General features: G+C 46.5%; 2 long non-coding RNA genes across 2 annotated transcripts; both read right to left on the bottom strand.

The window, feature by feature from the left end:
• Positions 1-41,735: 41,735 nt before the first annotated feature.
• Positions 41,736-51,613, bottom strand: LOC120400354. The gene is made up of 3 exons (XR_005595766.1): positions 51,555-51,613; positions 44,221-44,353; positions 41,736-41,872 (listed from the first exon to the last, which is right to left on the bottom strand). It is a non-coding gene; the product is annotated as an uncharacterized LOC120400354 (long non-coding RNA).
• Positions 51,614-51,621: 8 nt separating this feature from the next.
• Positions 51,622-58,550, bottom strand: LOC120400352. Its single transcript, XR_005595763.1, has 3 exons — positions 58,489-58,550; positions 53,457-53,561; positions 51,622-51,676 (listed from the first exon to the last, which is right to left on the bottom strand). It is a non-coding gene; the product is annotated as an uncharacterized LOC120400352 (long non-coding RNA).
• Positions 58,551-72,089: the final 13,539 nt, after the last annotated feature.

The following is a 72,089-nucleotide window of genomic DNA, read 5'->3' as shown; positions in this document are numbered from 1 at the left end:
AGACTGGAACCAAAGACCATCTTGGAAGCAACATTACCAGCCCAAGCAGTCAAAAATCATGAGTTGACCCCCCCAAAATCACAGGTTTTACTGCCGCCACTTCATTCATTCTTCGGCGGCAGGCCCTTCCCTCCGAGAGGGACTGAGGACCTGCCGCCGAATTGCTGCAGAAGAGCCAGCCCTGGGGAGGCGCAATTTTATATTCTGGCCTGGGGCTCAAAAATACCTAGTAACGGTTCTGCATCAGGGGTCTCAAACTCAAATGACCATGAGGACTAGTACATTGTCCTGAGGACTGCATTTACTGACACCCCCCCCCATGCCTCCTTGGCCCCACCCCCATTCCAACCCCTTCCCCAAAATCCCCCAACTCTGCCCCTCCCTGTCCCCAGGGGTGCAGGAGGGTGAGGGGTGTGACAGGGGCTGAGGGCAGGGTGTGGGGTGAAGGAGGATGCGGGGTGCAGGGTGAAGCAGGGGCTCAGGGAAGGGGTCAGGACAGAGGATGCAGGGTGCGGCACGGGTCTCAGGGCAGGGGTCGGGGTGCAGCAGGGGTTTCAGGGCAGGGGATCGGGCCAGGAGGGTGCGGGGTGTGGCAGGAGGTCGGGGTGCAGCAGGGGTCAGGGCAGGGGTTGGGGTGCAGGAGGGTGTGGAGTGCAGCAGGGGTCGGGCCAGGAAGGGTGTGGGGTGCGGCAGGGGTCGGGATGCAGGAGGGTGCGGCAGGGGTTGCAGGGTGCGGCAGGGGTTTCAGGGAAGGGGTCAGGCCAGGAGGGGTTCGGACAGACTGCGATCTAGAAACACATGCCATTGTGCCAGTACTCACTTCTTATTTATAGACCCGGCGCCCTCTCCTCGCTTCACAGGCAGGCATTTTTTCAGGGCTTGGGGAGGTGTTGTTTGACTAAATGGAAAAAGAGAGAGAAGAAAGGCCCAGACCCAGGATGGGTTTGCTGCTGCTGTGCTCAGATTCCGCAAAGAGCGGAGCCTGGCATTCTCCCTGTCCCTGGAGAGGTGTGTACGATCGTGTGTGTGTGTGATCACCCTGTAAGAGAGAGATCGCTCTGTGTGTGTGTGATCGCTGTGTGTGTGTGATTGCCGTGTGTGCGATCAGCCTGTCTCTTGTGTGTGATCATGACCTTGGCTGCGTGTGTAAGATCACCCTATCTGTGTGAGATCAGTGTGTGTGTGTGTGTGTGTGTGTGTGTGTGTGTGTGTGTGTGTGTGGGGTGTGTCTTCTCTCGGCCCCTCTGTCTTTCTCTCATGTGCATCTCAGCCCCGGTGCCTGCTTCTCACACGGTGTCTGTGCCCCCTGCTCTGTCACTTTGTCTCAGGCACTGGGCATGGGGTGCCTGACTCTGGGTGCAACTGTGTGTGTGTGTGTCCTTGCTCTCCGCCTCTCTCTGTGTGTGTGGGCACCCGCTCCTCTCCTCATTCTCTTTCTCCCGGTGTACCCCAGCCGCTGGGCGCGTCTCCCCCTCCCTCCATCCTGCTCCAGCGCCAGGGGCAGCTGCACCCTCATCTCGGTGAGCTGCTCGGCATTTCTACCCGGCCCCTTCGCTCAGCCGTGCAAGGACCAGGCTGAGGCAGATGCTGCAGGGATGAAGCGGGGAGAAGGAGGTTAAGGAAGAGAGGTCCGCCTAGGAAAGATAAATCCCAAACTGGTGGGCGCTGACTTGGGAGCCCGGGAGCGCAATGGGGTGGAGGAAAAGCCAACAGCCACCCCACCACCGAGACACAAGACCTGCTCCTGGTCTTCGCCACGGCCCCTAGGGGATCTTCCTCCCACAGCTTCCCCAAGGGAACTTTTGAAGGGACGAAATATCACTGTAGCGAGCAGAGAGCCCTCAGGCCAGGCTTGGGAAAGTTTGAGTGTAGTGAGCTCCCACATCCCGGGGACCCGTCTATTTCTTCCTCCTCCGCAGCTCTGCGTTGTAGTCTCAGTCGGTACTTTGCTGGGAGGAGTTTATCACCTGGGATCAGAGAGTCACCGCTTGGTACCTCTCCCATACCATGAACAAGCTTCAGCTTGCTTCCCTTTAAATCGGCACTATAAAGGAGAGACTCCGCTTCCACTGAGCTTTTAGCCCTTGAGACGCACGAGATTATTGTTATGTTTGTCACAGACTGATCTGAGGTCTCCTGGTTATCTGTCACCTGTGACATTACCCTTGGGTCCCTTTCACAAGTGGTTAATTGGTGGATGACCCTGCAGGGTAAAATGTCTGGCTACAGTACCATCCATCTGCGACCCTTCCTCCTGGCCAAAAAAACAAAAAAGAACAAATACAAATATTCAAGAAGCAGGAATAATAAATTGGTTTGGGTCACAAACATTTGAAGCCAAAGACTGTCTCCTTAAAACTGCAGAAGTACGGCATTCCTCCCATAGTTCATAGGCCATAATCCTCCTTGAATCAGAAACACTGTCCCTGAACTGACTTATTTTAAAGCCTCTCCCTATTAAAGTGACATCATACAATTGGACAACTGGATACATTGCTGAGTTCCCCAGAACTCTGATTGCAGCAGTATCCATCATGCCAGTCTTCTCTAGGGCATTTGTGTCTCTACAAGACTCAGTGTATAACTGTAAATCTCATCTGCTGTTTCAGTCTGAGCTTTGCAGCTCACTGGCCACCACTGTGGCCTAGCAAAACAGTTGTTGAGTAATAAGAGACATTGGGCCAAATCCTAAAAATCCAGTTGCAAGTTGTGCTTAAATCACACAGTACCGTTTCCTTGCCCTAGCCCAATCCTGAAACAATACAAAACAGGAAGTAACTTCATTCATGCAAGTATTTTACTCAGACTTGTCACCTCGTAAACTGACTCATTAGCTTAAACAATTGCAGGATTGGGCTCTAATACTACTGAGGAAAGCAAGGGTTTGCAGGGTCAGGTCCCCTTTTAGTAGAGAATCCAGAGAGCCTGGGGGGTCACTGCTTATTTACATGACCCAGCTCTCTTCCTTTAGCGCGTGGAACATTTCATACATAAAACAGCACCATCTTTTCCCCACTCCCCTAAGCCTGTACAAATGCTTTCTGTTCTTCTCATGTGGCAAATAATCATTTCATAGGATTCCTTCCAATCCCTGTGGGATAAAGAGCATGAACACTTTCTTCCACACAGTGCTGAGACAGTAAGGAATAATATGGAAAATAGTACCACATGCCTTTCTTTAGTTATCTAACTATTTTGAATGGGATTCTTTTCCTGAGTCCTTACAAAGTGCTCAAATGGGGCCAGATCCACTGCCCATAATTTTAAATCGGTGGGAGCCTTCCAACGACTTCAGTGGGTTTGGATCAGGCCCTAAATCAATACGTTTTGTGAAACAGGTAGAACCTATTTTGATTACCCAAGAAACTCCACTCCAGGAATGACTGTATTGTACCCACAAATCTGATACCTGAGAAGCAGTCTCTAGGAAATTAATATCAATCTGTCAACTGCATACACTTTTTAGCTATCACTTTCCACCTGAGGCAATCGCTGGTAACATTCTTGATTGACGTCTATTGCTTTCTTAGAAAGGAGTCTAGCTGTGCCGTGGCACCCACTTTCTCTGCACTCAGCGCTAATGCTACCAGATGTGGCATTTTTATGAGAGGCTTTTTATGTAACCCTTCTGCCCCTCTGAGTTGGCAGCAACAAGGGCCGGGTTCAGTATCCAGGGGTTCCGTTTCAATAACACAATGCAAAACCGGCTCGAGCCCCCACCCAGTGACCTGGGACAATTACCTACCACCCCCCCGGGCGCCTCTAGGAGGCAATACTTCCCCACTCGCAAGCACAGAGTCTGAGTGTAGCAAAATCCTTTTAATAAAGGAGGGAAACAATGCGGCATCACGTTGGAGAGACACCACAAACAGGACTATACACAAACCATAAGCAAAAAAAACCCCACCTCCAAGTACATTTGGCACTGTCCTCTCCCCCTTAGGGTCTTAAGTCCAATCACCTCAAAGTCCAACAATCCAAGAGTCTCTGTCTCTGGTCAGTGCCACCCCAGAGTTCAAAAGTTTATCTGCAGAGTTTTACCCCCCCCCAGCCTGGGTGGAAATGGGGGGGGCACACACAGGGTGTTAAGGGACACCTTACGTGGGCCAGGGCCGACTGCCCCACTTCTCCGTGGAGTTCTGCTGCAGCGCCGCTCCTCCAGCCAACCCGTGAACCGCATCAGCCATCCACGCAAACCGCTCCACACTGCTCACTGTTCCATGGGCTGCACCAACGTGCTGCAGACTGCTCCGCTCTGCCAGCTGCTTAGCGATCAATCTTCAGGCTCCCCCACTCAGTGATCTCAGCTCAGTAAGCTTAGCTCTTTTAGTGATTTCAGCTTGTAGTAGAGGAGCCCCAGTGCCACCTTGGGCCAACATGAATTCAGGTCAGCAGCCTCCAGATGGACTCCTAAAGGATTCAAAATTAGCTCTGCTCTTTAACAGTGGAGAGAGGAGGATGTGCAATTGGTGTTCCAGGCCCTCAAAAGGGGCCCATACCATCAGGTACACACACCAGTCCCCAGCCTCTCTTCCTTCACTGGGTTTTGGAACCCATGTCCCTTGTCTAGCAAGTACTATTTAATGTAGGTTGAGTCATTTCTGTCATAAAGCAGTCTCATAGTTCCTCATTCACATAATTAAGGTAACAGCCCTTTTTTTTCCTTCCTGCCCCAATAACAAAGAAATTGGGGATTCCACAGTGTGAAAATAACTATCCCATGCTGCTGTGTGTTATGCTAAGTGGAGTGGGTTTACCAATGCAAATGCACATTCCTAAAATTCCTTTGCCCACTCCTCATAATGTACCACCAGATGTCAGGGTAGATCTCATCCTGACTCTGCTTACATTTAAAATCCAGAAAGAACAACGTTTCCGTTGGTGGGGTACAACAAAAATTGTTGTGTAGAGGAACTCCTTTTCTTGAGGCCTTCTAGAGCTCCTGCATCTATTCTGTAGAGTCATGACCTCCTATGCATTTGTTGTAACCTGCACCGCACACTGTTTGAATATTGTGTGTGATCATTTTTCCCTCAGAATTGAAGCTGACATTTGAACAGTTTGAAGTGTCAGGATTGTAGCAGTTCTGAACTTTACTGAACAAACACACTCGAATGCAGCTCACTTCTGACAAAACATACCACCACCCAGCATGGACAGGATTAAATAATAGGAGGGGTTACAACAGGAGAATCTAAAAGGAGAATCTGCACAAACTCAGAAGTTCTAAAGTGTGCAACACAGGGAAGTAAAACAGTACAGGAAAGTGTTGTCAAAACTTGTCTATTACATGTTAATTACAGAGAGAGTGAGGACATATTACTGGCAGAATGGCAAAATCAATCATATACAGTGTCTGCTGAAAGCTGCTCAAAAGGTGGGATATGCTAAAAGTAGGTTCAGCAGAGATGGATGGTTGGGAAGAGTGCAGGTGAAGGAGTCAAAGTTACATGATAAACAAACAACATATTCCTACTACAAGAGCTTTAGCCAATCTAAATATAGATATGACAAGAACATACCTGTGGGGAAATTTGGTTGTTTCACAAAAATACATCACCATCGACAGAGTTGTTTCAGTGTAACAGGAAAAGGCCTGACTGCCAAAATAGCCCCATCTCTTGGGGCACTTCCTTTATTCCCCTTCAAGTGCAGGGGCACTTCCTGTCTGAAAGGCTAGTCCTTCACCCTTAATGAAAAGCAGTTGCATGAAGTCTGGAGTTAGTGACTCCCCTTAGTCCTCTCATGGCTCACTTGTGGCAACTTCTCCTCCCTTTCTGTCTCTGCTCAGCCTGATAACAGGCTTGCAGTGCAGTTTTAATACTTATTTGGTCATTTGGTGATAATTTCTGTTCCCAAAGGATTACCACAGTGGGATTTCACTATGGGAAAATTCTACTGCCCTCCCGTGCAAGACAGTTTGGGGACCCCTGTCAGAAACACAGCATCCCAGACCTAACCACACAGGAGGCGGGATGCTTGGCAGAGCAAGGCAGGACAAGAAGCTGGGCATCTTTTCCTACCTGCAGTCATATCTATGCACCATCTTCCTGCCAGTGAACAGGAGTGCAGCTCTGGTACTGAAGTAGTGGTTGTGAAGTGGGTTTTGCAACTTGGAAGAGGATTTGCACTTGAAGTGCCATGTTTTCCTTACAAATTCCTTGACTTTGATGGGACTATTCACACACTTAGAGCTCCACATATGCTTAAATGCGTTATGGTATAGGATTCAGGCTGTGTGTTGGGGGGTATGCCATCTGGCCCTATAAACATAGAGTAGCTTCTGTGTAGCAGGAGTGCAAATTCACTGAAATGCATAGAGGCAATTTGAGACTTTGGAAAAAGGTCAGACCCTAGATCCTTTTGACGTCAATGGCAAAACTTACATGAAGTTTCATTACAGCTGAGTTCAATATAAGCAAGTTCTACTGTATTTGGTTTACAAAGTTAATTTTAAACCTCATTTTATTCATTCAGCAGGTCTTTTTTTAATTTAGTCTGTGTCTAAGTGTCTTTGGAGACATTATGGCGTACCTGTCAGGTCTAAGGATGGCTAATGAGAATGTTGGGGCCATATTCTGCCATTAAAGTATTAGTCATATCCTTCCATGGAAATCTGCATTAATAACAAATTAATGACCTAGGGCCAAGGTTCTCTTTTGTTTATTCTGCTTTCTCGTAGCTGATCACTATTTGCTAGGCCTCTGGCCTCTTGACCAGACTCTGGACTTTGGGCCTCTCACAGCGGACGCACTCCATATACACCTCTACCCGATATAATGCTGTCCTCGGGAGTCAAAAAATCTCACGCGTTAGAGGTGAAACGCGTTCTATCGAACTTGCTTTGATCCGCCGGGCGCAGCCCGCCCCCAGGCGCTGCTTCACCACGTTCTAACCGAATTCGTGTTATATCGGGTCGTGTTATATCGGGGTAGAGGTGTACCAAGTTGTTATGCAAACAGCACGTGGATTTTAACCCTTCAGAGCTGAAGCTGCAGACTCAAAGGATCCAGTGAGTGGGGTGGGCCCAGAACACTGAGGGCTGTGGGCTTTGCAGTGCACAGATCAATCTCAGAAGCATTCGCATAAAGATCTGACAGCTTGTCAGGCATGCAAAGAAGACAAAACAATGCAAACACATTTGAGGACACTGAATTGTTTTAAAGTTACCACGCTAGCTTTTCAAAATGCTGTTCAGTTTCTGAGCACATTATACATTGAAAAGTTTTATATAGAACTGTACCATCTTTGGAACCGCAGTCTTACCAGTTCCATTATGCTGCAAATCCAGGAATTTACCTAGGGTTTATAAAATCAATTTCAGTACTATCATGGTTGAGATTATAATATAATCCACATTTTATAGAAGACAACCAAATACTCATCAGCATCACCAGAAAATTTAAAAACTTGTTTTGAACAACTGAACTCTCCACAGAGGATTGAAAGCCTCAGCAGATCTTGCTTAATAAGGCTGTTGCTAGGTAGGCCATGTTTTCCTTCATAGTAGTGAAGGGAATTAAAGCCATTACAAGGGTCAAGTTGGCCTAAGTCCTAATGCCCGGGAACCCGACGCAGGCAGGCAAACCCAGTCCCAGAGGCAAATCTCTAGCGCTGGTGCCATGAAGGGCTGTATTCTACACCGAGAGGCAATAAGAAGTTTTCTTCAGGACAGGGCACATTTACCTTGTTCTGACAAGTTTTCATTTGTAAAATGAGCACATTTGTAATTCCTAAGGCAAAGAAAATCCAGTTTAGTACATGTTCTACTTCCCTCTCAGATCGTCTTCTAAGGATTGTAGGACTATGTGGAATTATATTCCAATGTACATGTGACACAGGTGCGTGCAATCAATATCAGCAGCAGACAATAGGCGAAGCAGAAAAATCAGCAAGATGGGCGGCGTTAAAGCATTTCTTCGCCTTCTCAAGAAAAATCCTTACAGGACTAGTAAATTCTTGTGAACAGTGCGATGTATAGTTAGCATTAACTGCTGCAGTGGTGTACACAACAGGGCAGCCCAGTGTTCCCTTTGAATAGTGGCGCTTCAAAAGCGCAGCATAGGATGAGGTTTGGTAAATGCATTTAATTCATTTGAGAGCTAGATATGTGTACTGTTGGGCATGAATGAACTAAGTTACTAGGTGGGCTGTAGTTGTCATGGCAAATGTTGAGAAATCATGATAAGTGGAGAAAGTGAATAAGGAAGAGTTATTGCTTCCTTCATGTAACACAAGAACCAGGGGTCACATAATGAAATTAATAGGCAGCTGGTTTAAAACAAATGTAAGGAAATGCTTCTTCACACAGTCACTTTATGGACTGTCACTTTATGGAACTCATTGGCAAGGGGTGTTGAACAGTCACTTTATGGAACTCATTGGCAAGGGGTGTTGAAGTCCAAAACTATAAAAGGCGTTCAAAAAAGAATGAGATAAGGTCATGCAGGATGGGTCCATCAATGGCTATTATCCAAGATGGTCATGTTACCAGATGTGCCCGTTACTTTGGGCTATGCCCATTTATTAGGGTCACTCTTCTGGGTGGGGAAGGAGGGTGCTGTAAATCTGTTAATATGCTGCTTATGTCATTTGTGTGTTCATATGGAGCTCTACTTTTCCCTTCTGCAAGGCCCCTCCCAATGGAGCTACCCTGCAGGACCTAGGTTCCCCAGGGCTGGGTTCCTCCAGCCCTAGAATTAGATGAACACACACACACACACTCCCCACCCCCTAAGTCTGAGTGGACCGGGTCAATCAGCACCCTCCAGCTGATCCCCTCATGTGTCTCTGTACTCAATGGGCTGGGTTGAGCAGCACTTTCAGCTGCCCCTCCCCCTTATGTGCCCCAAGTTTAACACGTCCCTATCCCACTTTCACGTTACAATAGTACTGGTAGTAACCCACTTAATGAGCAAAGCCCACAGTATTTTTGGGCGCTACAGGGATCTTTAGCTTAGGTAAAGGAAGTGTTGCTGCAGAATTAATGGGGGAAGCTGAAAACACCAAAGAGTAAAATTCAGAGAGAGAGAGAAGCAACCAGCTGAACCATAAAAGTAATTTATTGAATAATAGTGATAACTGCACAAGGAGGGCTAAATAAATATAACAGTTACATTTTAAAGGTTAATACCTGTGGTAGAAAAGAAAACAGAGAGAGAGAAATCTCACCCACTCCATGAGGCTTGAACTGGTCGGGGTTCCCAGGTGATGGGGGTAGCTCTGGGTCCTGAGTGCTGGAGACTGGCAGAGCCCTCAGCATGATCAGTCAGGAGATGGTGTCCAAGTGGAACTGATGCAGAGTTTGAGTCTATACATCAGAACACTGACTTGGGCACAGGTAGGGGTTTTTGTAGAGAAAATACAGTAGTTCAAGGGAGAACACTAGATTTCTTTGTGGGTAAACTGATGACTCGAGGGGTTTTTTTTTAGCTAGACAATAGGAACTGATCACTCTTGGCTATGGGTAGTGTTTTCTTCCAGGGAGCTCACAATGCAACTAGGCTCCTTCAGTATTTTGGGATATCAATTGAAGATTTATTACTAGAATTGGTCTGATAATTGCTAAGCTGAGTGTGTGCAGGCGTAGGTTCATTAGCACCTGGAGCAGGGATTCCCATGATGCACTGTGTCCCTGTTTTCTGGTCTCAAAGTTTAGTGAGGTTCTCTGTTCCTCATTCATTATGCTAATCCCTGTCCCATCTTTCATGCAGATGAGGCTAGAGGAGTTGTCTCTGTTCTTCATTCTGTATGCGAATAGAGATGTCTTAATCTTGTCACCCTTGTTAGGAGGGGTCTAGGTGTGTCTCCCAATGCCCTTCATTGTTCTCTGCAAGCCTTTTCTCTGATTGGTTTTGGCTCAAACAGAGACTGGAGGGGGGTGTCTTTCATGAGTCAGACAGGCTAGATACTGTGCCCTGGTTCCCCAAAACACAGAGCTGGCTGGTATCAAGTCCCCCCGTTGATGGGGTACTTGCACTGAGTGAGTATCCCCATCGCATCCTTAACGCCGTGGTACCGGGTCTGATCTTCCATCCATTGCAGCCGCTGCATCAGTCGTTGTATCCAACAAACCAGCAGAATCAGACCAATTGCTAGTATAATTTGGAAACCAGTGATCACCAAATGGGGTGAAGCATGAGATTTAAAGCCCTGTTGCACTGGGGCTCCACCCAAGCAAAGTCTCCCACCAAGAGTGATGGCCTGTGTTTTTACCTTAATGGCAATGAGACCCATTCCCAGTGAAATGGGAGAAACCTCCTTGTAGAGCTCAGGATAGGCATTTAACTGTTGTACAGTCCATATAGGCACAGTAAATGTACTATCACAACCAACAATGATGGTTATATTATAGAAACAGCGATTAGCATAAGGCCCCATGGGTTGGACCCAGTGCCCATTAATCAACACAATATTACATCATGTCCTTACACACATACCTGCTTTGCCAACATAGACAATAACAGACCCTTCTGCGTGGATAACATTGAAGGAAGAGTGAGAATATTCCCAGGTTACCCATTCATCCCAATCCTTATGGCTAGTTTCAATCAGGAGAGCACATGCAGGTGCAATGTGAGAGCTATTCATGCCCTTTAAGTGGATTTGACCCTCCTTCAGAGAAGTCTGAGGTGGAAGAACCAAATGTTCTTGTTGATCCAATTTTAACACCTGGGGTCCTGAAACTGGGGCTCTTAAATGTCAGAAGGAGCACAGTTTGTGATCAGAGGTTGGAATTTAAAGCTGTTTTTGTTGTTGGCCCAAATCCACTCTGTACAAACCGGGCTCATGAAATCTCTCTGAAATGGCAATGTGCCTATAAATTTACACCAAATTGCTGGCATGAGCTTGTCACAATGTGTGTCCTTTAATGGAACTGTCAGTCTGGGGACCTTGCTGAATCAAGTCATGTGCAGCTAAAGTCCAGTTCAGCAGTTTACGAGGAACCATGTGATATTCTTGCCTGCTGGTGTGATCAGAGACAGCTGCAGTTCCTCTCCAGGTAACGGAGGTGTCTGAGTTCCAATGGCAATGATGACACGTAGGGGCATGGTTGTTCCCCAAACAGCAGAGGAAACCAGGGCTACCCTGCCTTTCACCACCCAGGAGGCTGTCACTGAGTGTGTTTGTCTCCTTGAACTGATAGTGGCGCTGCAGGGCCAGGGGTTGCTCCCACTCCCACAGAATCCATGCATGTGGCACAGCAATTTAGCTTCCTGGGCTCCAGCTGGCAAGCACCTCCAGAGGCTCAGAGGGTCACAGGTACAGCATAGAGCCTGGACAGCATCAGACTCCAGACACTTATGAACAGCAGGGTGCTGGCACACCAGTGGGATGTCATGGCTCATGGACGGGCCCTGTGAGGGGCAGAGAAGAGAAAAACTTCCCACACTCCCCCCGTATATATTGGGAGAATCTGGGATCAATATTACAGAGTGATCATGAAGCGGTGACCTACGTGAGGGTGGGCATAATAAGTCAAGGATTTTCTGGCCTTTTCCTGTCTTAACATCAGGGTAGGCACTGACCAGCCCACTTGATGCTTATTTTCCAATGGCCCAAAGCCGTTCCTTCTTGCTGGCCAAGATGGGTGGCCAACAGGATGGAGAAGACAGGGTCAGGTGGTTTATCCTTCCATACTTTGAGCTGTGAAGAATGAAACCATTTTCGCCAGGGTTTCCCATTTTTTCATTCAGGATTTCTCCTGACACACACTGGGGCTGGCCCAATTCACCAAGAGCAGCGGCCATCCCAGGTGCATGTAAAGAACTGCTTAGCAGTGACAGAGGCGGTGTGGGTTTTAATAGGGATGGCTTCCACCCTGGATCTTTCTCAAACAAAGTCAGTGGATTTATACACAGTTGAGGAACTGTGACAGCTAGAAACAGGGCCGCCCAGAGGATTCAGGGAGCCTGGGGCAGGGCCGGGTCTTTGGAGGCAATTCAGCAGCGGGTCTCTCTCGGAGAGAAGGACCTGCCGCCAAATGCAGACGAAGAATGAAGTGGTGGCAGTAGAGCAGCCTAAGTACAGCCGATCGCGGCTTTTTTCTTTTTCTTTTTTTTTTTTTGCCCCCGCCGCTTGTGGCGCTCGTACACACCGGCAGGCGATCAGAGGCTTTGGCAGCACTTCAGCAGCAGGTTCTTCACTCGCTCCGAGTCTCGCGTCACTGAAGGACCCGCTGCCGAAGACCCGGGCGAGTAAAGGGCCCACTGCCAAAAACCCAGAGCAGCTCGCGGGGCCCCTGCAGGGCCCGGGGCCTGGGGCAAATTGCCCCACTTGCCCCCACTCTGGGTGGCCGTGGCTAGAAACTGAACCAAATTTCTCAGCACCTACACTCTTGCTTGCTACAGGCAATGATTCATTCTGAGCTAACTCAGTCAACTCACTTCCACACCCTTCAGTTGCAGCAAACTGCTTGCAAAAGCTACATGAGGTTTTAGTCCTTCAGGAGCAATTTTAGGCAACAATTCATTTCCCCCAGAAATGTTGTCCTTTCCCTTTTCAGCTAGGGGTTGCTCTAGAGAAACATCTTCCTGAGCATCTTTCTGGGTTTCAGCTGAATCCAGAACAACTTCTGAGACAACAGACATATCCTCCATCAGCATAAGCTGAGAGCATGGGTGGCAAGTTTGTAGAAATTTTGGTGGTGCCCAGAACGCGCCCAACTCTGCCCCCAAACTCTGCCTCCCACCTGCCTAAGGCTTTGGGAGGAGGTTTGGGGAAGTGTGAGTGCAGATCCAGGGCTGGGGATTAGGGTACAGACGGGGTGCAGGGTGCAGGCTTGGGGAGGGAGTTTGGGTGCTGGGTGCAGGCGCTGGGCTGGGGCAGGGAGTGGGTGTGCAGGAGGGGTGAGAGGTGCAGGCTTTGGGATGCAGTTTGGGTGCAGGCTGGGGTGGGGGCGTAGGAAGGGGTGAGGATGCAGGCTCTGGGAGGGAGTTTGGGGGTGGGAAGAGGTGTGTGGGAAGGGGGAGGGGGTGCACCCTCTGGGAGGGAGTTTGGGGATAGGAGGGAGTGCAGGGGTGAGGGCTGTGGGGCTGAGGATGAGGATTCATGATGCAGGAGGGGGCTCAGGGCTGAGGCTGAGGATTAGGGTGCGGGGGGATGAGGGCTGGGGCTGAGGATTAGGGTGCGGGGGGATGAGGGTTCTGGCTGGGGATGAGAATTAGGGTGTTGGGGGCTGAGGGCTCTGGCTGGGGATGAGGATTTGGGTGTGTGTATGTGTGTGTGTATCTATCTATCTATCTATCTAGTTTCTTGTCTGGTGAAAAAAAATTCCCTGGAACCTAACCCCACCCATTTATATTAATTCTTCTGGGGAAATTGGATTTGCTTAACAACGTTTCACTTCAAGTCATATTTTTCAGGAATGTAACTACAATGTTAAGCGAGGAATTACTGTACTGCAATGTTGCATGGTAGCGAAACATGGGTGCTGACAGAGGAGCAGGAACTGTCTGGAGAGGGTGATGGAAAGAAGAATTCTGGGAATTTCAATCCACAACAAAGTCCCCAATGAAGAGATCAGACAGCAGAGTGGAGTGCTGGGCATTGTTGTTGAGAGCATGCATAGTAGAATGCGATAGGCCTGGCATATAGTGAGGCTCACTGACAATCGATGGACTGCAGCTGCACTCGGCCAAACTCCAAAGAGATGGGAAGATGTTATCATGAAAAGACATGGCCGCACATGGGGAAGGAAGGCCATGATACGAGAAGAATGGAAGATGTGTTGTGATCGGTGCAAATGAGGCAGCGGCTGAAGGACTGATCGATCAAGGTGAATTTCTAGTAATAAATAGTCTCAAAAATGTGTTTTGGAAATTTAATGAAACATTGATATACAGAAGGAATACTGCTAATGTAATGTGTGGTTTGGTACTTAACTGAATTTCTATTAAATTTTATTTCAAACAAGTTTCTACACAATTATTTACAGAACATTGTACAACAATCACCTATATTAACAACATGTTGAGAAATAAAAATGGATCTGTCCATTCATTCAACACAGCTTTACTGACATAGTTATCAGTAAATGTTTAACAACAAGATGTGTAAAAATGATTTCGTGTTGAAAGTATTATACAAATTATTTTGACAAAAATAGTGAGCATATAGTTTTCATACCCCTCTAAGAATTCCTTCCACTGCCCTCTACCCATCAAGATGGGTTTTGTCCCATTAGCAGTGCCCTGTGAGGAGATTTGACCAATCAGGGTGAGTTGTGGGGTGGGGTGAGCCGTCCATAAGTGGGTCGTGTGACCCCTTAAGAACTTCTCCCACCATCCTCTACCAATCAGGAAGGGTTTCAGCTGCTGGGGACCACCCCAGAGGAGATTAGACCAATCAAGGCAAGTTCTGGGGTGGAGTGAGCCATCTGGAAGTGGGTTGTGTGACCCCTCTAAGAACTCCACCTACTTCCCTCTACCAATCAGGATGGGGTTCGCCCCGATAGGACCACCCTGAGAGGAGATTTGACCAATCAGAGTGAGTGCTGGGGCGGGGTGACCTGTTCGGAAGTGGGTTGTGTGACCCCTCTAAGAACTCCTCCCAACGCCCTCTGCCAATCAGAGAGCAGCATCATTGCCCCATAAGTCCCAGCTTTGGGCAGAGGAGGCCATCTCTGACCAAGGACACGTGTTTTAGAAGTTGTGGAAAGGCTGCTGAGAGGAAACATGGACTCCTTTACCATCCCTTTGAGAACTTTGGACTTTGTTTTAGCTCCGAGCACCTTTGGAATTGTGTGGAGAAAGCGCTACCTCGGTGACAGTTCCAAGGAGGACCCTTTGACTCAACGTTGATGGATACGTTGGAATCCGACCCCGAAAACTTTGTTAGGCATCCCAATTAGTGTGAAGGCCTCTCATTGTCCACCCCCCTCGAGGTGGAAGGCGATCATGGCTTGGGGGAGTCACCGGCAGACAAGGTGAATGGAAAAGACGTCGCTCGGTTAAATGAATGATTAAGAAGCGACGGTCGAGGATGGGCTGTAATGGGGCTAGGAAAAGCGGTTACTCACCATTGTAACTGTTGTTCTTCGAGATGTGTTGCTCATATCCATTCCATGTAGGTGTGTGCGTGCCGCGTGCATGTTCGTCGGAAGACTTTTACCCTAGCAACTCAGTGGGTCGGCTGGGCGCCCCCTGGAGTGGCGCCACCATGGCGCCGGATATATACACCAGCCGACCCACCCACTCCTCAGTTCCTTCTTGCCGGCCACTCCACCAGTGGGGAAGGAGGGTGGGTGTGGAATGGATATGAGCAACACATCTCGAAGAACAACAGTTACAACGGTGAGTAACCGTCTTTTCTTCTTTGAGTGATTGCTCATATCCATTCCATGTAGGTGACTCCCAAGCCTTACGTGGCGGTGGGGTCGGAGTGAGATGTTGCAGAATGCAAACTGCTGAGCCAAAGGCTGCATGATCTCTGGACAGTTAGACCAAAGAGGCAAAGGTCGGTTCGAGGACCAGGTAGTAGCACAACATAGCCCCTGGAAGGGTATGTGAGTCAGGAAGGCAGCAGAAGAAGCCTGAGCCCTTTCCAAACGAGCAGTAAGGTGGCTCGATGGACCATGGGCCAAGTCACAGGAGGTGCAAATGCATGGCGTCATCCAAGATGAAAACCTCTGGGAGGAGACAGGTAGGCCCTTCATCCGGTCTGCCAAGACAACGAAGAGTTGGGGCGTACAAAGGGCTTGTCCGCTTGACATAAGCGGCGCCCTACGGCGTCTAGAGAGGGCAAATGTGCTCCCTTCGCGATGAATGTGGCCGGAAAGAAGACCGGAAGGAAGATATCCTGGATGATAGGAAGGTCAACAGCACCTTAGGGAGGAAGGCGGACGTGGTCACAACCGCACCTTGTCCTTGCCAAACATAGTGCACCGTGGGTCCACTGTGAGAGCCTGAAGCTTGGAGACTTGTCTGGCCGATGCAAAGGCTACAAGGAAAAACTCTCTCTCAGGACAGGTATCTCAGCGAGCATGTTGTCAGTGGCTCGAATGGGGCAGGCATAAGACTGCTTATAACCAGGTTGAAGACCCAGGTTTGGCGGGCGGCAAAACTGGGGTATAAATGCCCCAAGCCCTTGAGGCCCTTAATGATGAATCGCGCCAGGCGCTGATGTTTGAAAGATCAGAGGTAATCCAAGATGAAATGTATCGGAACCTCGGTGGGAGAAACATTGTGTTTCGTAGCAGCAAGAGAAACACTTCCAGTTGGCCAGATCGTTAACCAAGTGGAAGGCTTCCTACCACCCAGGAGAATCCTGTAGAACCGAGGCAGAGCAATGTGACTCCGATCGGTTTAGACCTGCAGCAGTCATGCTGTGATATTCAGGGATTGCTAGTCTGGGTGGTGAAGTTTGCCGTGATCCTGCGTTATGAGGTCTGGGCAAAGAGGCAGGGAATAGGGTTGGCTATCGACAAGTCTAGTAACATGGTGTACCAGTGCTGCCTAGGCCACGCCGGGGCGATCACGATAGCGTGCGCTCTGTCCCTGCAGAGTTTTAGCAGGACCCTGTGAACCAGCGGGCACGGTGGGAAAGCGTGCAGCAGAGGGCTCGCCCACGGCATCAGAAAAGCAGCCAAGATCGAGCCCGGGAGGCCTTGGAATGAGCAGAACTTCCCTCTTGTTCCGTTCTACTTAAGGCGAAGAGGACTATGCGGGAAAACCCCACTTCCGGAAGCGGAATGGATAAGATCGGAGGAATCAACCACTTGAGAGACAGGAAGGATCTGCTGAGGCGATCAGCCAGAGTGCTCGGACCACTGGGAGAAAGGGCGGTACTAGGTCCATCAATTGGGCTGTGCAGGCGTCCCGGGCTGGATAGCTCCTGCAAAGAGGGAGGACCGTGCTCCTCCGTGCTTGTTTATGCAGCGCGTGTCCGTTGTGTTGTTTGTGAACACCGAGACACAACAGCCTTGCAGGTGCTGCTGAAGCGTCTGTTACACAAGGCAGACTGCTCTCAACTCCCGGACATTGATGTGCAAGGCCAGCTGGTGAGCCAATCGAAGGCCTTAAGTGTGAAACTGACCCAAGTAAGCCCCCCAGCCGAGAGCTGGGCGTCCATCATGAGGACACCGAGGGTGAGGTGGATGGAACAGCATCCCTGCACACATCAGGGAGGCGTCGACCCCCAGTCGAGGAGCCTAGGGCGCTCGGGGATCGGGCGACCATGACCATGTCACCTTTGGCGGGTGGTACACTGAGGTGAGTCACGATTAAAGTGTGCGGGCGCAGCCTGGCATGTTTGGTTCTGAGCGTGCAGGCAGCCATGTGACCCAGGAAACCTAGGCAAGTTCAAGCCACAGTTGTCAGGAAGGTCCATAGACCTTGTACAATGGTTACCATCGCGTGAAACCAAGGCGTAGGTAAGCAGGCTGTGCGATACTGGAGTCAGGGTGGCCCCAGTTAAGTCTATTCCTGTGTGGGAATCAGGTGGATTCCTCTTTATGGATCATCAGGCCTGAGCATGGGAATAGGACCTTGTCGATGCCCACATGAGTGGTAACTTGGGCCCGGTGGTCCCTGGAATGAGCCAATCGTCTAGATATAGAGAGCGTGTATCCGGCGGTGGCGGAGAGGTGGCGACTACAGCCAGACACTGTGGATACACATGGGCTGTATAGAGGCCAGCCGGGAGGACCGTAAACTGGAAATGACGGTTGGCCACAAACCAGAGGTACCTTCTGTGTGGAGGATAAGTGGCGGCGTGAAAATATGCGCCCGTTATATCGAGGCGGAATACCCGTCTCCGGGATGCAAGGATGAGATAGCGGTCCCATGGACACCATGCGGAACTCCAGGTCTATCATGAACTTGGTGAGCTCCCGCAGGTCTAGGGTAGGTCTGAGACCTCCCTTCGCCTTGAGGATCAGGAATCGGAGGGACTAGAACCCTTTGCCCCATTCGTCCTTAGGACCTCCTCTATAGCTCCGATGGTGAGGAGCGTCCGCACGTCTTGCAAAGGAATTGCTTGTGAGAGGAGTGCCTAAGATGGATGAGGAGGATAGGCTTTTGCCCGATTGGTGGTTAGGAGGACCTGTATTTTGGCCCCTTTGGGGTCCCGACCAACGCCTACGATTGCCTCAGCGACGCCTGCTGGCAAAGCCCTGTCTTTGTCTAGGCGCAGGGTAAGGGCAGTGAGGCTGGGCGGAAAGGTCGGCGGTGAGACATCGGTATGCATATGCCGAGAGGAGTGCATAGTGACCTTGCTGTCCTTTGGCCTTGCAGCCTAGGGTCAGCTGTGAGAACAGGCCTTTGTCATTGAAGGACAAGTCCTGTATAGTGTGCAGCAGCTGCGAGGGGAGGCTCGATAACTGGAGCCATGAAATGTGCCTCGTGGCCACACCCGAGGCCAGAGTCAGCTACATCCAACAAGGCCTGGAGGGAAGCTCTCACCACTTTCGTTCCATTTTTCCAGGAGGGCATCAAACCCCTGACAGAAGTTCAGAGAAACCGACTCTGTAAAGTCTCCCAGCGCCGCCCATAGTAACGGCTGAGCAGGGCTTGCTGGTTTGCAAGGCGAAGTTGTAGGGCGCCTGCCGAGTACATCTTATGGCCCAGGGAGTCCATTTGCCTAGCCTCCTTGAATTTAGGGGCTGGTACCTGTCGGCCATGGCGTTGCATGTTATTGATGGACTAAGTGGCAAGGGAGCAGGGGAAAGACGTACCTATAGGTACCCGTCACCCCTGGAGGATACCATGCACACGCATTCGACTCCCGAGCCCATGGGCGGGATAGTGACCACTTGGAGATTCATAGTGAACGCCACTCGTCTCGGGAGGTCCTGATGGGCCCCCAAGCCGATTAGGGGGAGGCCGAAGGAGTACGCTCCTGCCAGCGCCTCATGTGGGGATGAGGAAGAAGAAAGGCCAGGGACAAGTGGGTCCTGTGTGGGCTCACGCTCCTGGACGACCTCCTGATCTGGTGGGATGTGGGAATCCGGTGGCTGAACTGGGCTTCCTCCATACCAGTCGGAGGGGGACGGCCAACCGTCGCCTCTGGCACCCAGTGCTCTGACAGAACAGAGCGAGATCGGATCACAGGTAGGCCCTTGGCCTGACGGCACGCCCGAGACATACAGGGTAGCCACTGATGGGGGTTAGGGTCCTGGCCCTGGGGCACGTGGGAGACTCTGGTGTGCACACCCGAATGGATGGCCATGGAGGAGCTAAAAGCCCTGGGCATAGTCTACCTCTCTAGCTGATGTCGTCTCAACGCGGTACCGGGGATCGGTACCGGGAGGCATACTGGTATCGGGAGCGAAAATGGGACCTGCGACCGGAGCGGTGCCAGGAGGTCGACCGAAATCTCGAGGCTGGATGCCGGGAGTGGCTACGAGTCCAGAGCCTGGAGGCGGTGCCAGGAGCTGGATCGGCACCGAGTGTGCCAGGTCGTGAGCGGGGCGCTGATCGGTGCCACGAGTGCGACCAGTACTGAAATGGAGAACGGTGCCAGGACCGTGGCGGTGCCGGCACCTGGCTTGGCGGCGGGACCGAGAACATCTGCGGGACGCGATCGTGAGCGCTGCTGCTCTGAGGTGCCGGCGCGGGGTGGTCTGAGCAAGGCAGGCTTGCCCGATCGACAATATAACCCGCACGGCGGTGCTGGACTCGGCGGCTCTTGCGTGGCGGAGTCGGCGGTGTCGATAATGTTGGTGCAGGTATCAGAACTGGGCAGACCGAGTTGGTATAAGCGTTCAGGCTGCGGGCAAGCGGCTCTGGCGCAGCTGGAGAGTAAGCTCAACCACGGCTTGTGCGGGAGCTTTCGGTACCAGACTCGACAGCTCTTGCATGGCGGAGTGAGCGGTGCCGATACCGTCGGTGCCGCAGCAGGTATAGGTGCGGGCAGTGCAACTTAGGAAGCGCTCGGGCTGCGGGCAAGCGGCTCTGGCGCAGCAATAGCGAGCTCGACCACGGTTACGTGCAGGAGCTTTCCAGCACGGACTCGACTGCTCTTGCATGGCGGAGTTAACGGTGTGGATATTGCCGGTGCGCGGCGAACGCCGGTGCGGGCGATCCGACTTAGCATAGCACTCGGGCTGCGGGCAAGCGGCTCGGGCGCAGCAAGAATCTTGTGCCTCTTCATACAACAGGAGAGGATCCATGCGAGTGGGCGTCGGAGCCAGCGGCGGCGGTGCCGAAGGCCTCGGTGGTACCGGCGATCGGTGCGAGGGCGCTCCGAAGACTAACCAGCGCTCGGTGCCGAGGCGGAGGGCAAGAGCTGCCTCCCTCAGGAGCTGCTTGAGGCGAAAGTCCGCTCCTTTGTTCTCGGATTAAAGGCCTTACAAAGCGGCACTTATCTGTTAGGTGAGATTCCTCAAGGTACTTAGGAGAGGATCTCTTGTCGGCATCGGCTTGTGGCGGCCGAGCATTGTAAAACCCTGTGGACTGGGCATCGTACCCGGCACCGGGTGTCGGGAAGGGGTAATCCCCGAACCCCTCTGAATTAAATCCTCTAACTATACTACTATAGAAATCTGAACTATAATTAACGAGAGAAACTATGAGTAGCTAGGGAAGTGGAGGTCAGCTAAGCCGCTCCACTGTTCCAACGACCGACACGGGCGGTAGAAGGAACTGAGGAGTGGGTGGGTCGGCTGGTGTATATATCCGGCGCCATGGTGGCGCCACTCCAGGGCGCCCAGCCAACCCACTGAGTTGCTAGTGTAAAAGTCTTCCGACGAGCGTGCGCGGCATACACACCTACATGGAATGGATATGAGCAATCACTCGAAGAAGAACCAGGGATTGCATAAATTAACAACAAGCAGTAGGGTGCTTACACTGTTTCTTTACTGAAAATCTCTCAACAGCTTGCGATGCCTTTCTAGAGGCCTCTGAGAACTTACACATCGGTAGCCCTGTGGGAAAAAATATATCGTGCCTCAGCTGTTTTTGCTCATGCCTGAGACACAGATCTCAAGAGGAAAATCTGGAAAAGGACAAAATGGAAGAATGAATTGTAGTGAGATGAGGCCTGAGGCCTGATCTGAAGTAAGGGTCAAGATGTTGCTAAGCAAATTTAGGCTGTGAGCCAGAGGCAGGCCCTGCTCACAGAAATTGGCAAAAGAGGGCTGCTAGAAGAGGAAGGGTTTCAGCTGCTGTGTACAGATGTGGTCTCCTCACCTCAAAAAGATATTCTAGCACTAGAAAGGTTCAGAAAAGGGCAACTAAAATGATCAGGGGTTTGGAGAGGGTCCCATAGGAGGAGAGATTAAAGAGGCTAGGACTCTTCAGCTTGGAAAAGAGGAGACTAAGGTGGGATATGATAGAGGTATATAAAATCATGAGTGATGTTGAGAAAGTGGAAAAGGAAAAGTTATTTACTTAGTCCCATAATACAAGAACTAGGGGGTCACCAAATGAAATTAATAGGCAGCAGGTTTAAAACAAATAAAAGGAAGTTCTTCTTCACATGGCGCACAGTCAACTTGTGGAACTCCTTACTTGGGGAGGTTGTGAAGGCTAAGACTATAACAGCGTTTAAAAGAGAACTGGATGAATTCATGGAGGTTAAGTCCAGTAATGGCTATTAGCCAGGATGGAGTAAGGAATGGTGTCCCTAGCCTCTGTTCATCAGAGGATGGAGATGGATGGCAGGAGAGAGATCACTTGATCATTGCCTGTTAGGTTCACTCCCTCTGGGGCACCTGGCATTGGCCACTGTTGGTAGACAGATACTGGGCTAGATGGACCTTTGGTCTGACCCGGTACGGCCGTTCTTATGTTCTTAGGAACGTATGCCAAAACAGCACCAGAACAGCTGGAGTGCAGACACATCCCACACAGATAACAAGGAACAGGCAGACCCAGCCTAATGACAGTATAAAAGCACAATATGATGAATAGACAATAGGAAAGGATAATATGATGGACAGACTGTATGATGGACAGATTTGTTGAAACGACCTGTGCCAGGAGAAAGGCAGTAATGCGCAAAGGGGCTGCACCTCAATTCGTCAGGAGTGATGAGTAATCTGTTCTGCACCTGTGTATAAGAATACGTACCGGAGAGCACATCTTTGTCCGGCCTAGGGTGCAGTGGAAAGCCCCACCACTGACTGAGCTGTGTCCATTGCAGGGAGCACCACACCAGTAGCTACTGACAACAGGAACCAGCTCAGACTCCCTTATGGTAGGGGTCATGGCATCCATTTTTACAGGCGGCGCCAAAAGGTTGTGTTAAAGCAGGCGATTAATAAAACTTATTTAAATGTGTCAATACGAATGTGTCCCCCGCTCCATACTTGTGTGAGTAAAACATGGTACATGACATGGATATAAATTGGCAGTCGGGAAGTTTAGGCTTGAAATTAGGCGAAGGTTTCTAACCATCAGGGAGTGAAATTCTGGAACAGCCTACCGAGGAAACAGTGGGGCGAAGGACCTCTCTGGCTTTAAGTTTAAGCTTGATAAGTTTATGGAGGAATGGTTTGATAGGATAACACTATTTAGTCAATAGGTCAATAACGTGCCGCCACTGGTAATTAGTACCGAGGTCAATGTTGGGATATTGAAAGTCTTTTTCCCGAGTGTCTGGCTGGAGAGTCTTGCCCGCATGCTCGGGGTTCAGCTGATCGCCATATTTGGGGTCGGGAAGGAATTTTCCTCCAGGGTAGATTGGCAGTGGCCCTGGAGGTTTTTCACCTTCCTCCGCAGCATGGGGCAGGGGTCGCTTGCTGGAGGATTACCTGCTACTTGAAGTCTTTAAACCAGGATTTGGGGACTGCAACAGCTGAGTCAAGGGAGAGAATTATTTCAAGAGTGGGTGGGTCAGCTTTTGTGGCCTGCATTTTGCGGGAGGTCAGACTAGATGATCATAATGGTCCCTTCTGATCTTAAGTTCTATGATTCTATGTCTCCACAGACGGCTCTGTTAAATAACTATATTACACCCCCCCCCGGAAGTTGGGAGCTTTAGTGGGGTGACCCCTACCATAAGGAAGTCCATTTTGTCCTTTTCCAGATTTCCCTCTTGAGATCTGTGTCTCAGACATGAGCAAAAACAGCTGATGCATGATAGACTTACTCCCACAGGGCTACCGACGTGTAAGTTCTCAAAGGCCTCTAGAAGGCATCTGTGACAGGTGGGATCACAGAAACCCCCTGGGAGCTGCCACCTGATGTGCCCAGACTACTGCTACCCCTGCTTTCCCTGCCAGCTCAGGACCCCAGCACCCTGTCTTGCTGAGCCAGACACTCCCGTCTGCTCCAACACAGACCCAGGGTCTGAATTACTTGCCCCAAGCTGCAGGTTTACCTGAAAGCAGCTAACAGAAGTGTTCCTGTCTTTAACACTCAGATGCCCAGCTCCCAATGGGGTCTAAATCCAAATAAATCCATTTTACCCTGTATACAGCTTAAAATCGCAAATCTATATCTAATCAAACTGAATACAGATAAGATCCCCACCAGTTCCACAATGCTCCTTTGACAGACTAATCTCCTTTTAGCCTGGGTCCAGCAATCACTCACACCTCCTGCAGTCACTGTCCTTTGTTCCCATTTCTTTCGGGTATCCTGGGGTGGGGGTGGAGGCTCTCTCTTTAGCCAGCTGAAGACAAAATGGAGGAGCTCTCCCAGGGGTTTAAATAGACTTTCTCTTGGGGTGGAGATCCACTCCTCACTCCTGTGCCGAGTCCAGCTCCAAGATGGAGATTTGGAGTCACCTGGGCAAGTCACATGTCCATGCATGACTCACAGTTTTACAGGGAGCATCCATTGTTTACATGCTACCTTGAACTTCCTCAAGTAGACTTCTTATGTGGATTGGAGCATTCCAAGATCCATTGTCCTTTCAGTGTTTCTTGATTAGGTACTTAATTTCCCCAGGAACTGACCAAATGCTCTACTAAGGTTATTTAGAAATCAAGCGGTACACAGCCAACATTCATAACTTTGAATACAAAAATGATACATGCATACGAATAGGATTAATACATTCAGTAGATCATAACCTTTATGGAGATATGTTACATGGCATATGTAGCAGAAAACACATTCTAAGCATATTTCCATAGAGCCTTATGGGAGGTACCGTCACACCCTCCCCCTGAGCTTACTGCCAGAGACTTGGACACTGTCCATGGCGGAGGCAGTACATGTAAAATCCTGTTTGTTTTTGGTTACACTCCTTTCAAGTACCTTTAAACCATATGATGTCATTCCTAAGGGTCCTAGCCAGTTTTGGGGTCCTGGTCCTCAGATGCCAGAAAACAGGTTGGGGTGTAGTATTGTTAACAGAGCATGAACAGCGATATCTGTTACAGCGGAGGCGTTTTGGCAATTAGCCACCAATGCCATGAGGCAGTGTGCCTCAGTTTCCCCTTCTACACAGCAGCATGGGGCTGTTATGCTTTTGCTGCTGTTCCAAGCTTCCAGACTGTTTACAGGCGTAGGCTGAAAAGTAACTTGCTTGTGGGGCTCTCCTGTCACCATCACTAGCATGTACAACAGTTTCTTCCACAAAGCAGGTATGTCCCACATCTTTAAAGGGTTTAACACTAGTACACATTCCTTTGTTTTATCCCATAGGTGAATTAGCAAAAGACACAAGGTTAACAGCAAATCTTCGGTGGACAGGCTTCGTTCACTCAGTTTGACTCCTTTAGTGTCTATTGCATTTTCCCAGATCTCTGTAGCCTCTGGTAGGCACTCTGCCTCTTTGGAGAAGGCTTTTAATTCAGGCATGTGGTTGAGCATTTGGCAAGGAGAGGGTGCACTGCCACCATGCCTGCCCTCGGCCCCTCCCTCTGGAATGTCTCTGGGCTGGACCGCACTCCCTTGTGAAGTGCCACCCATGCAGAGATTCCCCACCAGTGCCACCCCCATCTTGGAGAGAGAGTTTTATCTCTTACAGGTGCAGCAAGAACACCACCTTTCAATGGGGGGCTCTGGACCCCTTGGGCACCCCACTTTCTGTTCCCAACAGGCCAGCTGGATGGACTCCCCCGTTCAGGAGATCTGACCCTCAGGTTTCCCTTACAACATGAACCATAGGAGAAGGGGCTGGCATTTTAAATGCAAACTTTTCACCCTCCTCCTGGGAAAGTCCCTTCCCACAAAAGGTGGGCGGACTCTCTGCCCCCCCTTCCATCTGGGCTTCCCTCTCTGGGCTCCCCTCTGGGTCAGACACTCCTGTGTCCCCCGAAAGGGAAGGTGACCCTGGTCCAACTGTGGGCTCACAGCTACCAGCTATGGCAGACTTTTCACTGGCCAGCAAAATTCCCCCCTTTTCACTCAGGTTGGGTTTGCTTCCAGCTACAGTGATCTTGGGGTCTGTTTCCACCACTGTGGTCACCAGGACCCCAACTTCCACCTTTGGGACACACGTCTCTATGCACCCCAGGGCAGGCCCTGCCCTCTGCTGACCTGCAATTTCCTGGCAGTCAGCAGCTGTGAGTAACCCCGTTACAAGGTGGTTCCTCCCCTCCCCTGGGAGATGATTACAGGACAGGAGCTGCCTTCATCCAGCCCCTCCCTCTGGAACTTTCCTTGAGCCCCGGGACTACAGAAACTGGCCACAACCATCCCTGCCCCCAAAGCTGCATTCTTTACTGCTGCAGAGGAATCTATGAGACACCCTCCTATTCCCCCAGCAGTCCATGTGACTTCACCCGCACCGACCCGACTGCTAACCAGCCCTGGGACAGATTCTGCCACACTAAAGAAATCGTTTCCCAAGAGACCCGGTGCACAATGGTGTGCCACCGTTGCAACAGTCGGTTCAGCCTGCAAATCCTTAGTTTGCATGTGTACTTTAGCTAAAGGTGCAAAGACTTTGTAACCCGCTAACAGCTCTAATTCTGCCATTTTACCTGGCAACAGATCCTTCTTCTGGATAAGGTCCTCCTGACCACAGAAATCTCAGCACCTGTGTCCCTCAGTCCAAGAAGCACTGCACCATTCATTTTAACAGCATGCATATGCTCATTGCTTAGTTGTGTGGAAGCAAGCTTTACAAATCCTGTGTGGAAAGAGGCCACAGCCTGGCTCTGAGAAGCCACAGCTTCATGTGTTACTTGTTGCTTGTTTCTACTCAGAAAGGGACACTTAGTCCTCAGGTGCTCAGTTGACTTACAATCATAGCACCTCTTGGGCTCCTCTGCTTGCACAGGAAATTTGGGACGAGTTTCAGGGGGTGGGAGGTTCCCCAGCCTCCTTTTCCCAGGGTAAAACAGTGATTCTGCTTTCCCCCAACCCTGTACCCCTCTCCCAGTGGTTTATGTTTGATTGCAGCTTGTGCTTGCTCATAAGAGTCTGCATACCCAGCTAATTCACCCACTGCATTTACCTTTTTGTCCCACAAATACTGTTTTACATCTTCCCTGCCCATATTCAGGAAGTGTTCCTGAGTAACCAGATCACACATCCCTTGGAAGCTTGTAATGCCCTTCCCCCACACCCACTTGTCTACCAAATCTCTCATTTCATTGGCATAAACCACATTACTCAATCCAGATCCCCTCTTAAGACTCCTGAATTTCACCCTGTAGGTTTCAGGTGTAATCTGAAACTCTTTCAAAACCAGATCCTTAAATTTACTGTAGTTTGAAGCATCATCAATAGGCATCTTACTGAATATGTCCAGAGCTCTACCAGTCCATTTTGCTATCAATGTGGTCATCTTTTGATCTTCAGGGATGGCATGCAGGGTGCCCAGTCTCTTGAAGGTGATGAAATATTCGGCGATCTCGCTGGATTCCTCATACTGTGGACACAGTTGCTCCCATTTATGAATTTTTGGGAAGTGGAGCCAGCAGGTGGAGGTTTTGTCTCTTTGACTCCGTTACAGCCAGTTCATGCTTCTGGGCCTTTCTCTGGGTCTGCATAGCTCTCTCGTGGGCAGCCTCTTCCTGGCTTTTTCTACCTCCATCCTTGCTGTCTCTGCCTCCATAGCTCTCTTGTGGGAAGCTGCTTCTGCCTCCACCCTTGCTGTCTCTGCCTCCATAGCTCTCTCGTGGGCAGCCTCCTCCCTCTCCATTAGTCTTTTATGTTCATTTTCTTTCTCTTTTGCTTCCAGTCTAGCCAACTCTAGTTTGTTAGCTGCTTCACTGCTAGTCATTTTCCTGCTTTTTTCTTCTGGGCCACATCCCTCTGCAGTTCACTGAAAGTGGGATGCACTCAGCTCAGGGGATTCTTCGTTAACAGAGACTTTCACAGTGCCCAGTGTTCAGCCTTTCTGGGCAATTTGCACCCTGTGCAGTTTTAGCATCTTCAGATCTTGTCTCTTACTTATTTTGCTTCCTTTTCTGTCCCTACTTCCCTTACCCAAAATAAGCAAATAGAAAATAACAAACCAGTAACCACTTGGTCTGTTCTTCAGCCACCGACCACACTCAAAACTCACTTAAAATCACTACCAGTACCTCAAAGCAATCAGATGTGCACAGATTCTGCTGACTACGCCACTGTGACAGGCTGGATCACAGAAACCTCCTGGGAGCTGCCACCTGATGTTCCCAAACTACTTCAAGCCCTGCTTTCCCTGCCAGCTCCCTGTCTTGCTGAGCCAGACACTCCCGGCTGCTCCAACACAGACCCAGGGTCTGAATTACTTGCCCCAAAGCTGCAGGTTTACCTGAAAGCAGCTAACAGAAGTGTTCCTATCTTTAAACTCAGATGCCCAACTCCCAATGGGGTCTAAACCCAAATAAATCCCTTTTACCCTGTATAAAGCATACAGGATAAACTCATCAATTGTTTGCCCTCTATAACTCTGATAGAGACATAGGCACAGTTGTTTGCTCCCAGGTATTAATACATACTCTGAGTTAATTAATAAGTAAATAGTGATTTTATTAAAGACAGAAAGTAGGATTTAAGTGGATGCATGTAGTAAAAGACAGAACAAAGTAAGTCACCAAGCAAAATAAAAGAAAATGTGCAAATCTATATCTAATCAAACTGAATACAGATAAGATCCTCACCAGTTCCACAATGCTCCCTTTTACAGACTAATCTCCTTTTAGCCTGGGTCCAGCAATCACTCACACCCCTGCAGTCACTGTCTTTTGTTCCAATTTCTTTCAAGTATCCCAGGGAGGGAGATGGGGCTGTCTCTTTAGCCAGCTGAAGCCAAAATGGAGGAGCTCTCCTAGGGGTTTAAATAGACTTTCTCTTGGGGTGGAGACCCCCTCCTCACTCCTGTGCCAAGTCCAGCTCCAAGATGGAGTTTTGGAGTCACTTGGGCAAGCCACATATCCATGCATGACTCACAGTTTTTACAGGGAGCATCCATTGTTTACATGCTACCTTGAACTTCCTCAAGTAGACTTCTTATGTGGATTGGAGCATTCCAAGATCCATTGTCCTTTCAGTGTTTCTTGATTAGGTACTTAATTTCAACATTCCTTTCCCCAGGAACTGACCAAATGCTCTACTAAGGTTATTTAGAAATCTATGCTGTACACAGCCAACATTCATAACTTTGAATACAAAAATGATACATGCATACGAATAGGATTAATACATTCATTAGATCATAACCTTTACGGAGATGTGTTACATGGCATATGTAGCATAAAACACATTCTAAGCATAGTTCCATAAAACACATTCTAAGCATTATTTCCATAAAGCCTTATGGGAGGTACTGTCAAAAGCCGTATAGGAGGTACTGTCACAGCATCGTTAAGCTGTTGAGAGATTTTCAGAAAACAAACAGTGTAAGAACCCAACGGTTGAGTCAAAGGGTCCTCCTTGGAACTGTCATTGAGGTAGCGCTATCTCCACACAAGTCTAAAGGTGCTTGGGGTTAAAACAAAGTCGAAGTTCTCATGGGGGTGGTAAAGGAGTCCACGTTTCCTCTCAGTAGCCTTTCCACAATTTCTAACACACGTGTCCTTGGTCAGAGATGGCCTCCTCTGCCCGGAGCTGGGACTTATGGGGTAATGGTGCTGCTCTCTGATTGGCAGAGGGCGTTGGGAGGAGTTCTTAGAGGGGTCACACGACCCACTTCGAACAGGTCACCCCACCCCAGAACTCACTCTGATTGGTCGAATCTCCTCTGAGGAGGTCCTATCAGGGTGAACCCCATCCTGATTGGTAGAGGAAGTAGGAGGAGTTCTTAGAGGGTCACATGACCCACATCCAGATGGGTCCTCCACCCCAGAACTTGCCTTGATTGGTCAAATCTCCTCTCGGGGTGGTCCCCAGCGGCTGAAACCCTTCCTGAGTGGTAGAGGATGGTCACGTGACACACCTTGCTTCGGTCATGTGGCATCTTGACCCTGGGATTAATACCCCCGGAGGCGGGACTTCTGGTGACAGGTGAGTGGGGTTCAAGGCAGGGGTGAGCTGCAGCGGGTTCGCGCGGGTTCGCACGAACCCGTTGTTAAATTACAGCAGCCATTTTAGAACCGCTTGTTAAGGGCTGCTAAATTTAACAAAAGTTCCCGCCCACTCCTCTCCTGCTCCGCCCCTTCTCCTCCCCTCCCCTGCTTCCCTTGAATCAGATGTTCGCGGGAAGCCTGAACAAGCAGCATGGAGGCAGCCAGCAGGTAAGCTGGGGCGCGGAGGAGGAGGAGGTGCGGCTGGCTCAGCAGCTCCGGTCCCAGACCGCGGCTCCCTCCAGCCCAGCGCCCGGCCGGTCGGGCCCGCAGCTGCCGCCCGGCGGCGGGCCCAGTGCCGGCCGGGAGTCGGGCGGCGGCGGGCCCGGTGCCGGCCCGGCCGAAGTCGGGCGGCGGCCAGGCCCGGTGCGGCCCGGCCGGGAGTCGGACAGCGGCTCGGCGAGTCGGGCCCAGTGCCGGCCCGGCCGAAGTCGGGCAGCGGCTCGGCGGTCGGGCCCGGTGCCGGCCGGCCGAAGTCGGGCGGCGGCTCGGCCCAGTGCGGGCCCGAGAGTCGGGCCGCGGCCGGGCCCAGTGGGAGGAGTTCTTAGAGGTCACATGACCCACATCCAGATGGGTCCTCCACCCCAGAACTTGCCTTGATTGGTCAAATCTCCTCTCGGGGTGGTCCCCAGCGGCTGAAACCCTTCCTGAGTGGTAGAGGATGGTCACGTGACACACCTTGCTTCGGTCATGTGGCATCTTGACCCTGGGATTAATACCCCCCGGAGCTGGACTTCTGGTGACAGGTGAGTGGGGTTCAAGGCAGGGGTGAGCTGCAGCGGGTTCGCACGGGTTCGCACGAACCCGTTGTTAAATTTTAGCAGCCATTTTAGAACCGCTTGTTAAGGGCTGCTAAATTTAACAAAAGTTCCCGCCCACTCCTCTCCTGCTCCGCCCCCTTCTCCTCCCCTCCCCTGCTTCCTTGAATCAGATGTTTGCGGGAAGCCTGAACAAGCATGGAGGCAGCCAGCAGGTAAGCTGGGGCGCGGAGGAGGAGGTGCGGCTGGCTCAGCAGCTCCGGTCCCAGACCGCGGCTCCCTCCAGCCCAGCGCCGGCCGGAGTCGGGCCCGCAGCTGCCGCCAGCGGCGGGCCCGGTGCGGCCCGGCCGAAGTCGGGCGGCGGCCCGGTCGGGCCCGGTGCGGCCGGCCGGGTCGGGCCAGTCGGCGGTGCGGCCCGGCCCGGGGAGTCCGTCGTGGTCCTGGCAGAGTGGACCCGGTCCCCAGGCAGTGTGGTAAGGGGGCAGGGAGGGGGTGGGTTGTGGGGGGGTGGATAGGGGTCAGGGCAGTCAGAGGGCAGCGAACAGGGGGATTGAATGTGGGCAAGGGTCCCGGGGAGCAGTCAGGAAAGAGCAGGGTTGGATGAGGTGGTGGGGGCACTCAGGGACAGAGAGAAGGGGTAGTTGTATGGGGTAGGGGTTCTGGGGGGCCATTGAGAATGAGAGGAGGGGTTGGGTGGGGCGGCAAGGGGCAGTCAGGGGACAGGGAAGGGGGGGATGGGTCAGGGGTCTTGGAGTGTGTGTGTTAAGGAACATGAGGGGTTGGATGGGGCACGACCCCCCCCCCACGGAGGGGGGTGGAAGGAGGGAACCCGTTGTTAAAATTTTGGAGGGAGGAGGGAACCCGTTGTTAAAAATTTGGCAGCTCATCACTGGTTCAAGGGGCAGAGTTTAAGGGGTCAAGGGGTGCGGTTAGGGTTTGTTTCATGGTATACTACTTATACTACTCAGGTTTACTGTACCATACAGTTTTTGTCTTGTTCATTTTGATCAGGTAGTTTTTGTGTGCTCAAGGAACATCTGCCTTGGTGTGTGTTGAGATTCTCCATCAAGTTCTCAGCAACAGCTTGTGTGTTTGCTTCTTCATGCAAAGAGGAGATCTTGAACTAGATTCCATGGGTTCAATAGCTGTTTCTGCTTGGCACTGCTGAGTATCATCTACCTGCAACACAAAGAAAAAAATTCTCATGCTTTAGTGGTATTGGAGAACCTTGTTAATTACCAGCAGGAAGTGAAAGACCCATTCCAAGCGACTGAATAATATGAATTAGCAGACACACGCTAAAAGCAAGAATCTTCAATGTTTATAGTTATCACTCTGAAAATACAACAGCGCTATGCAGAATGCTTTACAGCAACTACCTACTCCTCACCATGTTCAAGATAGAATGGGCATTATCATCCATGCTTTACAAATCACAAGTCACATAATTTAACAAGGTATAGGCAAAGCTAAGGAGTAGTACACAGGAGTTCCTTGTCTAGTCTCTTCTTGCTCAATCACTAATCTGCAGAACTGTATTTTGAGATATGTAATTTAAGTTTAATTACTGATATTTCATAATGAATTTGTAAATGTCCTATAGTTTATTCTGTAAATATGATAGCACTTGAAAAAGTTGTTTAGTCCTGAAGCATTTACATTGGCCTGCAGAGGATATCCTGTCAGACGTATTATGAAATATTCAGGAGAATGTCATGTCATTCTAAATATTTAACATAACCTTCACAATATGTTTGTTGTGATGGTCAACACTATCTTTGTAAAACTGTTGAAAAATTTCACAATGTGTACACCTTTGGGGTTCTCTCAAATTCCAGTCCCCACTGCTATTACAATCGTCCTTGTCTCTGCACTCCCTGCACTCCCCACCAAATTCTGACATGATTTTAGCATCAGTTAGCTAAAACTTCAGTAGTTATATATGTGTGCTTCATGACAATTGAAATCCTGAATGCCAAAGCTTCTGATAGTCTAGGTAATTGGCCCCAATTCTCATCCCATTTACACTGATGTGGGTCCTGTGTGAGAGGTGAGCATCAGGGCTTATCCTTCTAGTGCCAGCAAAAACAGAATTGTTACCAACATATATTACTGGCAAAGCTAATAGGACCATTTATTATTAAGGGTACCTGACTCCTCCCATTACAAGAAGACCCTGTTTTCTGCTGCTTCTAACTTTACAAACTTTAATTGCTTGGGCTGAAATTTTCAGGGTGGGGACAGAGTGGAACCAACCTGATCTCCTTCTTTGAGATGGTAACAGATTTTTAGACAAAGGAAGCGCAGTGGATCTAATTTACCTCGATTTCAGTAAGGCACTTGATACGGTTCCACGAGAAGTTATTCGTTAAATTGGAAAAGATGGGGATCAAGATGAAAATTGAAAGGTGGATAAGGAACTGGTTAAAGGGGAGACTACAACAGGTCATACTGAAAGGTGAACTGTCAGGCTGGAAGGAGGTTACTAGTGGAGTTCCTCAGGGATCGGTTTTGGGACCAATCTTATTTAATCTTTTTATTACTGACTTTGGAACAAAAGTGGGAATGTGCTAATAAAGCTGGGAGGTATTGCTAACACAGAGAAGGACCAGGATATCACACAGGAAGATCTGGATATCACACAGGAAGATCTGGATGACCCTGTAAACTGGAGTAATAGAAATAGGATGAAATTTAACCGTGAAAAGTGCAAGGTCATGCATTTAGGGATTAAGAACAAGAATTTTGGTTATAAATTGGGGACGCATCATTTGGAAGTAACAGAGGAGGAGAAGGACCTTGAAGTATTGGTTGATCACAAGATGACTATGAGCTGCCAATGTGATATGGCCATGAAAAAAGCTAATGCGGTTTTAGGATGCATCAGGTGAGATATTTCCAGTAAAGATAAGGAGGGTTAGTACCGTTATACAAGGCACTGGTGAGACCTCATCTGGAATATTTTGTGCAGTTCTGGTCTCCCATGTTTAAGAAGGATGAATTCAAACTAGAACAGGTACAGAGAAAGGCTACTAGGATGATCCAAGAAATGGAAAACCTGTCTTATGTAAGGAGACTCAAAGAGCTTGGCTTGTTTAGCCTAATCAAAAGAAGGCTGAGGGGAGATCTGATTGCTCTTTATAAATATATCAGAAGGATAAATATCAGGGAGGGAGAGGAATTATTTAAGCTTCGTACCAATGTGGACACAAGAACAAATGGATATAAACTGGACACTAGGACGTTTAGAGTTGAAATTAGACGAAGGTTTCTAACCATTAGAGGAGTGAAATTCTGGAACAGCCTTCCAAGGGGAGTAGCGGGGGCAAAAGACATATCTGGCTTCAAGACTAAGCTTGATAAGTTTATGGAGGAGCGGTATGATGGGATAGCCTAATTTTGGCAATTAATTTGGCAATTGATCTTTGATTATTAGCAGGTAAATATGCCCAGTGGTCTGTGATGTGATGTTAGATGGGGTGGGATTTGAGTTACTACAGAGAATTCTTTCCTGGGTGTCTGGCTGGTGAGTCTGGCCCACATGCTCAGGGTTTAACTGATTGCCATATTTGGGGTCGGGAAGGATTTTTCCTCCAGGGCAGATTGGCAGAGGCCCTGGAGGTTTTCACCTTCCTCTGCAGCATGGGGCACGGGTCACTTGCTGGAGGATTCTCTCACCTGGAGGTCTTTAAACCACGATATGAGGACTTCAGTAACTCAGACACAGGTTAGGGGTTTGTTACAGGAGTGGGTGGGTGACATTCTGTGGCCTGCGTTGTGCAGGAGGTCAGGCTAGATGATCAGAATGGCCCCTTCTGACCTTAAAGTCTATGAGTCTAAGAGAACTGGGGCTGTCTGAGCAGGAGATTGGGCCAACAAGCCTTAATTCCACCATATCACGAATTTTTGAGTGCTTTTGCGTGTAATCCATATATGCAGCGCACACCCCTGCTCTAGGCATCCAGGCCTTTCAAGAAATAATCAAATATTTGGGATGAGCATTAAAGTGGGAAGATTGACCTCATTCCCATTTACCAAGTTAATGAGCACTTGGCATGAGATCACAGATTTGATCATACCAACAATTTTAAGTTTACCATTATGCCCAGATCTTTGTTATGTGCCAAGCTTTATTCATTTTATTTACATTGATGACCTTGTCTTCACTATATTCATGGCAGATATAAAGGAGGCATGAATAACACGGCATATCTTCAAACTCACTTGGAGAGATAAATACATTATGTGGATTTCCCAGGCCCTGCACATTCAGATACATTTTGACGATCAGTTACCTTTGGTGATTTGCTGCCACCAGCTGTCGGTTTAGAGATCTTGGCAAAATTAGCTGACCTGCCTTTTGTAAACGTTGGCCATATGGTGACAAATTTTGGCTTTGAGCAGCAAGGCGGGCACTGGTCTTTAGGTTTAGCGCTGTTCTGCGCAAAACACAGGGTTAGTTTTCCCAGTAGGAATATCAGCAAAGCCTGAAAAATAAACAACAGCCATTAACCACAGTTGATTAAATTACTTTATTGTTCCAATCAATCTGATCTTGCTCAATTCAAGATGGAGATGACAACGGGTAATAATTTAAGAAAGTAAAATGGCATTTACTCACTGAATAACAGAATGGGGGAATTATTAGGACTATCTTGCGTTCCTAGCATTTTATAGGTGAACTCAGGCAAGGGTGTGGATCTGTGTAACAGCAACTCTACTAAAATGGCAAAAAGAGTTTTCCCCAAGCAAATGTTCTCTTTTTCCTTTAAAGGGACACCATTAACTGGAAAATCATTTCCATCTGAAAACGATGTCTCTCCTATTGTTCTACATAGAGCCGGCCAGAGGGAGACAATTTTGTTTGCGACCCCTTTCGAGCTTTCAGAATTTGTTTTTATTCTAGATTGGAATGAAAACATAAGCCTTTCAAATGCTTTCATAAAATGAAATTGAATCAAAAAACATCAGGCTTTCAATTTGGGGGTCTCCCTCCCTGCTCAGCAAAAACTTTGTCCGAATCAATACATCTCCGTAATACATTTCGGTTTTGACAATGCAGCACATTTCAATGAAAAAACATTTAGTTAAAAATGTTTAAGCAAAAATTTCCCCCCTTCCTATCAACCAGAAGAAAAAGGTGTTTTATAATGGGAATGGCTGGGCCTAGAATCCCTCTCTTGCAACCTATATGAGGGCTGGATTTGGCCAATGATGTCCAAGTTTTTACAATGCTTCCAAGTCACACCTATGACAACACGATTATTTAGATAAGCGTGCGCACACACTCCCCACAATGTGGACCATTCTCCTCTAAAGAAGTAACAATTACCTTTTCTGACCACCTCTGGGAGTCCGTCTGGCTCATACTCTGGCTCGTTGTCCTGGGTCAGTGAATGTAGGTAGATGGCAACCTCATCAGCACCTGACCAAGGGAAAGAGTCGTTACCTGTACAAATAACTTTAAGGAGACTCTGGAAAGATGTGTTTAGAATGCAATGATCTCAATCATTCATTTGTTAATTAAGTACATAAGACGTGTGCTTGTGCAACCACAGTCAACTATAGCAGAGCTTCAGAAACTATACTGATTTATGAGGATCTGGCCCCTCATCTGAATCAAATGTAATAATGGAGGTTTTGAAAACATGTGTTCTAAATAAATGCATTAAGGTTAGAAACAGGATCATGATTAAGGCTATGTTTTAGTCGTGGGTATTTTTAGTAAAAGTCATGGACAGGTGACGGGCAATAAACAGAAAGTCAGGGCCCGTGACCCCTCCATGACTTTTACTAAAAATACCTGGGACTAAATCTTACCGCCTGGGAGAGGATGCTCCTGAAGACTGCTGGGGAGTGGAGAGAGAGCAGGGCAATGCTGGTGCTGGGGGGGAAGGGGTGGCTCAGGGCCCCACCACCACGAGTCCCAGACTGCTGCTCCAGGGACCGTGCCTGGGGCTGACTGAGCAACGGCCAGCGCGGCTGGCTCCTGGGCTTCCCCAGCTGCTGAGATCCTGGGATCAGCTGCACCAGCACTGCAAAATTCACAGAGGTCACAGAAACCGTGACTTCCAGGAATGATTTGCAGCCTTACAATCATTCTAGTATAGCATTTCCTTCTTCAACTACCCCATACTTGGCTTGTGCTCCTTTAAGAGAGCATTATGGTCAGCAATTTGTTTCAGCAACATTTCTTTTTCCTTCCCCAGCTGCTTACAGGATTGCATCCATGTCTTCAGTTTACTGTCAGCGAATCCATTTTGCTTCTTCAGTTGAACTAAAGCCTTCAGATTGTCTAGCTATAAAATAAAAAAAAAATTTAGTTGCTAATAGGAAAATTCATTCTTCTGTCTAAGCATTATACTCTCACTAATGGCATCTCACCTGCCATTAAAAGTTCAGTGCAACTAAAAATCCAAACAAAAGTTATAATATGAATTTGTACAGTAGAGTTCACTTAGTAATATACAATTGAATTCTAGCAGCTTCTAATTCCAACAGAGAAACATTAAAGTCATGTTTATTGGAAAGCTACGTGTGTGTAGATTTCCTTGATAGAAAATCATAATCTAAATATAATATTCAAAATAACCAAATGACAGAACCCGGCCGAAAAGCATGTGGTCCAGGCATGTTTGTCCACCTTATGTGCATTGGGGTGCCAAAATAAATGGATGGTAGATATCTGGCAGCCTTATAAAACGCACTTCAGGATAATGTAAATATCAAGCACAGTGCTCCATCAGCTGGGCATGGGTGAGTACTGTAACTCAATGCCTGCTTGCCACAATACCGGCTCCACACTGTGCTACATGAGTGCTTTTTGATGTGTTTATTTCTGAAGCGAGAGCATAGAACTACAGTCCCTCATTCACCATAAATGGAAGTAGAAACAGATTGCAGACTAGAAAATGCAGAGGGAATTGATAAGAAAAAATTCACCTAGATGGACAGGTTTAAAAACTTTTCCCCTTCTGCTTGGCAGTAAACACCCAACCTATCGTGTTACAAATAAAACTTCATATAGTCATTACCAGAATTTCTCTTTGCAGTGGCACATGGAATTGTTCACATGCCTATCTAAATTATTAGCAAGAATAGTGCTGTCATAAGAAGAATCACTTCATTAATAATTTAGATGGAAATTCTGCATACATCAGAACTGATGTGCTCTCCCAAGTCGAGTGTGACATAATGAGGTAGTAAAAGCAGTTTAAAGATAACAGGGGCATGTCTGCCCTGGGAAGTTTCATAAGATATTAATTAATGTGTTCATTAACACGATGTTACAACATGCAGTGTAGACACTGCCCTGTTATGTTTAATATCACATCAGTCAGTTACGGTCAACCTTAGGGGCAGAGTGAAAAGACATGTTTAAACACGGTCTCATTTTGAAGTAGAGACCCTGGCAAGTAAGGTATTGTTTCCTTTGCACCATAAGTGAAACTTTACCAGAACAATGAATGAAAGTTCCTGATTGAATTCTGCCTGGATACCAAAATGTATCAGTCAGGCTAAAAAAGTGTTTTTAATTTATAAGGAGGTGGGGGGCGCACTCAGAGGCTTGCTATGTGAAAGGGGTCAACAGGACAAAAGTTTGAAAATCACTGGGCTAAAGGATAATCTCTGCTGAACTACACTTTCCTTTTGATATCCAGGCTGTCAAACTGTAGGCAGCTCAGGTACAGATGAAATAGGGGCCCATGCGTCAAGAGAGCTGTTTTTTCTGCTGGTATAGTGGAGATTCCTTAGCTATCAATCAATCATGTCCAAAAATTCCCAGAACTTCTGGCTAGTGAAGAACTAGAAGGATGATTTCAGCTCTTTCCTCTTCCCTTTATGCGAATTGTCTTGTAAAGCAGCGGATTCTTCTCGACATCTGACATTATTTCCATGGCCTCTGAGAGAAGTTCTGACCTCTGGTTACTCACTTATGTTGAAAGGGATATAAACATTCATACTTCAGAGCACAAGCCAACCTCTAACAGGAGATAGGAAGAAATTTCCCTTGTGGGTTAGTTATTCCATAACTGCCCTCTACAGGTTTCTTGAAGCTTCCTCTGAAGCAACTGATACTGGCCACCGTCAGATGACATACAGGAGACTCAATGGACCACTAGTTTGAACCCATCTGTCCATTCCTATGTTTTTGTTCCAACACTACTGAATTCTGTAAAAGTAAACTAAAAGGAAGTGTACCTGACATATTGAAAAGCGGTACAGCACAAGGTGTGCGGTTCAGAAAGCTGGGCGCTCTTTTTTCTGAGTGACCCACCATAACCCTGGGGGCATCTTGTCTTCCAGGTATGCTCTTCACCAAGTGAGGTGTGTTCCTGTAGCAATCATACAAGGGCCAAAGTGAAAACTGGGTTGGCTTAAAGTATGTTCCTTGTACTTACCTGCCCCAAAGAGACATTTGGACAGGATCTGAGAATGGCGTGTCCACAAATGGAATTTCTGGAGACACATTGAGAAATCCCACTCAGAGGACATTACCAATGCATGGCATCAGCAAACCTGGTCACTGGGAAAACTAGCTCGGGGTGACTGCTGCCAGGATACAATTGATGAGATGAAGTTTTGGGTCTTTGTAAATCTTTACCATAGTGGTAAATTTAGAGTCCAGGCCATGCCTATTTTAACCTGGTTGAACAATGTCCTGCACTGGATTCAGAATATTCTGATTTTGAACTCCAGGGGGATTGGAATCCTTTCTAGCAGCTGGCAAGTTGGGAATGGATCTGTTTCGCTGGTCAGGGCACAAACAGTGATGTTGTCTGTAAATGGACAGGGTTGTGTAACTTGAGACCTCAGCCTTGCTGTGATACTACCAGCCATTTAAACCTCTCAACACAGAGGATAGGTCAAAACAGAAGAGTCTTGTATAGGAATTGTAAACTCTTCACACACAAATGCTCATTTTGTCTTTGTGATGCTGAAGATTTAATTGTTTGGGAAGAAAAAGATTTAGGTCATCTATGTGAGCTTCTGCTTCATACTCTCCCCTCTGCATGCTAAAATAAATTTGTTAGTCTTTAAGGTGACACAAGTACTCCTGTTCTATTTGCGGATACAGACTAACACGGCTGCTACTCTGAAACCACTCTCTTCATGAATACCTTTGGTGTTGGCAGTGACCAATGGATTACTATGCCGGCTTTGACAAGGAGGTTCAGGCTTCTGTTGTCTCAGCTACTAATTTCACTGGTTCCCCAAATAGCCTTGCACTTATGAAAGTGGATGCACGGGGTATGGATGATTTTTTTCACGTTCATGAGTGTAAACAGTTTCCTTGTAGCCAGAGAGTAAGAATGCTTTGCTACAAATCACATCAAGATAGAGAAAAAATTGCCATGAAAGAATATCTTACACAACACCTCAAGGATTTGACAAGAATGTAACCCAGAGAACTCTCACACTCAAATTGAGGATCATACCCTAGAGACGATGGCCCACTTGCTTGCCACCAACTAGATTTTCCTTACTAAGTCTAAGAAATGGCCACAGTTGGAGTTTTGAAATTTGCTGTAGTGTCCTCACTCTTTTGGTCAATGGAATCTTTTGGAAGAAACTCCCTTCTGGAGGCATGGCCATGTCTCTCTCAGGTAGGACTACTGCTGCACTTAGGTTCCCCAAACTTACACATTTTCCTTATCTTTTTATATAACATTTTAGTTTAACATCTAGATTTAACCGGAAATGAATGGAATTCTTATGTGCCTCTCTTCTGGGCACACACTGGCTAAAGTGCTCTTTAATCCTTCAATGCTGAGCAAGCCTATGGAGAGGGAGAGGAGACTCCAAACTCCTTTCCTTGGTAAAGCCTGAGTCCTTGACCTGATAAACAGACAGGGACAATTCCCACTCCATTGTGACCTAAAATTTGGGTCCCCTTCCCTGCTTGAAAGAGGGTCCCAGGCTGAAAACAGAGATGAACAAACTACATTACCCTGCCACCTGAGAATGGGCTTCACAGAAGTAACACATCTCTCTGCACACCCAGATATACTCGGGGGGGAGAGAAGGGAGGCAGTGAGTCTGATACAGAGCACTCCAGGAGACCCGTATATAGGAGAAAACCACAGCAAACACATCCTAAAGTGCGTCCAGACTACCCGCCCTATCGGCGATGTAGCGATCGATTTATCGAGGATTGATATATCGCGGTTCACCTAGACACGATATATCGATCCTGAGCGCTCCCCATCAATTCCAGAACTCCACGGGCGGCGGCGGTAGCGGAGTCGGCGGGAGCCGTGGACATCGATCCTGTGCCGTGAGGACAGAAGGTAAATAGATCTAAGATACTTGACTTCAGCTACGCTATTACGTAGCTGAAGTTGCGTATCTTAGATCGACACTCTCCCCACAGTGTAGACCAGCCTAAGGGTGGGAAGGCAAGAGAAAAGATTTAAAGACTGATGTTTATACAACCTACTCATTAATTGTACGTATTACTTCCTTACAAAGGGACAATTCCTTTTGCCTTTGGGACCCAGCGCATTGGAGTTTCCAAGTATTATTCCTGAGCAGAATATGTCGGGTTCTCATCTCCTTGAGAATCCTCATGCTCCTGATCAAGCCTTCTCACACTGGAGTCAGGGCTTCCAGTGGGTGTGTTTATGGACGCATGCATGGCACTAGTGCGCTGGTCCAACAAAGCCCCGTCCCCTCACAGAGCAAGGGTTGGTGGCTTGGAGCAGCAAGACATAGGTAACCCTCTAAGCCCCTAAAAGCTGCCCCTGAACTACTTGGGCTTAGCTTGATCTTGCAGGGCTTTCCTAGCACTGCAATAGCGGTCAAAGGAGTTACTGAGAGGTGCCGTGTTTGCGGATCAGAGAACTTACTTGAGGAGAGGAAAGAGGAGCAAGAAGTTGAAATGAAATCAATATGGCAGAAAAATGAACAATAATTAATTAGAAAACAAAGTTGTTGGGAGAAACTGAACCGCCAACTTGTTCTGCTGGTGGACACACTTTCTGGTGGCCTGAGGTGAAGGGTGGAGCTTAGTCCTGGGGCCTTCAGCAACAACACTGGTCCACCTCCCAGTTCTACAGGGGAGAGGAATCACCTCTTTGTTACCAATGAGGAGAAAACCTGGGCCACAGAACAGACAAATCGTGCACATTTTATCATGTTTTCAGGTGTCCGCTAAAGACCTCCTGTATCTTTGATAGCCAGAAGTTGATAAGATAACAGATTTAATAACATTTCCATGCTACTAATGGAGAAGTTATAGTAAATGTTATATTAGAATAGAGAATAGATATTAAAAGGATACAATTTAATATTTGGGCTCTTAAAAGCTAAATGCCTTATTAACTGTCAGCAAAGGATATTGATATTGCTCTTATCCGGCATTGATAACAGAGACTGAAAATAACATGGCTTTGTGAGTTTCCGTATTGTACCATTTCAACCAAGATATAGGACAAATCATTTTAAATAGTTTCCATTTTCCCTGTCATGAACTAAGTAACGTGCTACTGATTCATTCTTTCTTTTTATTACCTTGCTCAGTTGCTCATTTTCTTGAAGCGAGTTGTTAAGTTGCTCTTGAAGTTTCTTTTGCTCTGCCTTGATGTTTACTATTTCCTTTTTTAAACAAGCCAACTCGGCTGCAGATAGATTTTGGAGATGGCGATCTCAGCTTGTTTAAGTTGCAACTCTGACTGCACTTTCTCAAGTTCCTCAGTCAAATCTTGATTTTTCCCCTCTAAATCCCGAATCTCAGCTTCTTTCTTTTCTAATTGTATTTCCTGAGACAAACTCTTCTCTATAGTAATAAAAAAAAATAAGTGCTTAATTTGTGAAAGCAAACTATGTCAAATATGCAATATTAGCTTTTATGGATAACACTATAAAATGGCAATATTGCCAATTTTCAATTTTTCACCTAGCAATACATTTTCTTAGTATTTCAGAATATAATTACTTATGTGTTCTAAAACTGCCTTTATTCCCAAACCATGACATTGGATAGCTGAGACAATTTTAGCATTGCCAGAATTCAGTTTTGCAGAAAGAACATACTGCTAGTCAAATCGCTCTATGCTTCACAATTGTAACTGTTTCTACAGCCCATCTTCACTGAGGTCCGATGGCTTGTACTCTGAAACTCATGGTTGACAGGCAACAGTACCAATGGCTAGATAAAGAATGTTGGTGCCCTATTTGTCCATTTCCTCTCTTCAAACTCCAGCATATATAAAAATGTTCAAGGTGTTTGATGAACTGATGTATGGAGTAAAATTAAGAGACACGGGCAATACAAGAGATTTCCTGTATTGCAAAGAGAATTCTATTGAATAACACCAACTTACCATATGAAACAAGACTACGCATTCCCTTCCTACAGGGCAAGGAAAATTCAATGTCTCCAAGACCCAGAACTTGGTGAGAAAGAGGAGCAGACAGTGGAAGGGAAATGATACCAATCAACAGTTATTTGAAATATATCAACACCTCGGGGGGAGAAGGAGTATTTAGGGTGGTGATTCAAAGGGGTGTGGCGGGCGGTTGCCCGCTCTAGCCCTGAAGGGGTTGGAACAGCCCTGCAGAGGGCTGTGGCTGGGAAAGCAGCAAGCCTGGGCTGATTGGGAGGCAGCTACAGCTGGGCCAGTCCCCAATCAGGCCACAGCTGGCCCTTATAAAGGGCTGCGAGCCCGGCCCTCAGTCAGTCTCCCTCTCGCTCTGAAGGGAGAGGGACCTGGCTGCTGGGGTCCTAGAGTGAAGCAGGGCTAGGGAAAGGCCTGGAGAGCTCCAGACTGGCAACTCCCCAGGCCGCAGGGCCTTGTCCAAGTCCCACAGAGGTACTGAGTTGCAGGGAAAGGCAGCAGGTCCAAATCCCCCAGCCAATGATGAGTGGCCATTACAGACTGCAGTCAGCCTCAGTGAAAGGGGCTAGATGGTACTGGCAGTAGCCACTGAGACAAGGTGGAGAATAGGGGTGGGGATTCCCTGGGGTGGGAGACCCAGATAGTGGATTTCTGCTGGGAGCAGGAGCCTGACGGGAGGGCACCGGGGTCTGGGAGGGACATGGGGGCCAGTGAGGAGAGGGATAGTGACCAGCAGAGGATGCTCCAGCTAGAAATGAGCTCAGTCCCTGGATGACCAGAAGGAGGCACTGCAGGGGTGAGAGGATAGTCAGAGACTTGTTAGAGAGGAAGAACTGTCCGGGGTTAAGGGTGACAGCCTAGGACTCTGAGCACCCACATTCAGTTATGTTTCAATTAAGGCGAGGTATTGTTGGTTGCAGTGCACAGCTACAGCACAAACATCTTCTGACTTATTTTTTGTTCATAATTATTCCCTCCAGAAAATGGAGATAATGCTACCATTTGACACCTTAAGAACCACAGCTAGAAGATAGCGAAAGCAAGAAAATGGACTTAGAAGGCGTTACATTTTATTAGCTAGCCGAAAGTGCTGCCACTTGCCAAGAATAAGATCAAAACACAAAGCACTTATTTGGATGGCCTCATGGATTGGAGAGTGCAAAATACTGATTAAAATGGGAGCAGGACTGGGTCCATACATTTAATTTTGAAATCTCATTAAGTAAGGTTAGACTTCTACAGGGATAAGTGGGAGCAGTCTCCTTCTTTACAATGGCTATTTAGCAGAATTACCTGTTCTCTTAAACCTCAATCTGCAAATTGCATTTTCCCAACCAAATAGACAAATGTAGGGAAAAGTCAAATTAGGGCTCGGCAGGTAACATTTCACCACGTTTAAGCTTGATGGCGTCCATACACAAGCTAAAAGGATAATAGTTTGAGGTATATTTGTTTGTTTGGGATTTTAAAACACAGGAGCACATTGTAGTATTTAATATGCTGACCATATAGTTCTCTTTGGGACATATTTATTCCTCATTTTAAATTGCTTTAAAACCATATAATTTTATGAGTTAGTACTATATATTTGTATAAAGAAGTTCCATCTCAGTTTGGAAAGAGAATTGCGTGTATTAACTGAAAGTTAATTTAACTATATCACACAATGGGAACTTTTTTTTCTTGGGTATTCTTCAAATCACCATTGATAATGAGGTTTAAAGAACCTCCACACTGAAGTAATAGTTTGTAACAGGATTTAAATAGGTAGAAATGTGTATCTCACTTTTCATCTCTTCCGCATAATTCTGGGTCTCCTTCAGAAACTGTTTAGCTGTTTTCAGTTCTTCTTGCAGCTGATGGATTTCTTGAGATTTTTGATCAGACTGGCAGCGAAGAAGGTTTTTTTCCTCCATTTCCTACAACAAAACATTAGTTACAAAACAGTTGATTAAGTCAATAAACTGAGAGTAGTGTGATGTGGAATACTACCCATCTGAGTCCCATGAAGACTCTGGAAACATATACATGAGTTAGGAACACAAACGGCACTCTTGGCAGTCCTCAGAGGGCAGACAATCCTTTTGGGACGTCTCCCAGCTGGCACAGATCACAGCAGTACTTAGGTGGCTCAGGATATGGAACCAGGGAGCTGCAACCAGTTCTCTGGTGCCTGCCTATAGCAGATCTTGACACAGGATAGAATTCAGCCCACAAAAACAGAGCGTCAGTGAAGTTAAGTGACTTGCCCAAAGCCACAGAGAGTCAGTATCAGAACACAGGAGAACTTTCCAGTTCTAGCTCCTGTTCTCAGACCACCCATCTCTCAGTGTGGATGAGTCAAATATATGAAGTTGCTCTTGGGAGCAAGATAGCATTAGATGTAAAGTATTATTAGTCAGTAATACCTGGGGGCTCGGGATAGTACATTTTCTAAGCATCTTTTTTTCCAAATATTTTAAGAAAAGTTAAAATACCCCATACAACTATGTCCTACCTGGGAACTGAAATAAAAGTTATTTCTAAGAAACTAACTCCTTCCACCCAACTCCTGCATTGCTGGGTAACAGATGGCATGGCACTGGTGGGACTCTACTGGAAGCAAGCCATCATTTCTTCATCTACTTACTACGAGCAGATGGGCACCAGTGCGCAGAAGCCAAATTCAAGAAAAGGGAGGGTCTGGATGGAAAACAAATTAAAACCTTGCCGACACAGCAAGTCTGTATTTTCAGCTATTTAAACAAGTCACCCAAAGAACATAACTAAAACCGTTGATGCTTCTAGTTATTTTCCTTTTGTCTCACAACCTTCTAGTCCAAACTGTCCAACTGCTATACCGTAACAAACACACACACACACACACACACACTCTATCAATCATTCTAAAAGACACAGGTGTCAAGCGACAACATTTTCAGACAATGCTGATGTATGACAAATGTTTCAAAGCTGTATGAATTCTCAGCTTCCTGTGTTCAAAATATCAACAAAATTCAAGGGGTTTAAATGGCTGAAATGCCCAGCCCTCTTGCTGTGACTCAGTACAAGTGGCTCTGATTAAGAAGCATTCAACAAAAAGCTGGAACCAACAACCTAACATAGCTGCAAAAAAAAATCCCATGCTCTGATGCAGGACGTTCACAAAACTATTTACAAGAAATGCATTCTCCTACCTTAATCTGGTAAGGCTACATCCCATCATTTGTATTTACAATTTGGCCTCAATCGCATAGGCCATCATTAACTCTTGCTTGAATCATCGTAATCCAATGTATTTAGACTTGAATGCTTCTGCCCTGCAAAATCTGCAAGAGTTACAGAACACAGCAGCACACCTCCTCAGTAATACAGGTTCACTTGAGTACATCAGTCCTATGTTTCACTCACTCCGCTCATTCCCCAACAGAACACTGAATCAAATCTCGGTCTTTATTTTCAAAGCTGTAAAGGAAATGGGCCCAATATACCATTTTACTCTCTCAGACTTCAGTAGCTGTGTTCCTCAGGAACAACTGTCTACACATCAGAAGTAAAACTAGCAGATGCAGCAGACAGGGCTTTTTCAGGAGCTGGCCCAATACTATGAAATTCACTCCTGCAAAAACTTAGAATGACAACTAACATCACCATTTTTCGTATTTACACTCCCCGCGCCCGCTCCCGCCCTCCACACTTTGCCCTCTGGGACAGTGGTTTTCAACCTCTTTTCCGTTTGCAGACCCTAGAAAATTTCAAATGGAGGTGCAGACCTCTTTGGAAATCTTAGATATAGTCTGTGGACCCCCACAGGCCACGGCTTGAAAACCACTGTTCCATTGTAACGACAACCTTTCGAGAACCCCTTAGACAGTCTGCAAACTCCCAGAGGTCTGTGCACCACAGGTTGAAAACTGCTCTGGGGGATATGGGAGAAATAGAAACCTCAAATAACAGATGCTAGTCACTTAATTATTCTTAACTCTGGAAAGCATTCAGATACAACAGCAATTGGCACAATAGAAGAACTTAAAAAAACCTAGTCGCTGATGTTGCTTCTACGACTATTTTGAGTTCTCTTCCCTTTCATTTTCCTTCTAATGCCAAATTAAAGGAAAAATCTTTTAATCTACAATCAAGGTTTTTTAAAAATCAAAAGTTACAGCCAGATGCTTTTTGTGTAAATTGGAATAACTTTACTGATTTCAATGGAGCTATGCTGATATATGCCAGAGCAGGATCTGGCTTCATAGTTAAATTTTGTTGATAATGCTAGTCTATAGTCCTTGAAGAAGTTAAAATGTACAAATCATTTGGGGGATTTTCTCTTGCTTTAAATTGATTGTGTGACCAAAAAAGTACCCACTCCTCCATGAAATCTTAGAATTAGGCAAAACACACTTATACTTAGGAAGCAGCTACTGATTCTAGAAGTTCCAAATGAACTCAGATATTTAATATATTCTATTTTTTAGGACTAAACAAAGAGTCTCTTGAACCATACTACATAATTAGATTAAACAAATAATTCCATATGAACTGTAACCCTATCTGTAGTATGCTGGTGCAAAATCATTTTTAAACTCTGACCATACAACCAATTTTTGGCCTTGGGTCAGTCCACATGGAATCAATTGCAAAAACTGCAAGATCGGGGCCTTATCTTGTATCACAGCTATAGGTCTTGTGACAGGGTCGGGCCAGAGGGCTACAGGAGAGTGATCCTATTGGGATGCAGGAAGTGGGGAGCCCACTGCTAAAAGATACCCCAGCCTTAAAGGGGATCAACAAGACCTGGAAACCAAGTGGTTTCAGGGGACAACTAATGAAATAACAGGGACAGACATGCTGTCAAAGGCTCAAACAGAAGGGAACCAGATGGGGACACTGAGCAGAGAACCCGGACAGCGCCCACTGCTCCTCGAAGGCATGAAGGAGTCAGTGGACGCCTCCCAGAGGATTTCTGCCCGGTTGCGTGAATGGATGGAGGACCGGAAAGAGGCCCCACAGTTACAGGAGACTCCATCGGCCAACCTCCTCTCCCTGGTTTTATAGATGGCCATTTTAGCCAGGGCCAGGAGGAGGTTGACCAGGAGGTCCCGTGACTTTGTGAGGCCACCGATAGGCAGTGCATAAATAAGGAAATGAGGGGGAAAGTGCAGCCAGAAATGCAACAGGATATCTGTGAGGAGACAGAATAGAGGCTGCAGCTTGGCGTACTCCAGGTAAACGTGCACCAGAGTCTCCCTCACGCAGCAGAAAGGGCAGGTGTCAGGATGGGGTGAACTGCACCAATTACACGCTCGTGCTCAGACCCCTGTGAAGAAGCGACCAACTGACATCCCGGCGGGCCTTGGGAGCAGGGTGGAGTATAGGCTGGCCCACCGGGGCTCCTCACCCTCTAGAGGTGGCAGGAGGTCCCTCCACTTTGTGTCAGGGTGGGACGCAAAGGTGAGGAAGTGCAGAGTGTGGAGCACGAGTGCGTATAGATGTTTCCTTGGCGTGGTCTGGAAATGAACCGGCTTTAAGTCGTGCAGATGGCTTATGCTGAAGGGGCACGGAAGCCGGTTGGGTCCATGGGGCAGGGGCTCGCTACAGGAGAATGAGAGAAGGCAAATATATGAGCCCCGATTAAGCAGGTCCCTTTTCCTGGGTAAGATAACAGGGGCAGTTCCAGAAAAATCAGGAATTTGCTGGAACCAATGAAGGCAGGCAGGCTAATTAGGACACCTGGTTTAAAAGGACCTCACTTCAGTCAGTGTAGGGTGCGCAAAGTGCTGTGAGTGAGAGGGCCTGTGGCTGGAGAACTGAGGTGTTCAATCGCTATCTGGCTTCACGTGGAAGGTAGTGTAGTGTGGTTAAAGTAGATGTTGGGAGGAGGCTATGGGAAGTAGCCCAGGGAGTTGTAGCTGTCACACAGGTGTTACACGTAACACTGTAGACAGCTGCGATCCACAGGGCCCTGGGCTGAAACCCAGAGTAGAGGAGGGCCTGGGTTCCCCTCATTCCCCTCCCTCCTACTGGATATAAGAGGAGTTGACTTGGACTGTGGGTCCCACCAGAGGCGAAGATCCCTGGCCTGTCTCCCTGGCCCACTAGGTGGGTCAGCAGAGACTGTGGAGATTGTTCTCCTTCCTTTTCCCCATGCTGGCAAGTGATGTGGTTAGCTGAGTGAATGGCAGGTTTGAGCCATAAAACTGGCCAAACTGAGGGCTGCCCTGAATATCTGAGGTGAGCAAATCCGCCAATAAGTGCAGGACCCACCAAGGCAGAGGAGGAACTTTGTCACAGTCTTTTAAGATGCTCCAAAAAAGGACAGCCAGAATAAGACAGTATCGAAACACAACTTCTGGTGGAAATACACTATTCTCAACATAGAGCTTGCAGAGTTCCCCTGGGAGTCGGTAAGGCATAAATGGCACCAGTTCTTACTGATTTCCAGTTTAAATTATTAATTATTCCAGTTCCTTTGACTGGTTTGCTAGTAAAGCCTGTTCTGCTCTGCACAGCTTCTGTGTTAAGCTCACTGGAGTCCTTTTCCAAACAGTGTTTCACTGCTATTGCCTATGAGGAAAACACATCACATTTTATTTGTAGTTATATTGAATCTATATTAAAAAATTAAAAATTCCTGATGTCCCTTTAAATGATGAGCTCCAGAGATACCTTAGAAAACAAAGCCAAAAGAATAAGCTACGTTCTGCTTCCTCCTACAGAAAGAGAAGTTTGGAGTAACTGTTGACTTCTGTGTTGTATAACTAAGAGCAGTATTTGGCCCTAAACCTTGAAACTCAGCATGATGGCTTTAAAAAAGTGCAATTAAAAAAAGCCCAAATATCTGAAAAATCCATCCTCCTTTCACTGTCCAGTCCTGGGTTCTATATTCTGTATCATACCAAAAACAGTACAGGTTAAGGTAACACAAATCTTTAACTCAAGACTGGGCAAGGTTATGAAAAATATTTTCAGGCACATTTTCAAGTATATGGTTGTAATGTATAAATATATTCATAATTTAAGCAATAGTCATAGTACAGTCTGGTAATCATTGGGAATCCTAACCAGTGCTTTCTTTTAAGCTCAATCATAAGGGCAGCAGATTTAACACTTGCTCTCCATTTTTTTTAACATAACATATTTTGTCAAAGCGAGCACCTATTGGGCTTAGAAGATGCTTCCCCATTCCCACTCAGTCCTCAGCTGCTCATTTGAGAGGTAACATTTAGGTGTTGGACTGACGATCAGCTATCACCAAATATGCCATTGAACAGCCAACAAACAGAAAGGATCAACACCAAACTAGACTCAATTCGGTACAATCCAAATACCAAGAGATTGACAAATTACTCTACCTTTTCCACTTACTATATACTCAAGGAATAGGTTACATGTTGTGAAAAACCAGTATTTGTACATCTTAATTCCCCATATTTATGGACCAACAAAGACATTCAGCTTGCACCTCTGTCTCCATAACCACATTCTTCAGGGGCAAGGGAAATTAGTGTCGTGCTATCCTCTATCTTAAATTTATCACCTGACTTTATATCGCAAGGATAGGCAACTTATGGCATGCGTGCCACAGACGGCACACGAGCTGATTTTCAGTGGCACTCACACTGCCTGGGTCCTGGCCACTGGTCCAGAGGCCTCTGCATTTTAATTTAATTTTAAATGAAGCTTCTTAAACATTTTAAAAACCTTTTTTACTTTACATACACCAATAGTTTAGTTATATATTATAGACTTATAGAAAGAGACCTTCTAAAAACGTTAAATTGTATTACTGGCACATAAAACCTTAAATTAGAGTGAATAAATGAAGACTCGGCACACCACTTCTGAAAGGTTGCCGACCCTGTTATGTAAGCTATCTAAACCAGGAAGTTAACAAGATCATAACTGTACCACCACCAAATTCTAACTGGTTTTCAACCTTTTTAACCTGTTTTATATCAGTCATAATAGCTCCATAGTACTCCAAATTAAAAGGAAGTAAAAAATGAGAATGAAATAACCTAGTTCCATTCTAGAAAGGAGTAGGCTTTTCTGGATAAAAACCTATAGATGTCCAAGTTTGAGTATGAATCGAGTGTTTCAAGAGTAAACCTGGAAAGAAGAGTATGTGTAGAGAAAATACTAACCACCTCTGTAGAAAAGGTTTGATTAATGTGCTCACACAGCTAGGATGACACATAGCTATGCCGGACAGCTATCGTGGACAAATTTAGAACCTCTGTATGAAGTCAGTGTAGACCATGTCTATCATAAATAAAAAAGCAGTTTTCTATTAGAGAGTGTGGATAGAAAAGAAGCAGTGCTCATATCAGAACAAGGCTAAAGGGAACGGTTGTAGGGCATTACCCCCAGATTGCCTTTGGGCCCATCTGCTACCTCAGTTTACCTTTAATCTTGCATCAAACCAGATATCACATGTGGTGATTTTACAGTAGTGCTCTCTTCCAGGTTGGTTTATTATCATAACACAAGACTCAAACATACCCTTAACCAGCCTCAATTATTCTTTTCCGCATATAATGCCTCAAGTTTTCAGGTCTTGATCAGAGCAGGCCCATCCTTGTAGTCCCACCCCTCTCCTAGCTGGGACTTCTGCATCCTGCAAGTCCATCAATGGAGGCTTATCCCTGCACAGTTTCCAGTTCCTTGTAATTCTCTTTCCCCAAAAGGCTTCTGCCTTGGAGTTCTGTAAAATTGTCAACTGTCCTCTTCACAGGCCCTCTTCCTGGGCACTAACGAGCGAGAGTCTCTCTCTGAACTTTTGGGGCAGAGGGGGGGGGGTCTCTCTCTCTTGAATGACCACAGGCTGCCCTTTTACCTGCCAGCAGGCCCGGTTTAGATGCATGCTTCTGTCACATGACCCTTGTATTTATTCCCATCATACAGGGAGATGGGCTAAACCTGACAAAAGGTGCAGCTGTGCCCCAGTCTTTTAATGGACCAGCTCACCCTGTGACAGGAACATACTGCAGCTTGCTCTGACCTGTGATATGTTTAGTTGCACTTAAATATTAGTCATGTATAGATCTTCAAGCACAATAAAGAGGACAGTTAAATTTTACATAAAATAAAAACTCAGCATCACCACTTCCATTTGAATAGTTCAGATATTAAAAATCCTACTTTGTTGAGTTCTGCTCGTAGAGCATCGTTGGCTTGCTGCAAGTCCTGGTTTATCTGGTGCACGGCAGATCCCTGTCAGTAAGTCATGTAGCTGATGAAACACTTCTTAGAAATGTAGAAGACTGGGGAGGGTAGGAGAGAAACACACTCTAGTTACATGTTTCTTGTCAAGTTACTATAACTATTAACACTGGAAAACGTGGGGGAGGGACTGTAAATTGCCTCTTTAAAAAGTTACTAATTACACTAAAGCGCTCTCTGACAGAAGCAAAAAGAGTTTAAAACCCATTTTTAAGTAAAGCATAAATTCTGTTATGGCCACTAATGGCCATGACTCACTTTTGCCAATCAGAGTAGCCTACTTCATCTGCTACACCAAGACAGGTGGATCAAAAAAATACTAGCAAATAATGGAATGAAGCTTATATATCGATTCAAAAGTAGATCTCCATAACAACATTGAGCATTACAACTAAGCAACCAGACTAATCCCCAATAATCATGATCCTTTGGGGTGCGGGGAATTCCCTTCTTTGCTATGATTACATGTTTAGCTTATTGCTGTCAAAATGTTTTCATGAGGAAAATGCCTTAGTTATTTTCAATTTGACTTAACACATGACTGGGCAGCAACAGAAGTTTGGTAGAGGGCACTGACTCCTCCCGCCTCAGGTCTGGAAGAGCAGAACTTCACTAATGCACACCTCCTAAGATCCTTAGGAATCTAGCCCATCTCCTGCAACCATTAGGAGATGCAAAGTAGATATCCATCTGGGTATAATTCATTTTTGAGGCTTCTTCCAGGCCCCACGGTCCTTATGGTTGGGGCTCTACATGAATTTGAGAGGGATTTATATGAGGAATAGGGCTATGAGGGCACGGGACTTTTAGTCGGGGTGTTGGGGTTGGTAAGGAAAGAGAGGGCTGAGTGGGGGAGCAGAAAGCAGAGGAAGATAGGGAGGGAAAGCACTAGTGGCGTCTCCTGGCAACAAACCTCTCTGCCAAACTTCTCTTGGCAGCAGCTGCAGGACTCCCCTCTAACAAATCATAGCAGGTTTGTCAGCTGGAGAAGGTAGTGAAGTGCTAGTGCTTCCCCTCAGCTTTCTCCTAAGCACCCTCCTATCCTCCAGCAAGACACCTGCTCCATCCCATGTCCTCAAGCTCCCCCACAGCCTGTTCCCACTCTCATTGCCAGCCAGAGACCCATCCTATGAAGTCCCCACCCTCTTGGATCCCAGTGATCCATTTCCCCAAATCTTTATGTCTCCCCACCCCCTTATTATACCCAGCCTCTCTGCCCTCAGACCCTTTCCAAAGGCCCACTCCTACCCTGGCTTGGCCTGCCAGGAGCAGAAGAATGCAGGCGGGGAGGGTCAAACTCAGGAAGAAGTGAGCAAATTATTAGCAAAATGTTCAAACTTTTTTCTGATTTTATTTTTTGTCATCGAACTATAAATTAGAGGTGAACACATTGGTAGCCTGCCTGCCCAGCCTACCTTGAAGAAATACGGATTCACTTCCTCTTACCAAGTTATAACCACCAGACTACTATTATCACCAGCTAGGGAACATGGCTTTAGTCAACTTAATTCGTGGTAGGCCAGTAAATTGTTTCACTAACAAATACAGATCCATTCAAGGAACTGAGAGGGTGTGGGACCAGCAGGGCCCCATGTACCGGCGCATAAGCACAGGGCTCCAGAGGTTGCCAAAGCTGGCCCTGGGGGTACCATTACGGGGAAAAAATTCTGACAGTGTGCATGTGGGCGCGCACACATCAAATATGGAATCGTCAGCGTTTTTTCTTCTACATGGACAAATACTCAATGAACAACTTGTTCGCTCTGGTAATAGCAGTCTGGAGGCAACTTTAAACTTGTGAAAAAATGGGTCTTGTCTTACCTTTTCCTTTTCTTTTCTTTTCTGTTCTACGGACCGACGATTATTTTCGACAAATTGTCTCTGATGACTCAGTAGGTCGTCCATTTTTTGCTCCAACATTTCACGCTATACAAAGTTTAATCATAAATCACAGTGATGCAAGGGTAATATTTATTATTTGTACTACAATAGCAATCCCGCCCCCGTAATCAGGATTGAAATCCCACTTTAGTAGGCAGTGTTTAAAAAAAAAAACAACAACAAAAAACGACATACATACAAGGAAGTCATGGTCTCTGCCCCAAAATTGCTTACAGTGTTCCATGACTTAGTGAACACTCAAACAGGTATCCCATACCAAACTGAGAACAGATTACACTTGGCTAGAAGACAAGTGTGTGCTAAATTTTTAATAAGTGTTTAGGCACAGGAGATAAATTCAATGCAACTTTAAATTTACAGAGAATCGGCACATTGATTGATCAGAAAAAAATTACTGAACTATTTTGAACATATTTACTAATATAATCTGCAATTCAATCGGATTTCAAACTCATGTAAAGAAGCTAGACTATAATAAGAAAAGCTCTCAACAGTCACATCTAGAGGTTATGGTGACAGCTATGCCAGTAACTCAGGTAATTTACAAGTAGCATCACTGTGACATCAGAAGCAGCAACCAATCAATCTTTCCTCTGCACTTTGCTATCAGTCAGTGAAGTGGAGAGGGCCTATTCACAGGTCAAAAGTTCTCATCGTTAACTTACTTGAACATCTGTATACAAACATGGTAATAACCCTGGATTGACTCATTGTCCCTGGCCTCAACCTACTCGCAGCCAAGACCTTCTCTCAATGGGGTCCTCACAGAGGTAGCAAAGAACAGCCATTACCGTACCTCTGCAGAGGCAAATTCTTAACCTCCATTCATATGATGGTATAATCTTCAGCATCCCGTATATAGGATGTAGGAAGCAGCAGAATTTTCTAACAAGCAGCAGCATTTTCTAACATTCTTAAGTAGGCAGCAGAATGTGCATGCATAGATAAAATCCCTGACAGCAAAGAGTAGGTGACAACCATCACACTTACAGAAGACATATGTGGTGGTGCCTTTCCCCACGGCAACATAACTTCTTTAATCTAAGTGTGTATGGAGGGCAGAAAGGGGATGGGAAAAGAGTTAAGCTAAAGAGAAATATGAAGAATCGTGGAATCCATGACTTGCATGAGCTACAATGTTCTACCCAATGCACACGGAAATTGTGGAGCTGCAACAATTGGCAGAGGCCAAAACATTCAGCTGGACTAACTTCCCCATGTTAAATAGGGTGAAAAGCCAATGATTTTCAAAGAAGGAGACAGTGGTGCTGTTAAAACGTCTTTTTATGACACTTTCAAATGGCTTTAGGATATATAAAATATCTGTGTTTCTTAGATATTTGTTATCGTTATTCACTCTACCACAATAACAATACTGCATTGCTGGCTGCCTCATTAGAGAGCTGGCCTGCTATTTGTTCAGTCTATCAGAGCAACTTATCCATAAAGGAAAACTTTTCAAGGTGCAGATCTTCCCCACAGCACACACCCACGTAACTGGTATTAAAAAAAAAATTAAAAAAAATGAAAAGGTAGGGGAAAAAAGGAACCAATCACTAATCCCAAAAGTCATAGAGCAGCAGATGATCCACTAGTTTCCATGGTTCTCCTGCTACGTTGTCCAGTATATCAATGCAGTGGCTGACCCACTAAACCAAACAACCACTTCATGCAGTGGCAAGGAAGCTCCTGCAGAGAAAGGAAGTGCTGTGCAGGCTGCTGAAATCTTGCCCACCCTATCCCATATAGCAAAGTGTAGGCCTCTTCATGGATATGGAAAGATGGGGCCAAATAAGGATTTGCCTCTTAATGAAAGGCTGGGTTTGACTGGCTTTATTTCTTTACTCTTATCAGTGTACACCTGTTTGGCATCTGTTTTAGCTAGCAAAAAAAAAATCCATTTTATATGATTAACACACGTTTGCTCCACTAATGCAAATTATTTCAACGTTTCAATTATATCAGAACTATAGCCACAGAAATTTCTTGGCTTCCTTGCACTGAATACAAGAGGGCCTTTTCCCCCTTGATTCTTCTGCAGCAAAACAGAGAGGTCTTGGAAGGACCCAAGATCTTGCATTCTGAGCACTTTAAAACTCTTCAGTAAGGTGTGTGAATTCTTTCCTGTCATGGAAGGGATCCAGAGGTACCACCAGAATTTAGATGGTCCAAAGGATAGAGAAAAAATCTGTCCTGGATCATGCAGGTCTGTGACTCTAAGTGGACAGCACTGTTCTCTTTTCTTGTTTATGTACCAGCCTCACAGACTGCAATACAGTTCTACTAATAGGCTTTATTAACTTCTGCCTGTGCTGGTGCTGCATAAGCAAAAGTATGAGATGTTTTAGCTCATATAAAGCTATTTAAATCTTTTAAGGGCATAGGGAAATGGTGGACTTAAATATACAGTAGAACCTCAGAGTTACCAACTCGGGAATGGACGTTGTTCGTAACTCTGAACAAAACATGATGGTTGTTCTTTCAAAAGTTTACAACTGAACATTGTCTTAACATAGCTTTCCAACTTAACTATGCAGAAGAAAAAATGCTGCTTTCCCTTCATTTTTTAGTAATTTAACACAGTACAGTGCTGTATTTGCCTTTTTTAGCCGGGGGTGGGGTGGGGTAGAAGGGATGTGTCTCTGCTGCTGCCTAATTATGTTCTTCCGGTTCCAAACGAGATTTGTGTGGTTGACTGATCAGTTTGTATCTCTGGTGTTTGTAACTCTAAAGCTCAACTGTAAATTATGGAGCCACCATTAGCAAGCACATACATAGTTAAGCTTTGTTGGAGAACTGTGTAATGAATTGTGTTAGTGAAATGTGTACTAAGTAATGTTAGAGAAATTATTATATACAATTCTGGAAGAAAATAGGAATGTTTGCTTTTTGTATGTAGTTCTGCTGCTTGAGATTGTCAGATTTTGCTGAAACAGTCTGTAAATCAGAAAATTGGTTTTTGTGTCTCATCTATAAAGTTCTTGACCAAGCAGATAGCAGGGTAGAGAAGAGAGCTGTTAGCTTTCAGTAAGTCAGGTACAATCCCTCATCCCCCCACCCATCCATTCAATCAGCTAACAAGTTTTTTTTTTAATCACAATATTAATAAAATTCACTGCTTGTTCTCTCACCTTATTCTTGGCTTTGATTATTTCAATGACAGAAGACCCCAAACTCTTCATATATTCCATAGTTACTAAAAAGCTCTCAACAGTCACATCTAGAGGTTATGGTGACAGAGCTATGCCAGTTACTCAGGTGATTTACAAATAGCATCATTGTGACATCAGAAGTACCAACCAATCAATCTTTCCTGTGCAATTTGCTCAGTAACTCAGGTGATTCATAAGTAGCATCATTGTGACATCAGAAGTGGCAACCAATCAATCTTTCCTCTGCACTTTGCTATCAGTCAGTGAAGTGGAGAGGGCCTATTCACAGGTCAAAAGTTCTCATTCTTAAATTACTTGAACATTTGTATACAAACATGGTAATAACCCTGGATTGACTCAATGTCCCTGGCCTCAACCTACTCCCAGCCAAGACCTTCTCTCAATGGGGTCCTCACAGAGGTAGCAAACAACCGCCATTACCGTACCTCTGCAGAGGCAAATTCTTAACCCCCATTCACATGATGGTATAACCTTCAGCATCCTGTATATAGGATGTAGAAAGCAGCAGAATTTTCTAACAAGCAGCAAAATTGTACAAGTCAGGTACAATCCCTCATCCCCCACCTGCCTATTCAACCAGCTAACAAGTAAAAACTCAAGGCCACAGAAACAGATGAGTACGAAGAATAAAAATTGCAGTTGTAATATAAGTACAACTGCATGCAGCCAGGGAGTGTGACAGCAAGGAATAGCTGCGATGGGAACTACACAGATATAAGTAAGTTTTAGCAGGATAAGCAAAAAATGTATTAATCTGGGTTAGTTATTGTGATTTATGCAGGCGAATCTTTTAATCAGGGCCGGCTCAAAACCCCAGCACGCCACGCACGCGCGTCGGGCGGCATTTTCCCAGGAAGGCGGTAGGCGGGTCGGCGGACCTTCGCAGTCATGCCTGCGGGAGGTCCACGGGCCGCCAGACCCGCAGCCCTCCCGCCGGCATGCCGGCGGCGGGGGCGCGCGGCCCGCGGCTCAGGTGGACCTCCCGCAGGCACGACTGCGGAGGGTCTGCTGGTCGCAAGGCTCGGGTAGACCTCCCGCAGGCATGACTGCGGACGGTTCCCTGGTCCCGCGGCTCGGGTGGACTTCCCGCAGGCATGCCTGCGGAAGCTCCACTGGAGCCGCGGGACCAGCGCACCCTCCGCAGGCACGTCCCCGGGCAGCGGGACCAGCGTCCGGCAGCGCGCCCCCTGCGGCATGCCGCCCTGCTTGGGGCGGCCGGATTACTAGAGCCGCCCCTGCCTTTAATTAGGGGGTTAGAGTAGAATATATATGCATAAAGACACAGATGAGGTAGCTTCCTCTACTGAGTCTGCGCAAAGATACAGAACAGAGGATTAAAAAATAGATGATTGACATAATAGTGGAGAAGAGACAGAGGAAAAATAGCCAAGCATAGCAGAGATTTGAGAAGAGTCACCCTGTCCCCAAGAAAGATAACTTGAGCACTTTCTTGTCTTGCCTTATCTTTTTTTGCATGTTTATGTAATTCATACGTGATAGTAGCATTGTCTAAAAACATATATAATAAAGGCTAAAATAAATTGTTTAAGCCTAAATTGAAGTGGATTTGGTTTTCACCCAACAGGTTGACGTTTGCATTTAAAGTGGAACTAAAAATCCCGGTTTCACAGTATAATAAATGAATCTACTTTCCAAGTTCAGCAGAGTTACACTTTAGATTACATTATTTTTTTGCATAAAATAGTTTCTTACTTTGCCAGAGACATTTTTTTTTAAAAAATCACAATATTAATAAAATTCACTGCTTGTTCTCTCACCTTATTCTTGGCTTTGATTATTTCAATGACAGAAGACCCCAAACTCTTCATGTATTCCCTAGTTACTAAAAGCTCTCAACAGTCTCAACAGAGGTGATGGTGACAGAGCTATACCAGTAACTCAGGTGATTTACAAGTAGCATCATTGTGACATCAGAAGAACCAACCAATCAAACTTTCCTGTGCAATTTGCTCAGTAACTCAGGTGATTCATAAGTAGCATCATTGTGACATCAGAAGTAGCAACCAATCAATCTTTCCTCTGCACTTTGCTATCAGTCAGTGAAGTGGAGAGGGCCTATTCACAGGTCAAAAGTTCTCATTGTTAACTTACTTGAACATCTGTATACAAACATGGTAATAACCCTGGATTGACTCATTGTCCCTGGCCTCAACCTACTCCCAGCCAAGACCTTCTCTCAATGGGGTCCTTACAGAGGCAGCAAAGAACAGCCATTACCGTACCTCTGCAGAGGCAAATTCTTAACCCCCATTCATATTGTTGGTGTCACTAGGCCTAAGTAAACCAAAGTTGTGACTACAGGCCTGAGTGAACCAGAGGTCTTCCATGCTGTGAACTTTAACCAGCCTAAGATGCTAACAGACAGCAAGCAAAATGGGTAACTGTCAGCTGTTTCAGCTTGCAGATGCAGGAGTTTGAAGGGGAGGAGGGGGAGAGGGGAGAAAAATCTGTATGCGTTTGTGCTGTGAAGGCCAGAGATAAACATGCGGATGAGAACTTTTCTAACACGCTGAAATGTAATGCCTAATGTAACTGCTGTTGGGAAGGGAGGGTGAGGAAAAACCGAACAAAGGCTTACACAAACAAGGGGGTATAAATGCTGGGATCCCGCCTCCGCGCAGGTGTGCCGGTTTTGCGAAGGGGTTTTCTCCCTGGCACCTTATTTGGGCTCAAATAAAGCTGGTGTTTGATTCTCCACCCTGGTGTGATAATTAGTGCTCACTTTGCAGACATGAACCTGCTGTTGCTCCGCCTCGGGCTCTTTGAGCCGGCAACAATATGATGGTATAATCTTCAGCATCCTGTATATAGGATGTAGGAAGCAGCAGAATTTTCTAACAAGCAGCAGCATTTTCTAATATTCTTAAGTAGGCAGCAGAATCTGCATGCATAGATAAAATTCCTGACTGCAAAGAGTAGGTGACAACCATCACACTTACAGAAGACATATGTGGTGGTGCCTTTCCCACAGCAACATAACTTCTTTAATCTAAGTGTGTATGGCAGAAAGGGGATGGGAAAAGAGTTAAGCTAAAGAGAAATATGAAGAATCGTGGAATCCATGACTTGCATGAGTTATAATGTTCTACCCAATACACACGGAAACTGTGGAGCTGCAGCAATTGGCAGAGGCCAAAACATTCAGCTGGACTAACTTCCCCATGTTCTCAGGCATTCCTGCACCCCTCAGAGTTTCTCCACTAATCTCAACTCAGAGTGCCTGCAAAGTTCAGTAGCTCCACCAGAACCTCCAGTTCTCCTGGTAACCACAGAACCTGAGGGACCCCTATCATACTTCTAAGTACTACAATGTTCCCCGTTTCTTAGCTCCCCCATTGTTCTCTGCATAACACCGGGAGCTCTCTGCCAGCTTTCTTTCTTTGCATGGGAAAGATTTCAAAATGTCTTAAAGAAATTATCAAGAAAATCCCCAGGCAGAAACCAAACAAAACAAATCATTAAACTCTGTGAGTAAAGTTGACAGTACATGTAAGTTTGTTTTTTTTAAAAATTCGTAATGCTGCAGTTATGAAAAACAAACAAAATGAAGCATTAGAAACCAAGGTAATTCAGAGTTAAGATCAAAATAAAAGACAGCCTAACATTTGAAAAGTAGGCAAGATCAGGGCCGGCTCCAGGCACCAGTGTAGCAAGCAGGTGCCTGGGCAGCCAATGAAGAGAGAGGGTGGCACGTGCAGCAGTTGGCGGCAATTCGGCAGTGGGGCCGTCACTCCCTCTTGGGCGAAGGACCTGCTGCGGATTGCCGCCATAGAAGAAGCGGCGGTAGAGCTGCCACCAATCGCGAATGCGGCTTCTTTTATTATTATTTTTGCTGCTTGGGGCGGCAAAAATGCTAGAAACGACCTTGGTTCAGATGCAAGTCTGTGACAACTGTCAGTAGGAACACAGCATGTGTCCAAAAGACACTTTGTCCGGACATAAGATAAGCATAAGCCGGGTCTGCAAAAAAGCTTGGAGTTCTCCATCCTTCTCTTTGAGGAGATCTTAGTCTGGAATCATCTCTGGACTCTTCCGTGCCCTGTACCTTTTTCACAGAAAGCTTCTTGTCCGACATGCCAGATTTTGAAAGAGGATGTTGCTGATGAGGCCCAGGAAGCGAGGGACCCTGTACTAGCACTCTAAGGAGCAGAGAAGGCATTTACAGGATGGTTATCTGACCCAGGCCCTGAAGCTACTCTCATTGCTTTACCCATTAAGTACATCTGGAGCAGGGCTTCTCTAGATTTGCAGGTCCTGCAAGTGAAGGACTTGCAAATATGTATTTTGTCTGGGGGAATGTTCCTGGAAAATGCCAAACATTACAGGCTATAGTGCCCGTGTTTGATGGGCAGTATGTAAATCCAGGGGACTTAAAAGAAGCCATCCTGACACCAGAAAGAAATAGCTATTCTGGTTAAAAAACCAAAATGCCAATGAGCAACCACTAGCTATCTCTATCTACACGCTGCACAGATTTAAAAAGAGCCAGGTATTTTGTTAGCACTGCTCACTGCCCATGTTCATCTCAAAGCCAGGAGGCATGAGAGGAACTGAGTGGTGGCTGGCCTGCTCCACCCTTTTATGCCCTCGGTGCAGGATATGAGGATGCTCAAGGTGCATGAGACTCTGAACATGGGTGAGTGGGGTGCATTGCACACCGTCAGCAAACTGTGGAAATGGATAACCACTCGAAGGGAAAAAAGTTGCAAAGGGACAACAGTGGTCTGTTCATTAAACCAATAATACACTGGCTTTTACAAATTGTCCTGGAGCCAGTACAAAACGCCCTTGATCAAAACACCAGTTCAGTATGGAGATCTTATCTCGCAAACTCTTATGTGAAGGACTTGAAAACGGCACATTTTCCAGGAAGAAAGATTAGAGGCTAGAGTCACTGAAAAGGCAGAGTTGAGGTTGTTTGAGAGCCTGAATTATACATTTCCAAATTGATAAATGTTGGGTTGCAATTTACGTTTAACTTAACTTTGAATTTCCCGTATTTTTAATACTTGTTATTTTTAATTACTACAAATTTATTGTAAGGCACTCTCATCCTTGACTCGAGTTTACCCAAGTATTGAGCCTGCGATAGTTTAGAATCAAGTAACTTTCCCTGAATTTATGGCAGTTTAGGCTGAAAATATTAAACTATATGACAGTGTCCCTTTAAGGTCACAATTGGCCACCAGGTGTCAATCTTCCTCTATGGAATATTATTGGTAGGGGCCTACGGTCCATTTTGGTCAATTTTACGGTCATAGGCTTTTAAAAACCATAAATGTCATGATTTCAGCTATTTAAATCTGAAATGCCACAGTGTTGTAATTGTAGGGGTCCTGATCCAAAAAGGTATTGTGTGTGTGGGCGGGGGGGTGTCACAAAGTTACTGTGGAGGGTGGGGTTGTGGTGCTGCGACCCTGACCACTGTGCTGCTGGTGTTGATGGCGCCGCCTTTAAGCTGGGAGGCCGGAGAGTGGCAGCTGCTAGCTGGAAGCCCAGCTCTGAAGGCAGCACAGAAGTAAGGACCCTCGATTTGAGAAACACTGGTCTCCCCCATGAAATCTGTATAGATTATGATATTAGTACTCAAATTTCCAGATTTCATGGTCCGTTTGGTCATAAGCCGTGGCCCAGCGACTGCTGGGGATAGAGATCTCCAGGGCTGTGGGCGCGGTGCTCTCTGTCCCGGTAGGCACGGGGCGCGGCTTCTCTCCCCTGCTCAGGCACTAGGCACTAGGGGCACTAGGCACTAGGCAGAGCACATCAATGAACCGCATTGGGGACCACTGACTTAAACTGACCAGCTTGAAACCCGCTATAAGCGCGACCCTGCATTTATCGCCATGGAATTTTTGGACCCCAAACATCAGCGTTATAACGGGGTTTCACTGTACTTACAGTATTAGTACTTTAAAGCAGCCTACACATTCTAATTAGACACTTGATAAGATGCAAATTAGAAAAAAACTATTTAAAAACTGCTTATCAGGTTAAATATGTAGCAATATAAAAACATTTTAAAAATCTATCATCAAATTGGAAAAATTGAAAGGCCTTTAAAAGTCTGGTTGGCACAATTTATATTTATTTTTGAACTTGGATAGTGGCTGTAGATCAGTTTCACTTTGTTTTTTACTAGCTTCATTTTCTGATTCTTATGCATTGGCACAACACTGCAGTGTTTAGGCCACAAATTTTGCAGAGGTTCTTTGTCAGGGGTTCTCAAACTGGGGGTTGCAACCCCTTAGGGGGTCGTGAGGCTATGATGTGGGGGAGTCTCAAGCTGTCAGCCTTCACATAAACCCTGCTTTGCCTCCAGCATTTATAATGGTGTTAAATATATTTTAAAGTGTTTTTAATTTATATGGGGTGGGGACTTGCTATGTGAAAGGGTCACCAGTACCAAAGCTTGAGAATCACTGCTCTTTGTTTATAAGAACTACCTCCACTGGAATTTTCTAAAACATTATTAAAACATTTCTATTTGGTCTTAAGTTTTGAAAAAGCTGCTTCTGAAGAAAAGCTATTAGAAACCTATATTTGGGGCCAAATTTAACCCAATAGTGTTCATTTAACTTATTCAATGCATGTCTCCCTTTTTGGAAGGGCCTTTTGTAAATATCATATAGGGTCTTTTTTTCACATCACTAAAACCACTTATCTAAAAATCAAAACTGTTTTTTTCATGATACACGTGTGTGTGTTTGGGGAGGCTCAGAATCTATAGTTTCTTTTCCACAGACTTCAATGGAATTTTGCACATGAAGAACAGTAGTCATCAATTTCAGATTATTAGCATGTGAAATGAATGATCTGATCATTCTTTTATGAGGACCTATTCCACTGGTACTCTATCTGCGAACAAACAGATGGCAGCCAATGGCAGTTGAGAATTTTCCTTTTTTCGGTCACTGACCCTTCTCCCTGCCCCATCCCCTTCCTCCCCCCCCCCAACACCCTCCAAAAAAACCCAGACAAACAAACAAACAAACCAACCAACCAACCCTTCAGGCTTCCAAAGCTGAAACTTCATCTTAGGTTTGCAATTAACTTTACAATGTGACCGTGCACATAAACTAAGCCTTGAATGAAAACTCTTCCCTTTTAAACTAACAGTAAGCAAAGGGTGAGTGTTTGAATTGAGATAACTGTCCTGCAGAACAGCATTACCATTTAAAAAATGATCTTTTTCAAAGACCACTTGCCAATGATTTTGGCTTAATTGGATTAAAGCAGAAATCTAAGAAAGGAGACCCATCCATTCACTGAAAAAAAAATGGAGGATACAGACACTGTCCCAAACACTTCCAACAAGGTAACAAAATTTACTGACAGAAAATCTGAAGACCAAAGACAGAATGGCAGAGCAGAAGACATGAAATGGCCTTAAGTCACCTGTCACCTTATCTGCTGAAGATAAGGTTCTTCCTATAGTGTTTATTAAATGTTTACAAAGACTTCCAAGTGGGTATCCTGCACAGCTGCACTGACACTAGGGCTACATTACAGCTTAAGTCGACATAAGGTTTGTTGCTCAGTTGTGTGAAATTAGTCACCCACCTGAGCGACATAACTTACACAGAGTTAAGCGTCGGTGTGGACAGCACTGTGTCAACAGGAGACATAGCTGCCACCGCTTGCGGGGCCCGGATGAATTAAGCCAACGGGAGACCTCTAGACCTCTATCCCATCGGCTTAGAGTGGCTACACTAGAGAGCTTAAGCTCAGAAGACTTCTCAGTTGAAGAAGCTCCAGATGCTCATTCTACTATGGTTCTAGTTTAAGCAGGCAAGGATCTCCCTGAAAAATGACTTCTTGATAGAACAGATTACTCTACAGAACCTGCCAAAGAATTAAATTCAAAAACACAATAAAACAAGTCAGTTTCTGAGCTCAGTTAATTTTTTCATACTGGAAAAACTTTATAAACCAAGAAAATAATTAATAAACATGTATATAGGGTTTTTTACCCAGAGATCTCCAAAAGTCTTACACGTTGAGTAGGTATTTTACTCCCCTTTTATATATAAAACAGTCTTCAATGAAGTCCTTAAACACAGAGTGTTTTAATTCTCTTTAAAAAAAATAAGATGTTCTTATTTACAAAGTAGATTTAAAGTCATAACTACACTTGCAAGATACCTTGGTTCTGTGTTTTTAACTGCTCGATGACGGAAGAATTACCACCATTGTTCAGGAACTTGTTGTTGAAATCTGTCTTCTTTGATCTTAAGCCACTGTGACTAGGAATTGCCTCCTATCCCCATGGAAAATGGGATGAAGTAAAAACCTCTCTTTAAAGGGTTTCTTGACTGCTGGATGAAGGACAGCTGTGTGTCTTTTCTTGTTGCCACGAGAACACTGATGAAGAAGCCTGATGCCGAGCAATCTTTCTGTGACTCTTAGTACTTTGAGGATGAGAATGATTTATTTTCTATTTAAAAAGAGTGGGGGAAAGCATATCTACCTTTACATAGCTGACAATTCATAAGAGAATTAATTCACTTCTGTATGATGGAAATAAGATAGGGCAATTGGTCAAGCTGTCAGTTGCAATTTTGGATAACAGAGTCCGCGACACAGATCGTCCATCAGCACAAAGTACTATATGATTTACACCAGTCTGCTTTTATACCCCCAGCAGTCAACTGACTGGAATACTTTGCTGATTAACATCACAGGCAGCTGAAGAGGGTTGGGGGAGTACTATCTGCAGTTCAGATATATCTAAGCTGGCCAGCATCTCAATGGCAAGAAGTTTGACCTGTGGTTCCTTATATTTAGTATATCAAGTTTTTTGTTTTGTTTTTTAAGAGAGGCATCCTATCAGTTAACATTGAGGTACCTTCCCTGCACATTCCTCACGATCAGATCGGTTTTGTCAAGCTAGCTGTTGACAGGCATAATATTCATTTTTGTATTTCGTTCTAGACTTACTGTGCATTAGACCGGATCCTCATTTGTGTTCTGTGGACAAATATATCTAAATTTTAGACTGTGGGCTATAGTCATCTCCAAATGTGTGGTGATCCCATTAGCAAGAATTCTACATGTAAATCATTCCACACACAAGAGAGACACTCATTTATTTGCACTTACTTTTACAAAATCCCTGGACTCAAAAAACATGCTTTGGCTCTAATATCAGATATTTTTCTTTCCCTAAACCTCTGACTGCCAGAAGCCGGGACTGGATGACAGGGGAGGGATCACTCAATAAATTGCCCTGTTCTGTTCATTCCCTCTGAAGCATCTGCCACCATCCAGAAGCCAGGATAATGGGCTAGATGGACCATTGGCCCTACTGGATCAGACCATTCTGTTCTAAAAATACAAAAAAGCTGCTATTGGTACTTACTGAACTTGGTTTTCCAATATGTCTAACATTTGAATGGGGTTTTTGACTAAAGCACTAAGGGCCCCAATACTGCTCCCCAAAATTCACAAGAATGTAATCCCTGACATCAGTAGTGGAGCAGCTTCCCCCCTCCAGTAAAGCAGGGCTTCAAAACAGCCAAGCGAAGCTGATTGAGGAAGCAGCCACAGCTGTGGCCAACCCAATCAGGGCCCAGCTGGCCTGATAAGAGGCCTGTGAGCCAGCACCTGAAGGACTCTCTCTTCAGCCCTGGAGGAGAGGGTGAGCTGTCTGCAAGCAAGGTACCCGAAGCAGAGCAGAGCTGGGGAAAGGGCAAGGAGCTGGGGAGCTCTAGCCTTGCAACTCCCAGGCTGCGGGTCTTGATGGAGGTCTATGGAGGCACTGGTGCTGCAGAGGGCAGCCCAGGAATAGGCAGAGGCAGCTGGTCCTAACCCCTGGCCAATGATGAGTGGCCATTACAGACCGCGGTCTGCCCCAGTGAGTGGGGGCAAGAGGATGACTGGCAGTAGCCACTGAGGCAAGGTGGTTTTAGAGGTTGGGAGCTCCTGGGAGGAGACCCAGAGAGAGTGGGGGTATTGCTGGGGCAGAACCCTGAGGAAAAGGGCACCGGGGTCTGGGAGGGACATGGGGCCTGAGGCTGGCGAGACATCCGCCGGCAGAGCGCGCTCAAAGGCTGGAAAGGGCGAACAGCAGGAGGTGCCACAGCGGTGAGTCTTCGCCTCGCTACAGAGCGCTATCAGTCTTTAAAAAGTGCTACAAAGGAAGCACCTACTGAAAAACAGTAATGGGAATATTCCTGGATATTTACACTGAGTTTATCGTGTAAATCAACTTCTAAATTTACTAGAAAGTGATTGTACACGTATTTCATTAATTTTGTTTGTAGGTTTTCAGTACACGTTTCCTAAAAAAGGATGTAAGCATGTTGAAGTAGTATAAATATTCTTAAGGTGGTAAAACAACTGTGCCCAAGTTGAGTAGGTTAGGTTTTTTGTTTGTTTTGCTTTTAAAACAGAAAACATAAGAGATCATTTTCAGATTTTAAATGCAAAAACATATACATTCCATATAAATTCTATCCCTCGTGATAACTAAGTATTGAGAAATTCTCAGTCGTGTGATTATTTACATGAAAACAATATGTTTAAAAGTCCTTTTGTGTATTCTAATTAGTACTAACTTTTCAAAAATGCTGTCAGGAAATTAACCATACCCCCTGCTTACTCTTCTTAAATCTACACTTTAATCTCAATGGTATGAACAATGAGCACATTTAATGTTACCACTTTCCCTGAAAAATCATATGGCTAATTTTGAAGAACTGCACCTTTCTCCATGTCACACATTAAATGAGATTCTAATGCTGAGATACTCTAGCCCCATACTTTAATCTGGATATTTCTCAGCTTTTTTCTTTCTTCAACTTCTTTATTGTATTGTTCTTGGAGTTCTTCAAACTTAAAACCTACAAATTGACAGTGAATATTTGCTAATAATCTGCCTCATTTCATACATAATCTTTCCCTTTCCATTTCTTATGCCTAATATTAGACAAGGGTGATAAAAGCAACAGCCCTCATTAATCTCTAGTGATATATTAAGACAACAACTCAGCAGGAGTTCTTCTAAAACCGAACCGTTCAGAGACTGAAAACTGAGATCTGGAACTCAGTGCCACAATGAAATTACAACCACTAGACTGAGGACCAATACCAGGAGTACAAATGTATATTGTAATATCTCCTGAATGAAGAATTTTTTCCGTCGCTCCTGGCATTAACATTCATTTGTAGCGTGAATTAAAAATCAGGCATTAAGGTTCAAAGGAGCTTCAAAGAAAAATCAGTGGGAGTTGGACACCTAACTTCTTGCTAATGGGACTCACCACACATTTGAAAATCTCAGCCTAAAGTCACATCTTGCTTCTCTCCACTTTAACTCCTACATAACTGTAGCAGCCACTTTCTCAAGGAACACCATAGCCAGAGTGCTTTGCCTCTTCCAAAAGCATCTGAAATCTCAGCTTTCAAATGAGAACAAGGACTGGGGATCTCCAACTCCAGCTAGGTAGCCAAATGCAAGTTTTTGGCAGTACCTTCTTTTGGTGTCCATGAAATCTGAGTGTTTTTGTTTTATATTGTAGAGTCTGAATTTCACAACCCTAAACTCAAGCAAATTGTGTGATGGTACCTTGTCACTGGTATTAGGCCTAAATAAAATGTAACCCAAAGCCAGTTGTGTCAACCTGAACAAAGTCAGGCTAACACCTACCAGAGGTTTATGGGTAATTCATAAGTGGAAAGTCCCAGGGAGTTACAGGTCTGTCTCTCACAAAGTTAAGCAACCATGAGATAAGAAAGGGACTGTATTCCTAGCATGGTACCAAACGTACTGAGGTAGAAACAATTCGTTTAAAGAACTCATAAGAAGCCAAGTTTCCAAACTTCCAAACTCCCTGTTTCTGTTCTATGTCTATTCCTAACAATTACATTTTAGATTGATTGGTGATTGTTAAAGTATCATAAATCATGTAAAACATTTAATCTTGTAGAACATAAAAATGAATGTATGGTAACAGTTTCTAGTTTCAAAAGAAGGGGAGTGACTACTTAACTAGGTAATTGCAATTATGATGATGCGACGGAACTGTCTATATAAACCTAGGTTATTTTGTAAAGAGGTTAGCTGGTTCTCTTTGGAGATGAGCTCGCTCTCTATTGTCGTGTGCACTCTTCAATAAAGAGCATTATATTTGAACTTTGCTGGTGTTGCCTGTCTCTCGCGGTCAGACAACGAACTTTGCCGTTTGGGGTACCAGAGTCCCCAACACTGGTAAGCATTTCCAACTCTGAGCACTTACTACTAAATCCCTCAAGCCCCCGATTCACCAGCCGGCAAAACTGAATTTCAATTATTTTGAATGAAAATTTTACCTGAATATTTTGTTATAGAACATAATTAGTTAGGATGTATGTGTGTTCATGGGCGCCAACTTATATGGGCTCTTGGAGCTAAAGCCCCAGGAATATTCATAATCAGGGGCTCTGCTCCACCAATATTTGGAGCTAGATTTTTTCCCCCTCCCCGTAGCTTCCCTGCCTGAATGTAAAGAGAGCGCACAGCGCGTCTCTCTCTCCTTTGCTGCTGCTGCCGTAGCCTAAGGGCTGCAGCATTAGCATAAGAGGAATGCTAACTGCTGCTGAAGCACTCAGGAGGGGGAGGGGAGGTGAGGGGGCCTCCCCTCCCCTCCCCTCTCCTCTCCTGCCCCTACCTGGAGGAGACACAAACGGGCCAGGAGACACACATCACTCACCTTAGCAGCTGTTGGGGCTTCCGTGAGTGTTTGACCCTATGATTTTTTATTATGTTTGAGTGTTTGACCCTATGATTCCCCCCCTGCCCCAGCCCCTACTCCTACCCCCAGTGAGGCACAGCAGGCTGCACAGGGGAGGCAGGAAGCCACATGTGAAGGCAATGCCCCCTCCCCCAGCACCCACCAACCCACCCGCCACAGGAGGGATGGGAGACGGAGGCTTCCTAGACCTGAGCAGCTAGGGCTTAGGTGAATTTTATGACACCCTGCTCCCCCGTCCCATAGCCAGCCACCACCCTGCCTACCCCACTTCTGCCCCATGCTGGGCAAGGGGCAGCCCCATCCATAGTGAAGTTATGGTGAGGGGCAGCAACATGGAAGGCCACCTATGCCCCCCCCCCCGCCCAGTACCCATCATAGGGGAGGGGAGTGAGCTTTCTGGACCTGAGAGGGGCCCTAGGAGCATGTGCAGAGTGTGTGTGCCGTGGGGGGCAGGAGGGGTCCCTCCCCTGGAGCTTGCTGCTGCCAGTGGTGGTGATGGGGAGTCCTCTCTGGCCCTAGCCCTGGGGCAGCCTGTCTGCACCCCAAGTTCCTCATCCTCAGCCCTGCCTCACCCCAAAGCCTGCACAACCAGCACCGAGCACGCTCCTGCACTGTGAACCCCTCATCCCCAGCCCCACCCCAGAACCCTCACCTGAGGGAAAAACATGCAACTTAAATTTGGTGGTCAGTTTGGAGTATCATTGTATTTAGCACAATATTTGATTATTTTACACCCTTCAAAGTATGTAACTGGTCATATACAGGTGTTTTCTCTGAATACTGTCTGTGTGCCTCAGTTTCCCCAATGCATTTCTTAAGGCTCTAGATGGTGGGATAAGGGGGTGTGATTGTTGTAAAGCCCTAGAGGGCCAGTGTGATGCCGTCTTCACAGAGAATGGCTGCAACCCTGCCTCCAGGCAACTGATGGCCTGGGCCACTCTCCTGCAAGGTGCCAACTGAAGGTGTTGGAGAACAAAGAGATCAGGTGGCCTCCTAATGCCTGCAAAAGAGATAAAGGCCAGAGGAGGGAGTGTCAGTGCCTGTGCAGACTTCCGGGAAGCGCATGGTGTGGAAGGGGATGCTGGGATGCTTTGGAACAACTCCATACAAAGCCAGTCAGGACTCTGGGGGAGCCTCCTCTCTTAGCATACTGTCTCCAGGGCAAGAAGCTTACACCTTCCTGGGTCTGACCTCAGAGCATTCAGCATGCCCTTCCACACCATGCACTTTCCGCAGCGAGTCTGCCCAGGCAGGTCCTGGGGCAACCAGAGGTCCCTGCACCCCAACTCCGCAGTCAGATGTGACTCTCAGCCAGACAGTAAAACAGAAGGTTTATTAGATGACAGGGATACAGTCTAAAACAGAGCTTGTAGGTCCAGAAAACAGGACCCCTCAGGGCTTGTCTACACTACAGGACTATTTCGAATCTACTTAAGTCGAATTTGTGGATTCGACCTTAATAAGTCGAATTTGTGTATCCATACTAAATACACAAATTCGAACTTCTGAGTCCACATTCACGGGGCCAGCTTCGACTTTGGAAGCGGTGCACTGTGGGAAGCTATCCCACAGTTCCCGCACTCCCCGCTGCCCATTGGAATTGTGGGATTTCCCCCCAATGCATGCTGGGGAAAAATGTGTCGTCATTGAACCGTCAATCCCGCCCTCCTCTCTTCCTTGAAAGCGCGGCGGAAATCTGTTCGCGCCCTTCTCTGGTCGGTTACAGCGCGGACGCCACAGCACTGCGAGCATGGAGCCGCTGCGATCATCGCTGCACTTATGGCCATTGTCAACTCCTCGCGTTATCGTCCACCTCTTCCACAGTCAGATGCTGAGAAACCGGGCGAGGAGGCTCCGGCAGCACGGTGAGGAGAGTGGCGCAGACCTCTCAGAAAGCAGGGTACGCCGGGCAGTGGAGATCATGGTGGCAATGGGTCAAGTTCATGGTGTGGATCTGCGATTCTGGGCCCGGAAACAAGCACAGACTGGTGGGACCGCATAGTGCTGCAGGTCTGGGATGACACAGAGTGGCTGCGAAACTTCAGGATGCGTGGGACACTTTCCTTGAACTGTGTGACTTGCTGTCCCCTGCCCTGAAGCGCCAGGACACAAGGATGCGAGCAGCCCTGACTGTGCAGAAGCGAGTGGCCATAGCCCTCTGGAAACTTGCCACGCCAGACAGCTACCGGTCAGTAGCGAACCACTTTGGCGTGGGCAAATCTACCGTGGGGATTGCTGTCATTCAAGTAGCCCACGCAATCGTTGAGCAACTGCTCTCAAAGGTAGTGACTGTCGAAATGTCCAGGTCATCATAGATGGCTTCGCGCGATGGGATTCCCAAACTGCGGTGGGGCTATAGATGGGACTCACATCCCTATCCTGGCACCAGCCCACCAGGCCAGCGAGTACATTAACCGAAAGGGCTACTTTTCAATGGTGCTGCAAGCTGTGGTGGACCATAGGGGACGTTTTACCAACATCAACGTCGGGTGGGCGGGCAAGGTTCATGACGCGTGTTCAGGAACTCTGGTCTGTTTAGACGCCTCCAGGCAGGCACTTTCTTCCCGGACCACAAAATAACGGTTGGGGATGTGCAGATGCCTACAGTGATCCTCGGGGACCCGGCC

Source organism: Mauremys reevesii, linkage group 3 (genome assembly GCF_016161935.1).
Source record: "Mauremys reevesii isolate NIE-2019 linkage group 3, ASM1616193v1, whole genome shotgun sequence".
NCBI classification, from domain to species: Eukaryota; Metazoa; Chordata; order Testudines; family Geoemydidae; genus Mauremys; species Mauremys reevesii.
This window is presented reverse-complemented; position numbering and strand designations above follow the sequence as displayed.